Source organism: Blastomyces gilchristii (assembly GCF_000003855.2).
Source record: "Blastomyces gilchristii SLH14081 genomic scaffold supercont1.3, whole genome shotgun sequence".
Lineage (NCBI taxonomy): Eukaryota > Fungi > Ascomycota > Eurotiomycetes > Onygenales > Ajellomycetaceae > Blastomyces > Blastomyces gilchristii.
In genome coordinates this window covers 3,475,752-3,545,440 of record NW_003101680.1, presented here as the reverse complement: position 1 = coordinate 3,545,440, position 69,689 = coordinate 3,475,752, and the positions used below count along the sequence as shown (strand labels likewise).

Sequence of the window (69,689 nt, the reverse complement as noted above, 5' to 3'; positions counted from 1 at the left end):
AGTATTTGAGATTCTTATGATCTGTGACTATATTAAATTCAGAGATACTTCAGAGTTCAGAGTCTCATTCTTCTAAACAGTATATAATTATGAGAAGTTTCTTATCATAGATCTTATAATTACATTCAGCAGGACTCAGTTTCTTAGATATGAAGGCACATGATTGTAGAATATCTTTATCATCATATTACAATATTGCTTCTTCTGTTACATAGTCAGAGAAATCAGCTTTAATAACTGTCTCATGATCAGAATTGAATATTATCAGTAGAGAGATATTAATGAATATCTTCTTTATCTGTGTAAATACAGCTTCAGCATCTGCTGATCATTGAAATACTGAGTCTTTCTTAGTGAGTTCTGTAAGTGATCTCATAATATCTGAGAAGTTTTGTATAAATCACTGATAGAAGTTAGTAAATTTGATGAAGCTTCATACATCTTTCACAGTATGCAGGGTCTCTCATTCAAGAATAGCAGAGATCTTCTCAGAATTCATTCAGATTCTCTTGTCAGCTTCTATGATAAAATCTAAGTATTTAGTACTCTTGACTTTGAAATCATACTTGTTAATATCAATTGATAGTTCTGTTTCTTATAGTTATTGTAATACTCTTTGCACATGCTCTTGATGTTTCTTTCTGAATTCATTGATGAAGATGAGAATATCATCTAGATAAGTAGATACAAATTCATCAAGAAAGTCTCAGAGTGCTCAGTTGATATACTTCTGAAATATACTGAGAGCATTGATCAGTTCAAAGAGTGTGACTACTCATTCAAAGAGATTATATCATGTTTGAAATGCTGTAAGCTACTCATCTTCTTCAGTGATGCAGATCTTATGAAATGTGATAATGACATCTAACTTTATAAATCATTAAGCTTGTTCAATGCAAGCTAGAGTTTCATTGATAAGAGATAAAGAATAATGATCTTTCTGTGTTAATCTGTTCAATTCTTGATAATTCACACAGAATTGAAGTTCTTCACCTGGTTTCTTTGCAAAGAGAATAGAGGCTGTGATGAAAGAGTTGCTAATATGTATGAATCTCTTATTTAACAGATTATTAAGTGTCTTTTGAAGAAGAAGAAGTTCATCTCAGAACATGTTATAAAGAGAGCCTCATGATAGTTTGAGATTCTTATCATTCTTCTTCTCTAACTTGATATCATGATTCACTTCAGAATCTTGTAAGAGAGGTATGTTTGTAATATTGTCTTGTCAGAAGACATCTAGATATTTATAATATTATTGAGAAAGTTTTGTATGAGAATCTGTTATTATAACATGAAATAACTTTTCTAGAGTCTTTTTGATATCAGTCAGACTGATGAAATAGATTGATATATAATTCTGCTATCAGTGAACTTATTGATGACTCTGTTAATAATTTTAATGATGACTTCTTTTTCAGAGTATTTTATAAGTGTTGACAGAAATCTGTGTAAGGTTCATAGTCTTGTGAATATCATCTTCATGAATTCTATCATTGTTAGGGAATATCAAGCTTCTGTTTTAAGTGTTCAATAAGATGCCTTGTTCAGATAGCTAGACAAGTTCTAATATAAGATTATAATCAAGATTATTAACTTCATATGTGTAGATATCTTTATATTAATGTTCTCTCACATCTATGATCAGCTTCATTATGTAATGAATATAAATGTCTTTTGAATCATCAAATCCTGCAAGAAGTCAACATTTTGATAAAGAAATATGCTGAAGATTATGACATCTTACAACTGAAGATTTTATTATTGCATAGTGATATAGACTCCTGTCTATCATGACTTTTATATTATACATATTATCAATCACAGTAGATATAAGAATCATATTCATTGTTATCTTCTCTTCAAATTATTGTTATCTGATCTCTTCAAGCTTCTGTTTATGAATTTGAACAGAAGCTAATCTTTTTCCTGTTTCACTGAGACATTCTCATAGTTATCTTCTGAATCTTTCTCTAATGTAATGTGATTAGCGCGGACAGACACTGATTTATTCTTTGAATGAGAAGACACTGATCTTTCTCTTGAGTATGAAGACACATAGATTGATCAGCAGTTGAAAGCAATATATTCTGATTGATTACAGTTGATGCACACTTTATATTGATGTTGATTGATGACTTCTTCAGAAGTGATCTCAGAGACTCAGAAGTCTGTTCAGACAGTGAAAACTCTTGCTTGTGTATAGACATTTAAATCTATTCAGTTTATAACATCTGCATCATTGTTATTCTTCAGTGCAGGTGTATGAGTGACTGAAGTGTAATGTCTTCTATCACTGTTCTGTATACTCTTGAGCTTGATAAGACAGTCATTCAATGTCTGAAGCTGTGTGCAGAAGCCTTTATAAGTCTAGTCTTTATCTACACTTACAAGAGTCTGTAAGAGTTTGAAAGTTAATGTCTTCTTGAGTATGCTAATCTTTATTTGATTCTTTCAAGATTGATTATCTGCTTCTAGAATCTTGATATTGAAGTCAGAGATAAATGTTGTAAGAGAAGTATTTCTCTGTCAGATACTCTGTAATCAATCTAATACTTTCTATTGCATAGCAGTGTCTTGAAACAGAATATCAAGATATTTGATGATATTGTCAGGCATTTATAACACTGATTTGTATGCTTTCATTCATGAATGAAACTTCTGTTTCATACAATTCTTCAATCATTCATTGATATATCAATCTTAATTGATTAATGAACTGATGAAATCTTCATTTACACTCAGTTTTATGAGTATTTTCATTCTTCATGATGAGTAGAGAGTGAGATCAGAAGTATTGAAATATGTGAGAGTATTTAAGTGTTCTTTTAATGCTTTTATATTTAATTCTGTAGATGTTGAAATTGCATGAATTAATTGTTAAATCTCTTCATATTGAAGTTATTGAGTTGTATGCATATCAGCTATTTATTATTATTATAACTTCAACATTGCTTGAAGTCACTGTAATATCATGTCTATGCTTGCATTTGAGGGTTTCATATTATTGTTAGACATGATTATATTGATCATTAAATGTATAATATCTGTGAAATCTGAAGAAGTGTAATTATATTCTCATATATCTGAGTGTCAGAACTCTTGAGTCTTTTGCTAATATTCTCTTATAAGATCTTACTCTCTTTGTAAGATCTTGTTATAGAGTCAGAATAACTGACAAGTAAGCTTCTATCTAAGAACTCAGTGTCTGCTTAACTATGTTTCTCTTTCTTACATGTTATTAAGTGTTCAGATATCTCTTGATAAATAATCATTTCTAATGAGAAGATAATGTGTGAATAATTATTTTCTAATAAGAAGATGATGAATGTTTTTATAGTGTAAGAGGCTTACACTGAATAGATCAGTATAATATTGATAGGTCTTATATAACAAAGATAAAAACATTAGAGAAGAAAAGAAAGAGAAAGTGTGAGAATCAGTGATTGAGATGAATATTTATACATGTATGTGATGATGTACACAGTGAAGCTTCAGAGTGGAAGAATATACACATGTTCATAGCAGCTGAGAATCAGTGATCAGAAATGGCTGAGAATCGGAGTGTACATAGCGGCCGAGGATCGGCGATCGGGAATGGCCGAGAATCGGAGTGTACATGTTCAAGAGTGGAACAGAAGAATCTATGAAGTGTAATGAAATAGTCTATATAATTGATCGGGCGCAGCCCGCCACACTGAAGATAATATTGTCAGATTTTAAAGAATTTGATAATTATTAACATCTCTTAATTATGAATATCATATCTTCTCTGCATAAGTGATAACTTCTTGAAGAAGAAGATCACTGATCTTCATTCACAGTGTCTTGTAGACTCTGTGAAAAAGTCTTCTCTCACAGACATTTCATTGTCTGTATTCTCAGAGATGATTATTCTCTGATTCTTTCAATGTTGAAAGATCTTCAGTGTCAACTGTGAAAAGATTTCACAGATTTCATTCTCAGATATATCAGTCTCACACTGACTGAGTAAGTCAGAATTAAAGTGATTCAGTATTGTAGCATCTGTAAAAGCTTATTTCAATTCTGCAAACACCTGTGCAGTATCTTGAGTGAGAATAAATAGTCTCATTTTTCTGTCTTTCACACTTTTCTTTAACAGATCTGTAAGAGAAGCAGTAATCTATGAATATGTATAGATGAATCATCTGTAGAAATTTATAAATTCTAGAAACATCTGCATCTTGTGATACATCTGCAGCATCAGCCAGTTTTCAATGACAGAGACTCAGCTTCTGTTCATTGAAATGCTGTTCATCTTAACAATATAATCTAAGAAATCAATATTCTGCATATAGAACAAGCATTTTTCAGTGTTTGTATAGAGTTGATACTGTCTCAAGCAACTCAATACTTCTCAAATATGAATATCATGTTCTTTCTTCATTTTTGAGAAGATTAGAATGTCATTCAAGTATACTATGCAGAAGATGTTGATAAGGCCTCACAGTATCTCATTTATATAGATCTGAAAGATAACTGAAACATTATAAAGATTAAAAGATAAAACAAGATATTCAAAATTGTCATACTTAGTATGAAAAGCTGTTTTTCAAATATTGTCTTCATTAACTCTGATTCTATAATAGACATTCTGTATATCAATCTTTGAGAACATCTTTACTTCAGATAATCAATTGATCATCTTATTAATTAACAGTAATAAATAGTAATTCTTAACTGTCATCTTATTGAGACCTCTGTAGTCTACACATAGATGTAGCCTACTGTTCTTCTTAAGCACAAAGAGTATAGACGCTTCTGCTGAACTCTTTAATGAATATATTCAGTTCTTCAATTGCACTTTCTCAAGATATTTGCACAGAACATTCAATTTCTTTACAGACAAGTTGTAAAGAGGCCTGTACAGCATTATTATACTGTCTTTAAGACAAATCTTATATCACATCTTAATGTCAGAAAACTTCACTGCTTCTCTTTTCAAAAAGACATTCTTATAATCTGTAAAGAGATATTGTATATATCTATCTTCAATAATAGATACTGCTGCTAATCTTATAGTAAGAATGATGACTTCTTTATCTATTCTCAAGTCTTAATCATCTGCTATGCAGTATATTAACTCTATCTTTTTCTCAAGATTCTTCTGATGAAACTCTTTAGATTTTTCTATCACTGTCTCTTTATCAGTAAGACAGTACTGTTATGTCTGAGTAACTTAGTCAATGAAAGAATTGTTTTCTCTCAATCACAGAAGATTTAGAATAATATTCTCATCTATAATATTAATGATATGAAGAAGCAGACTGCTCTTCTTAAAGATTTCTTCTGAGTCTGTGATTACACACTTCACTTGAATTATGTTAAAATAATGACACTTCATTTCATCAGTAAATTTCATATGATCTGACAGATCTATCTTCTTTCAACTCTTTATCAAAGAAAAGAAATAGAATATGAAGTTGATATTTATTTCTGAGTTGAGTAGACATCTCACTGATATCTTCTCATTCAGAGTATATATTGTGATTGTAATATAAACTCAGAGATATGAGAATTATTAATTCTTCATTTCTTTCTCTTCTTTATCTTTCACAGATATATTTGTTAGAAGAGAAGTTAACTTTGAGAAGATATCTTCTCAGTTTCTTCTCTTCTTCAGCTTCTTGTAATCACTGATATAATGATTATCAGTTTCACAGTTAAAACAGAGATCTTTATCAAATCTTTTTTAATATTTCTTTATAGTGAGTGAAGAATCAGAATACTTAAAATTCTTCTTTACTTTCTCTGCACTGAAGCTGTCACAGTGTCATTTAGATCTTATCATTGATTACTTAGAAGAGGTCTTGTTAATCTTTTTCTCAGAGAATTGATTATTTAAATAGATTTAAGAAGTCAGGTTGACAAGCTCAGTGTAATTAATTAATAAACTCTGATACTGTGATATTATTATTCATATCTTGTGAGTCAGCTTTGTGAGATAAAGCTGTGTCTTTAATTAATTCAAATCATCAATTAATTTCTTTCAATATTCTTCAAATCTTGTATTGAAATTGAAAGAATTCTCATCATTTTATTAATATAATAAGTTAAACTGCAGTATTATTATAAAGCTGTAGTTACAGTGATCTTCAATTTAATTCAGTAGAAAGTTCTTGAATTCTTCTTAAGTTATTATAGTATCAGTACACTCAAGCTTTCTCTTCTTAATAACTCAAGTAGTTGCAGAGATGTCTTTAAGAAGGTTGACAGTGTATATTACTCATATCTCATAAGTATTATACTGGCTCAGATTAAGGCAGAATTTCTGTTCAAGAATATGAGTAAAGCTGTGAAATTCAGACAATGTATTTCTCTTATATCTTGAAGAATCTCTGATCTTAATCTCTCTATCTTTATAATAGATGTAGATGTGTAGAGGCTGTAATAATGACAGAGTAGTTGAAGAACTCATGTTAAAGTATACAGCAGATTCAGAAATCTCAGATTCCTGCTGAGATAGAGATATATACACTCTAGAAAATGATGTAAAGTTTCTCTCAGAGAGTGAGGTTGAGTCAGTCTCAGCACAGATGTGTGAGATTATATCAGTCTGTTAAAGCTTAACTGATTCAAACTTGTAATCAGATCAAGTGATTTAAATTATAATATAATGAAACTGAAGCAGTGACTAGTCAGTGACATTATATAGAGATAGTTATTTAAGAAGCTGTATAAGTGAGCTTGACTATCTTACTTAAATAGCAAGCTTGTAGACTACAGAGTTATTATAAGAATATCACAGATATAATACTTAGTATACTAAGAAAATTGTATGAGAAACACAGTAACTCTTATATATATTTCAGTAGAAGAAAAATGAATCACTGACTTCTTTAATAAGAAGTCAGTATCTAGCTATTCTATATAAATAATAAGTGAATATCCTTCTCTCATTTCATGAGTAAGAATAGCTGAAGTGATACCTCAGTGATGCCTCATTATCAAGAAAGAGTAATCTGCTAACCTTGTATAGAAGCGGGGTTCTCATATTCATTAATCAGATCTTCCTATGATATATTCAAATAATGTCATAGAGTGGTTGAAAACCGGTTCAAATGACCTGCGGAATGAATGAAATCATCTGCATGAAAGTAATGAGCCGTGTGAAACCGCAGCGGGGCCTTGACGCGGCCAGAGGCGTGACAGAAAGTATGTGAATCAGTGTTGTGAACATCTGATAATATTATGAAATATCTTAAGATTCTGTTCTAAGACACTGTCATGTAATAGAAGATGTTAAATTAATTACAGAGTATCTGATAGAGAAACACTTCTCTTATAATATTCATTTCTGACTTCAATATTAAAATCTTAAAAGCAGATGATTAATCTTGAGAGAATTAAATGAAGATTAGCATGCTTAAGAAGATATTAACTTTCAAACTCTTACAGACTCTTATAAGTGTAAATAAAGACTCAACTTATGAAGACTTCTACACACAGCTTCAGACATTGAACAACTGTCTTATCAAGCTCAAGAGTATACAGAACAGTAATAGAAAATATTACACTTACACATCTGTGCTGAGAAATATCTCAGTCACTTATACATCTACACTGAAGAATAACAATAATGTAGATATTATAAATTGAGTAGACTTAAATATCTATATATAAGCAAGAGTCTTCACTATCTGAACAGGCTTTCAAGTTTAGACTGACTGTGTGACCGTGTCTGGGACCAGGACCAGATTTTTTGATAGTCTCATTACCAATTCGACTGATCCCATTACACGGTTTTAACATTAGATAGTAGTTCCATACTGTCTCAGTGGGACTTACTGTCTACTCTTGTCACATTTTCCAAATGGGACCATGATTTCCACTTCTTAATTTAAATTATTTTTATTGCTTTAAATGACTTTAAATCTCATTTGAGCGTTACCAAAAAGTGTTACTTTTTAAAAAATTAAAAATAGTCTAAAAAAAACCTTAAAATGTCTAAAAATAGTAACTTTATGCCAAGAATGGGACTAAATGGGACCAAATGGAATCACTTTCTCATTTTTTTCAAGTCATGGTTCCATTTTAAGATCTGATATATAGTCACTTTACATGTTTTTTTGATAGCCAGTCCCAGCAGGATTCACGCCAAGAAATGTATGGGACCAGACCAAATGAGACCAAACGTGAAATTCATGGTCTCAGCGGCCAGTCTATTCAAGTTCCTGAAATCACTTCTGAAGAAGTCATTAATTAATATCAATGTGAAGTATACATTAACTGTAACTGATTAGAGTACATTGCTTTCAACTACTGATCAGTCTATATATCTTCTTACTTAAAGAATGAATCAACACCTGTCTGCATCAATCACATTGCATTAAAAAAAGATTCAGAGAATAACTATAAGAATGCTCTGATAAAACAGAGAAAAGATTAGCTTCTGTTCAAATTTGTAAACAGAAGCTTGAAGAGAATGAATAATAATAATTTGAAGAGAAAATGACAATGAATGCAATTCTTGTATCTACTGTGATTGATAATATGTATAATATGAAAGTCATGATAGACAGCAGTCTATACTACTATGCAATGATAAAATCTTCAGTTATAAAATGTCATAATCTTCAATGTATTCTCTTATCAAAACCTCGACTTCTTGCAGAATTTAATGATTTTGTAAGAGGTCTACGCCGAATAGATCGGTATAATACTGATAGGTCTTATATAACAAAGAGAAAAATGTTAGAGAAGAAAAGAAAGAGAAAGTGTGAAAATCAGCAATTAAAGTGAATATTTATACATGTATGTGATAACATACACAGTGAGACTTCAGAGTGAAAGAATCTATATGTGTTCATAACAGCTGAGAATTGATAATCAAGAATGACTGAGAATTAAAGTATATATATTCATGACAGCTGAGAATCAGTGATCAAGAATGACTGAGAATCAGAGTATATATATTCAAGAATAAAGCAGTTGAAATCTGTGAAGTGTAATGAAATAGTCTATATGATTGATCAGATACAGTCTGTCACATTAGTCTCTCTCTTTCAGAAATAGTTCTCATCAGTTAAGAACTGCTATTTCAGATAATACAGAACTCAGAGTTCAGATCAGTTAATTATAGCTGACTTATTTTATAAGATATTATCAGCTACAGCTGTGTGATCTCTTATTAAGAATATTCTTAATCTCTTATTCAAGCTCATTATCTTCTTCTATGATCTCTGACAGCTGTCAGTTGAAAGTCAGTTGAGAAGAGAATAAGTCAGTGATAGTGTAGCAGAGTAAGCATGTATGAAAGATATTATGAATTTCTGATAATATGTCAAGATAATAGTTGTAACTATCTAGAACTTCTATCACTTTATACCTGATATTGTAAGGGGCCTACGCCGAATAGATCAGTATAATATTGATAGGTCTTATATAACAAAGAGAAAAATGTTAGAGAAGAAAAGAAAGAGAAAGTGCGAGAATCAGCAATTGAAGTGAATATTTATACATGTATGTGATGATGTACACAGTGATGCTTCAGGGCGGAAGAATATACATGCATTTGTAGCAGCCGAGAATCAGCAATCAGAACATACATGTTCATAGCAGCTGAGGATCAGTGATCAGAAATGAGGCGGTAGAAATCTATGAAGTGTATGAAATAGTCTATATGATTGATCAGGCGCAGCCTGCTACATTAGCCCTCTCTTTCCAGAAGCAGTTCTCATTGATCAAGAGTCACTGTTTCAGATAACACAGAACTCAGAGTTCAGGTCAGTTGATTATAGCTGACTCATTTCACAAGATATTATTGATCACAGCTGTATGATCTCTCATTGAGAATATCTTCAATCTTTCACTCAAGCTCATTATCTTCTTCTATGATCTCTGACAGTTGTTAGTTAAAAGTTAGTTGAGAAGAGAATGAGTCAGTGACAGTGCAGTGAAGCAAGCTTGTGTGAAAGACATCATGAATTTCTGATGATGTGTCAAGATAATAGTTATAACTATCTAGAACTTCTATTACTTTATACTTGACATGGCAGTCATCTAGTGTACAAGATGAACATGTGATTTATATATTCTTAAGATTCAATCATACTAGATCTTCTATCTTATATTGTTCAGTGAGGTCTTGATGAACATTAATTTGATTCTCTTAATCTTGTTTTGCAGTTGTCATGAAGGCCTCTGCTCAATTGCAGACATCTCAGAGTTTTATTACTATATTATCAGTGATCTGAATCAGACTGTGAGAGTTCAGTGTGAACTGTGTAATCTCTAGAAGATTCAACATCTTCATGTGATAATCATGTGTAAGGAAGAACAGGCTTATGTCTGTTGAAATAACATCTTGTTCATTGATAGTGACCTCTGCATGTAGAAGCAGGTCATGTCAATCATCTTATAAATGATTACAGAACTTATGAAGATAGTTCTTTACAGTCTGAATTGTCTATTCTGATGTATCATCAGTCTCAGAGTGATAGGCAGTTGACAGATAATATATAATCTTGAGAACTTGACAGATTCTTGTTCAGAGAGTACTCATGAATTGATGACTCTGATCTGATACTATAGATCTCAGCAATTCATGTATCTGATAGAATGAGCTTCTTAGAAAAGCTTCAGTAACTTGTTCAGTATTCATCTTGTTACAGGGTTTCAATATAACATTCTTACTTAATCAGTTCACAATGATCAGAACATTTCTACAGCTCTTACTCTCAGAGAGATCAACAGCAAAGTCAATTGTCACATCTTATCAGATTCTATCAGAGATATTAAGTGATTTCAGCAGGCCTTTTCTACAGTTCTTTCATGAGGTGATGAAGAAATAATGATTACAGTTTCAGACAAAATATCTGATGCTGTTTAATATCTCAGGTCAGTAGAACTTCTGAAAGATTATTTGATACAGTTATTTACAATCTGAATAACTGATTATACATTAATCATGCATCTCTTGCATTATCTGAGTGTGTAAGAGTTCAGAGTAGAGGACTCAATGTCACTTGTGAAACTGTAGAGTGTTATTGTCATCAATTGAGCATTCTGAGATGTCAGTTCTTATACATAGTTCTGAGGAGAATTGAGGTGCTTCTTGACATACTGCTTCAGTGAGTACTTGAAGAAGTTCATCAGTTTGAGCTGTTATATGTCATAATTCATTCAGTGTAAGTTTGAAAGAAGTTGAGATATCAGTGTTGATGTCAGTGTCAGTTTGAAGAGAGAGTATTCTAATTGAAGAAGCATGTATAGTGTCATAAGTTGTTTCATCTTGATCAACTAGTATCTTCAGATTCAAGAGCCAGTGCTCTCAATTTATTCAGTGAGTATCTGTTACATCAGATAACATATCTTGCTCTTGTTATAAGAGGGCATCTGCCATCGAGTTCTGACTGTCAGAACAGTAGTGTATTGTAAAATGAAAGTGACTTAAGAACTCAGACTATTGCATCTGTTATGCAGTGAGTTTATGAATAGTTATGAAGTATTTAAGATTCTTATAATCTGTAACTATCTCAAATTCAGAGACACTTCAGAGTTCAGAGTCTTATTCTTTTAAACAGTGTATAATTACAAGAAGTTTCTTATCATAGATCTTATAATTGCATTCAGCAGGACTCAGTTTCTTAGACATGAAGATACATGATTGTAGAACATCTTCATCATCATATTACAATATTACTCTCTCTATCATATAGTCAGAGAAATCAGCTTCAACAACTATCTTATAATCAGAATTGAATGTTATCAGTAGAGAGGTATTAATGAACATCTTCTTCATCTGTGTAAATACAGCTTCAGTTAGACTGACCGTGTGACCGTGTCTGGGACCAGGACCAGATTTTTTGATAGTTCCATTACCAATTCGACTGATCCCATTACACGGTTTTAACATTAGATAGTAGTTTCATACTGTTCCAGTGAGACTTACTGTCTACTCTTGTCACATTTTCCAAATGGGACCATGATTTCCACTTCTCAATTTAAATTATTTTTATTGCTTTAAATGACTTTAAATCTCATTTGAGTGTTATCAAAAAGCGTTACTTTTTAAAAAATTAAAAATAGTCTAAAAAAAACCTTAAAATGTCTAAAAATAGTAACTTTATGCCAAGAATGGGACTAAATAGGACCAAATGGGACCACTTTCTCATTTTTTTCAAGTCATGGTTCCATTTTAAGATCTGATATATAGTCACTTTACATGTTTTTTTGATAGCCAGTCCCAGCGGGATTCACGCCAAGAAATGTATGGGACCAGACCAAATGGGATCAAATGTGAAATTCATGGTCCCGGCGGCCAGTCTAGCTTCAGTGTCTACTGATCATTGAAATACTGTGTCTTTCTTAGTGAGTTCTATAAGTAATCTTACAATATCTGAGAAGTTTCATATAAATCACTGATAGAAGTTAGCAAATCTGATGAAGCTTCATACATCTTTCACAGTGCACAGGGCCTCTCATTCAAGAATAGCAGAGATCTTCTCAGAATTCATTTAAATTCTCTTACCAGCTTCTATGATGAAATCTAAGTATTTAGTACTCTTGACTTTGAAATCACACTTGTTAATATCAATTAATAGTTCTGCTTCTCATAGTTGTTGTAATACTCTTTGCACATGCTCTTGATATTCTTTTCTGAATTCATTGATGAAGATGAGAATGTCATCTAGATAAGCAGATGCAAATTCATTAAGAAAGTCTCAGAGTGCTCAGTTAATATACTTCTGAAATATACTGAGAGCATTGATCAGTTCAAAGAGTGTAACTACTTATTCAAAGAGATTATATCATGTTCAGAATACTGTAAGTCACTCATCTTCTTCAGTGATATGAATCTTATGAAACACAGTGATGACATCTAACTTTGTAAATCATTGAGCTTGTTCAATGTTAGCTAGAGTTTCATTGATAAGAGATAAAGAATAACAGTCTTTCTTTATTAATCTGTTCAATTCTTGATAATTCACACAGAACTGAAGTTCTTTATCTGATTTCTTTGCAAAGAGAATAGAGGCTGCAGTGAAAGAGTTGCTAATATATATGAATTCTTTATTTAACAGATTATTGAGTGTCTTTTGAAGAAGAAGAAGTTCATCTCAGAACATGTTATAAAGAGAATCTCATAACAGTTTGAAATTCTTATCATTCTTTTTCTCTAACTTGATACTGTGATTCACTTCAGAATCTTATAAGAGAAGTATGTTTGTAATATTATCTTATCAGAAGATATCTAGATATTCATGATATTATTGAGACAGTTTTATATAAGAATCTGTTATTGTAATATAGTTCGGAAGAACGTATGACCGTCGGATAATAACGCGGCCGCTTCCGAACTACTAGCGTACGAATGTAAAGAGGGGCCATAGCAGTCACTAATTAATTTAGCATATAATATTACAATATATAAGAAGCCAGCGTATGCCTGTAATTATACACTGGCTTAAGCAATCTTTGAATCATATCTGATAGCATGTCTAAAAACCAGTGAGAAGCGCAGGCTTCTCCAGAGTATGATAATTCCATCTACAAAGCAATTCATAGTTATCATGTCAGTGTGGTTCTAGAACATCTCAAAAGATAGCATATAAAGAGCAGTGAGTGAAAGAGTATTCAATTGATACTGCTTCACTTATTGAGAGAAAACTCCACATCCAGGTGAATACCATGTATATAAACAGATAAGATGTGAGAAAAGAGATAAGAGCAGTGAATCAGATTCAAAGAAGATCACTTTTCACTCAAAGAGATAAAAGAAAGAGATGACTATCACTGAAGTTGTATAATAATAACAGAAATCATATAACAATATAGTGATATAATAATACAGTAATATAACAATAGATATTATACAATCAATAAGAAATCACTGAAATGAATATCTCTTTTAGCTGATATAAACAACACCCTTCTCTGCTATCTGAACCAGAAGATATACAGAATCTCTCAGAGAATTTACTCAAAGTAGTAAGAAAAGCAGTCAAGATCACTGAACTGGAATCAAAGCTCTGTATACATATGAGAATTCTAAACAAGATTGAGGCCTTGTATACACAGTAGCAGGCTGAGATGGAAGTTAAACAATAATTGACATTCACTGTGAATCAAGCATTCACTATGAAGAGCTTCATCAATGCAATTATCATCATTAATAAGAATAGAGAAAACCAGATCTTAGACCTGCAGCAAGAGATTGAACATTTATACAGATAGGTGACTACACTGAATCTGAAGATCTTATCATAATCATTCATGATCTCTTCAGAAGCATACATATCATTGAAGACTGCTGTGCAGAATGAGAATCTGAGCATGAAATACATCAAGTCAGAAGATCTGTCAGAGTTATTAAGCTTTAATAGTGACTGAAAAAATGATGCTGCAATCAGCTGGCTAAGTCAGATGCAATCATATTATCAGATCAAATATGAACTCACACACAGATAGTCAACAGAATTTCAACAAGTCTTAAAATCTGCTGCATTTCTACACAGAAAAGCAAAGTCATTATAAATAGCTAATGAAAAGATAAATCTCACAGACTCAGAGCAATATTCATTCTTATAAATATAAAATGAGTTTTTCAAATAAATCTTGCATAACTTTGAGAAAGTGAATGTATAAGATAAGTATTACAAATACTTCACTGAATGTAGATAAGTGAGTGATCTTATATTATACTTCACACACTTCAGCTTATACTATCTCACATTGAATGAAGAGTATTCAACATCTTTCTGTTTACAGATCTTCATTCATGATCTTATATCTGAGTTGAGAGCAGAATAGAAATGCTTAACCTTACAACTAGATACAGTGAAGGAAGTATATAATATTCTCATTGTATGGGAATAAGTGAGTCAATTGCAACAGAAAATACTGCAATCAAGTATATCTCAGCAGAGAACAGATAATCAGACTTCTATAATACAAGTTACACACTCAGACACAATGAATCTAGATCTGAATATTATCACTAAAGTGCTGAATTCTCTGAAAAAGAGATCTTCTAGGTGAAAATCTTGATATTATGAGCATCAAGCTTACTTCAACTGCAGATATCAAAATCATGATACAAAAGATTACACTCAGTATACACAGTCAAGAGAAGCAAGAGAGTCAAAAAACTAGCAGAATTAGTAAGCTTGAAGACACTCACTGATATTCTATGAAAAGTCTTCAAAGTGAAAGAGATGCCTGTGTTAGATGATTCTCTGAATTCTGTAAACACTAAGAGAAAGCAGGCTTCTGACTGAGAAGCAGGTGAGAATGAAGTGAATACTCATCTCAATGCCTTAAGACCTGAAATGTTAATGTATAAGAGATACTTGAATAAGAATCAAGAGATGACTGCAAAAGTGTTAGTGAACACAGAAGCTTTTATATAATATATTAATAATTATATGATCTGAAGATTGAAAGAAGTCTGCTGAGTGAAGAATCTCTGATACATAAGATTATCTGATAATTAATATTTGATATTATCTGTAAGAGTAAGAGTTCTCTTGTACTTCAGAGAATGATCTTACTATATTTAAGTGTGAGAGCTGCAGAATGTGAAATACAACCTTATTCTCAGACTCAATTGATTTCAAAGATTCAATTCACAGATTCAATGACATACATGCTATATACAGTTGACTGATAGAAAGAAAACAGTTCATATGATTCTATCAACTGATATGAGAAGGACATTCCACACCCCTGGTATAGAAGAGTTAAATCTGCTTACATATTAATAAGTAAAGAGAATAATTCACAAGACCTCATTCAAAAGCATTCTGTATGTCATACAGAACCTGAAAGCAGAGAAAATCAAGATAAAGAATATGCAGAAGAACAAGCATATGAAGAAGCTTCTGAAGAAGTATGAAAAGGTCTTTCAAACAGATCTTTCACTGAAATTGTCACCAGAACAAGGATTCATACATGAGATTGACACAGGGAATGCAAAACCAGTCAATCAGAATGCATATTCTCTGTCATAAACACATCTCAAAGAACAGAAGTATCAGATCACTGATCTTCTAGAACATGATCTTATACAACTCTCATCAAGCACATGAGGCTTTCCAGTTCTATTCATGAAAAAGATGAGTGAGAAGTGACAGATGTGTATTGATTATCAAACACTTAATAAGCTTACAATCAAGAATGAATATTCACTGTCACAGATTCAATAACAGTTGAATATAGTCAGAAATATCTGATATCTATCAAAGATCAATCTTCTCTCAGAATACTGACAGATCTGTGTAGATAAACTGTCAGTCTCATGAACTGTGTTTAATACACAATGAGAAAAGTTTGAATTTCTGATAATATCATTCAGTCTGACAAATGCATCTGTCATCTTCTAAATAATGATAAATACAATTCTTTATAAACAGAATGAAACCTCATGTCTTATATATCTCAATGATATTCTAGTCTTTTCAAACTCATACAATAAATATCTGAAGCATCTCAATGAAGTGTTTACAACTCTGGCAGAGTATAAGCTCTATATCAAATCAATCAAGTATGTGTTTGAAACAGAAGAGTTGAAGTTTGTAGAACATATAGTAGATAATAGCTGTATACACTTCATTTCAGAGAAATTGAATATCATAGTGAATTAGTCACAGCTGAGAAACATACATTATATACAACAGTTTCTTGAGTTGGTCTCATACTACTGCAGGTTTATCAAGAATTTCACATAAATATCTATATCACTCTCAGATCTCTTAAGAGAAACAGATGTAAATCTGTGAAAGAAGAAGTTTCATTCAATTATCTGAAATATCATGTGTGAAGAGACTTTTCTCACACTGAGAAAATATATAATAACATTCTCAGTGCTTATTCAATCAGATCATGATAAACCTTTCTATATTAAGACAGATGCATTCAAATGAGCTATCAGAGACACTCTTCTACAGATAAGCAAGAACAGCAAGCTGCACTCAGTGATGTATAATAGTAGAAAACTATCAGACACTGAGCTCAATTACTCAGTGCATGAAAAGGAATTACTAGCAATTAAGCATATACTGATGTTATGAAATAGATATATCAATAACAGATATACAACAATAATGATTATAGATTATAAAAGTCTTGTCTATCTATAATTAATAATAAAACCTTTCAAACACTTAGCACATTGAATCTCAGAGTTTTAAGCATATAATCTTCATATTAAATACTGAAAAGAATCAGACACTATAATACCTGACACAATCAGTCACAGATCTGATTTCATGAGTGAGAGTTCTATGAACCAGGCATAAGAGACATTCATATTAAACACACTGAGAGAATGCAAGAAATTAGAATAAGTGAACATCATGATCTCTCACTTGAAAAATGACAAGATATCAGATAACAAGCATCTTGCAAAAGTAGTAGAAGAGATACTTTCAAACTTCAAGCTAAGAAAATTGAAAAATAACATTGTGCTTTATCACAATCTAGAATACATAGAAGCTCTCTATCTAGAATCTTCATTTCAATGTAACTTAGTAGCTCACATGCACAAGAAATTCAGTCACTTAGAAAGCTCTGAACTCATAAGTATACTTAAATCAAGAGTATACTGATCAAGCATGGCTGAGGACATTCAGATGTACACTCACAAGTGCATGAATTGTCAGGTAGTGAAAGAATCTAAGAAAGGGTTAGAATATGAGAAAGTGTAACATCAGATAAAGTATATAATACAATTATTCAAACAATAAGAGATGAACCTCATAGACATATTATTGCAGACACTAAATGGAAATTGATGAATAATCACTGCTATTAATTACACTACTGACTGGTCAGTTGCAAAAGCAGTTTCAGAGATGATAGAGAAGATAATGATGAAGTTTCTATATAATGAGATCTATATCAACTATGAAATGCCCTGTGAGATTCTAACTGATAACAGTGTGAATCTTGTAGAAGAAGCAGTGAGGCATTTCATAAGCCAGTTACAGACAAGACATCATAGAATAACATCATATCATTCACAGATAAATGAGAAGATGAAACACTTGAATAAAATCTTGAGCAACATGCTGATAAAATATCTAGTGAGCAAGCCTACAAGACTATGAGATGAATATCTCAGACAGGCACTACTGATCACACAGATTCAACAGCATGCAGTCTCTAAGCATTCATCATTCTACCTGTTGTATGAATTGAATCCACGCATCCCGGAGAATGCTTCAGAAAAGGTGAGAGAGAAAACAGCAGTTGTAGACACAATAGTTGTGAATATAGCAGAAATAGTAGTTACAGATGCAGCAGTAGCAGTTACAGACATAGCAGTCACAGACACAGAATTAAGATTGAAAGAGATCAGTCATGTATGTGTAAAAGCTAATGAGTTACTTCTGAATCAAGCAATTCAATCAAAAAGAATACAAGACTCACTAGTTAAGAAATTGAATCTCAAGATAAGAACATGAGTTCTTATACACAATGAGAGTTCTGAGAAGTTTCAATCTAGATGATTTGAGTCATATAAAATACTTAAATCACATTCTCTGAGAACATACACATTGAAAGAATCAGAGAGACAGATCTTATATAACTTAATCAATGATTCATAACTTATAAAAACAAAGATGTAAGATCTGAGTGAATTATGATCATTTACAGCACTATTATCAGCATTGAAAAAGAAGAGACTTATAATTGAAAAGTCTTGTGAAGTAAGAGAAATCATAGATGCTTATAAATCAGATAATCTCACTTATTCTGATCTTTTCACAATTATAAGAAAAGAATGAGAAGAAATGAAGAAATCAGATGAACATCACACTTCAATAAGTGATAAGACTGTAGCTGGTTATATAATAACATGCTACAGATAGCAGATGCAACACAGTAAAGAGCAGTCTCAAAGTGACAGACTTGTATATGAGTCAGATTGCAGAAGAAAAAGGAATTCAGAGTTGAATTTAACTGTTTACATCAGTTTAATCACAGAGATCACAGAGAATGAACTATCTGAAACATTCATGAATGTATAAAATCAAGTCATCTCAATCTCTGAGAATGCTCAGAGATCAGATAAGGTTAGTTTTAATGAGTCATTCACTATAGTAGTCTGAGTGAGTGAAGAGAGACAGTATAATGTATAAGACAGAATCATAAAAGATGAAAGCTGCTGAATCTAGTCACTGAACACTGTATTATATAGAGATTGTGTAAGAGTAGTGACTAGCAGATAAAGAAAAAAGCATAAGAAATGAAAAGAGATAATGAATTAATCATCAACTGTAAGAATCAGCTGTAAAAGACAAATGTTATCATATATATCTCATTCATTTTCATATATTATATATTTAATCTATTTTCAATGCAACATCATTCAAAAAACATCAAAAACAAAGAAAATCTCAAAACTCAAGATTTACAAGGAATTTGAGAGCTGTAAGTCACTCTTACAATAACACTGTACATATCTCTGATTTCTCTATCACTCTGTGTACAACATTAATGTCATTTATCACAAGATTGACTGAAATGCCAATATAGAAATGCACATGTATATATATAGAGAAATTGAAGAAGAGTGCAGAACTCACAGAATCAGAAGTCAGAACAGAGAGAATAAAGATGAAAGAAACAGAAGAAGAAGAAGATACAGAACTAAATGAATGATAGTGAGAGTCACTCAGAGCTGAATACTTATGACTCAGTATGTGTATAATCTTTCTCATAGAGAAGGAAGAGAAAGTGATGAGAGAAGATTGAAGACAGAAGAAGATAGTCTCAGCAGCATTATCATCTTTAATTAAAATGATCTCTGACACTGAAGTAACTAAGAACTATTATTAGTATACAAAATCACAAAAGCAGGGATAACAACTACTGAATGAACACTCACTGGCCTTAGAATTGTACATATAATTACAACATGCATGAGGCTCCTCAGGGAGAGAGAGAGAGACACAAGAGAATGCAGGAAGCAGAACACAGTGTGTGAACAGCTCATTCTCATAATAACATCTCAGACAAGGTGTACAAGCCTCACACTCACAGGTGTAAAAGAGTACAACATCTGCATTTCTGTTTCTGAAAACATGAATATCTTTCATCTGCATTATAAAGTCAGACAACAGATATTAGAGAATAGGCTGATACAGATCTATTATTCTGAAGAAATTTATCAGAGTGAATATTCCTGCAATATTGAACTTTACAGTTATGAAAAGCTTCTTAATGTCTATGAATGCTATGACTTCATACACAGTAAAACCCATAACAATTTTCTCTAAGAACAGAAAAATCAGTGTCAGAAAGAAAAGATAAAAAAGAAAAAGACTTATAATCTTAACACTGTTGAAGAGAGAAGTGATTCTCTGATATAAATAAATAATTATCTCATCATAAATATTTAAAATAAATATAATAATCAGTGTCTGTGACCAAGCTTCAGATAGTTATATCATACACAGTCTTCATACAATAAATTATTCTGAGAGTCAGTAAGAAGAACAGAAGTGTATATACTGAAAGAGATAATTTATTAAGTCTATACAACATCTTCTTGAAACAGGGAGAGCTGGTAACAAAAGCAGAGACAGTAAAACCAGAAGCAGTGAGAGTAGAGATCACAGAAACAGAGATAGCAGAAGTAGGAGAATCAGACATAGAGATAAGTGTAGAAGATTGAGAGAGAGTAGTAGAGAAAGAAGCAGCAGAAGAAGTAAGAGAGAATACAGAAGACTCAGTCACATATAACACAGATAATTTCTTCATTATCACATTCTTCAAGTTCTCAATTAATGATTTAACACTGAGTTCACTATTATTGATAAATACAGATCTGTCAATATATGAAGATTCTATATAAATAAAAACAACATATCAGCATCTGTGTTCATGTAAAATCATGTCAGAAAACACAATCAGAAACTCACTGAGAAGGAAACAGTTGAGAGTGTATAAGAAGATGAAGAAGAGATATCATTCATAATAGTATATTCTGATGATTGTTAGAAGATAAACAAGTTCTGATCATATTTCACAACATATTACACTTACTACTAATAAACTGCCTGATATGAGCACTACAAGAATGCTTGTTATAAGAACAGAAGACTATCACCAGAAACACATATAATGTAATAGATGAACAGATGGAAAGAATTGAACAGAAGAAGAGATAGAAATCTTGAATGAGATAATGATGTTCAATGATAATGATGATGAAGATAATGATTGAAGAATGAGAAAGATTAGTGAATGAGTGATATAATATAGTGAAAGTTTCTTTATAAGAGTGTATGCAGAACACTAGCTGAATCAGAAATAGATCACACAATTGTAAAACACTAGTGATGAGCTAATCTGCATGAAGCTAGAGTGTATGACATGGTCATGTGAGCATGACTGAATCTGGTGAGAAAGGATATGATTCAGAAGAATGTACAACTGTCAGATAATAATGCAGCCGCTTCCGAACTACTAGTGTACAAATGTAAAGAGGGATTATAGCGGCCACTAATTAATTTAGCATATAATATTACAATATATAAGAAGCCGGCGTACGCCTGTAATCGTACGCTGGCTTAAGCAACTTTTGAATCACAGTAACACAGAATAACTTTTCTAGAGTCTTTTTAATATTGATCAGACTGATGAAATAGATTAATATATAATTCTGCTGTTGATGAACTTATCAGTGACTCTGTCAGTGATTTTGATGATGACTTCTTTTTCAGAGTATTTTATAAGTGTTGGCAGAGATCTGTGTAAGATTCATAGTCTTATGAATATCATCTTCATGAATTCTGTCATCATTAGAGAATATCAAGCTTCTGTTTCAAGCATTCAGCAAGATGCCTTGTTCAGATAGTCAGACAAGTTCTAACATAAAATTATAGTTGAGATTATTAACTTCATATATGTAGATATCTTTATGTTAATATTCTCTCATATCTATGTTTAGTTTCACTATGTAACAGATACAAACATTCTTCAGATCATCAAATTCTGTGAGAAGTCAGAGTTTTAATAAAGAAATACACTGAAGATTATAACATCTTACAACTGAAGATTTTATCATTGTATAGTGACATAGACTGCTGTCTATCATGACTTTCATATTATACATATTATCAATCACAGTAGATACAAGAATTGCATTCATTGTCATTTTCTCTTTAAATTGTTATTGTCTGACCTCTTCAAGCTTCTGTTTATGAATTTGAACAGAAGCTAATCTTTTCTCTGTTTCACTGAGATATTCTTATAGTTATCTTCTGAATCTTTCTTCACTGCAATGTGATTGATGCAGACAGACACTGATTCATCTTTTAAATGAGAAGACACTGATCTTTCTCTCAATTGAGAAGATATATAGATTGATCAGCAGTTGAAAGCAATGTGCTCTGATCAGTTACAGTTAATACATACTTCTCATTGACATCAATCAGTGACTTCTTCAGAAGTGATATCAGAAACTCAGAAGCCTGTTCAGACAGCAGAGACTCTTGCTTATATGTAGATATTCAAGTCTACTCAATTCATGACATCTGCATCATTGTTATTCTTTGACACAGATATATAAGTTACTGAGATATAATGTCTTCTATCACTGTTCTGTATACTCTTGAGCTTGATAAGATGATTATTCAATGTCTGAAGCTATATGCAGAAGTCTTTATAAGTCTGATCTTCATCTACACTTATAAGAGTCTGTAAGAGTTTGAAAGTTAATGTCTTCTTGAGTATACTAATCTTCATTCAATTCTCTCAAGATTAATCTTCTGCTTCTAGAATTTTAATATTGAAGTCAGAGATAAATGTTGTAAGAGAAGTATTTCTCTGTCAGATACTCTGTAATCAATCTAATACTTTCTGTTGTATAACAGTGTCTCAGAACAGAATATCAAGATATTTGATAATATTATCAGATGTTTACAATGCTGATTCACATGCTTTCATTCATAAATGAAACTTCTGTTTCATGTGATTCTTTAATTATTCATTGATATATCAATCTTGATTAATTAGTGAACTAATGATATCTTCATCTATACTCAGTTTCACAAGCATTTTCATTCTTCATAATGAGTAGAGAGTGAGATTGAAAGTATTAAAATATATAGAAGCATCTAAGTGTTCTTTCAGTGCTTTTATATTTAATTCTATAGATGTTGAAATTATCTGAGTTTCTTATTGTGATAATTATTGAATCTCTTCATATTGATATTATTAAGTTGTATGCATATCAGTTATTTATTACTGTTGTAATTTCAACATTGCTTGAAGTCACTGTGATATTACTTCTATGCTTGTGTTTAAGAGTTCTCTTATATTATTATTAGATATGATTATTGATCATCAGATGTGTAATTGTATAAATATCTCATATGTCTGAGTATCAGAACTCTTGAGTCTTTTGCTGATATTTTCTTGTAAGATCTTACTCTCTTTATAAGATCTTATTACAGGGCCAGAGTGACTGATAAGCAAGCTTCTATCTGAGAACTTGATATCTGCTTTAACTGATTATTTCTCTTTCTTATGTGTTATTATATGTTCAGATATCTCTTGATGAATAATTATTTCTAATGAGAAGATGATGTGTGAATAATCATTTCTAATAAGAAGATGATGAATGTTTTTCTAGTGTAAGAAGCCTACACTGAATAGATCAGTATAATATTGATAGGTCTTATATAACAAAGAGAAAAATGTTAGAGAAGGAAAGAAAGAGAAAGTGTGAGAATCAGTAATTGAAGTGAATATTTATACATGTATGTGATGATGTACACAGTGATGCTTCGGGGTGGAAGAATATACACGCGTTTGTAGCGGCCGAGGATCGGCGATCGGAACATACACGTTCGTGGCGGCCGAGGATCGGCGATCGGGAATAAGGCGGTAGGAATCTATGGAGTGTACGGAATAGTCTATATGATTGATCGGGCGCAGCCCGCCACAGATATAACAGTAATCTAGTATATGAGATAAACATATAATTCATATATTCTTAAGATTCAATCATATCAGATCTTCTATCTTATATTATTCAGTGAGATCTCAGTGAATATTGATTCAATCTTCTTAATTCTGTTTAATACTTGCTATGAAGGCCTCTGCTCAATTATGAGTATCTCATAGTTTTATTACTATATTATCAGTGATCTGAATTGAACTGCAGAGATTCAGTGTGAAATGTATAATCTTTAGAAGATTCAGTACTTTCATATAATATTCATGTATAAGAAAGAACAGACTTACATCTGTTGAAACAGTATCTTGATTATTAATAACAATCTCTGCATGTAGAAGAAGATTATGTTAATTATCTTATAAGTAATTACAGAATTTACAAAGATAATTCTTCATAGTCTGAATTATTCATTCTGATACACTATCAGTCTCAGAGTGATAGATAGTTAACAGATGATATATAATCTTGAGAACTTGACAGATTCTTATTCAGAGAGCACTCATGAATTGACAGCTCTGATTCAATACTATGAATCTCAGTAATTTATATATCTGATAGAATAGGCTCTATAGAAAAGCTTTAATAACTTGTTCAGTATTCATCTTATCATAAGATTTTAATATTATATTCTTACTCAATCAGTCTATAATAATCAGAACATTTCTACAACTCTTACTCTCAGAGAGATCAATAGTGAAGTCAATTATCACATCTTATCAGATTCTATCAGAGATATCAAGTGATTTTAGTAGATCTTTTCTACAGTTTTTTTATAAGATAATAGAAGAATAGCAGTTACAGTTTCAGATAAAGTGTCTGATACTGTTTAATATCTCAGATTAATAGAACTCTTAGAAGATTATTCTATACAGTTGTTCACAGCCTGAATAATTAGTTATATATGAATTATGCATCTCTTGTATTATTCAAATATGTAAGAGTTCAGAGTAAGAGACTCAGTATTATTTATAAAATTATAGAGTGTTATTATCATTAATTGAATATTCTGAGATGTCAGTTCTTACATGTAGTTCTGAGAGAAATCAGAGTACTTCTTATCATACTGCTTCAGTGAGTGTTTAAAGAAGTTTATCAGTTTGAGCTGCTGTATATCATAGCTTATCTAATGTAGATTTGAAAGAAGTTAAGATATCAGTGACAGTTCTAATCAGAGAAGTATGTATAGTGTCATGAGCTGTTTCATCTTGATTAACTAGTATCTTCAGATTCAAGAGTCAGTGCTCTCAGTTCATTCAGTGAGTATCTGTTACATTGAATGACATATCTTGCTCTTGTTATGAGAGAGCATCTGTCATCAAGTTCTGACTGTCAGAACAGTAGTGTATTGTAAAATGAAAGTAACTTAGAAACTCTGACTATCACATCTATTATTTGATAAGTTTACAGATTGTTATAAAGTATTTAAAGTTCTCATAATCTGTGATTATCTCAAATTCAGAGATACTTCAGAGTTCAGAGTTTCATTCATCTAGACAGTGTATAATTGTAAGAAGTTTCTTATCATAGATCTCATAATTGCATTCAGTGAGACTCAGTTTCTTAGATATGAAGACACATAATTATAGAACATCTTTATTATTATATTATAATATGACTTCTTCTGTCACATAGTCAGAGAAATCAGCTTCAATAACTGTTTCATGATCAGAATTGAATATTATCAGCAGAGAGATATTAATAAATATCTTCTTTATCTGTATAAATGCAGCTTCAGTATCTGCTGATCATTAAAATACTGAGTCTTTCTTAGTGAGTTCTGTAAGTGATCTCATAATATCTGAGAAGTTTTGTATAAATTGCTGATAGAAGTTAGTGAATTCAATGAAGCTTTATACATCTTTCACAGTATATAAAGCTTCTCATTTGAGAATGACAGAGATCTTCTCAGAATTCATTCAAATTCTCTTATCAGCTTCTATGATGAAACCTAAGTATTTAGTACTCTTAACTTTGAAATCATACTTATTAATATCAATTGATAGTTCTGCTTCTTATAGTTATTATAATACTCTTTATATATACTCTTAATGCTCTTTTCTGAATTCATTAGTGAAGATGAGAATATTATCTAGATAAGCAGATATAAACTTATTAAGAAAATCTTGAAGTGCTCAGTTGATATACTTCTGAAATGTACTAAGAGTATTAATCAGTTCAAAGAGTGTGACTATTCATTCAAAGAGATTATAATATGTTTGAAATACTGTAAGCTATTCATCTTCTTCAGTGATACAAATCTTATGAAACACAGTGATAATATCTAGCTTTGTAAACTATTGAGCTTACTTAATTCATGCTAGAATTTTATTGATAAGAGATAAGAGATAACAATCTTTCTTTATCAATCTGTTCAGATCTCAGTAGTTCACACAGAATTGAAGTTCTTCATTTAACTTCTTTATAAAGAGAATAGAAGCTGCAGTGAAAGAGTTACTAACATGTATAAATTTCTTATTCAACAGATTATTAAGTGTCTTCTGAGAAAGAAGAAGTTCATCTCAAGATATATTATAAAGAGAGTCTCATAGTGACTCAGAGTTCTTATTATTCTTCTTTTCTAACTTAATACTGTGATTCATTTCTGAGTCTTGTAAAGAAGATATATTTATAATGTTATCTTATCAGAAGACATCTAGATATTCATGATATTATTAAGAGAGTTTTGTATGAGAATCTATTATTATAGTACAGAATAACTTTTCTAGAGCTTTCTTGATATTGATCAGACTGGTGAAATAGATTGATATATAATTCTACTATCAGTGACTTTGTCAGTAACTCTGTTAGCAGTTTTAATGACTTCTTTTTCAGAGCATTTTATAAGTGTTGACAGAGATCTGTGTAAGATTCATAGTTTTGTAAATATCATCTTCATAAATTCTATCATTATTAGAGAATATTAAACTTCTGTTTTAAGCATTTAATAAGATATCTTATTCAGATAGTCAGACAAGTTCTAACATTAGATTATAATCAAGATTATCAACTTTATATATATAGATATCTTCACATTAATGTTCTCTCACATCTATGATCAACTTTATTATATAACAGATATAAATGTCTTTTGAATCATTAAATTCTGTGAGAAGTCAGAGTTTTGATAAAGAGATACACTGAAGATTATGATGTCTTATGACTGAAGATTTTATCATTGCACAGTAATATAGACTGCTGTCTATCATGACTTTTATATTATACATATTATCAATTACAGTAGATACAAAAATTGCATTTATTATCATTTTCTCTTCAAATTGTTATTATCTGATCTCTTCAAGCTTCTGTTTATTAATTTGAACAGAAGCTAATCTTTTCCCTGTTTCATTGAAACATTCTCATAGTTATTCTCTGAATCTTCTTTCAATGCAATGTAATTGACACAGACAGGCATTGATTCATTCTTTAAGTGAGAAGACATGTAGATTAATCAGCAGTTGAAAGTAATATGCTCTGATTGATTATAGTTAATACATACTTCATATTGATATCAATCAGTGACTTCTTCAGAAGTGATCCCAGGAACTCAGAAGCCTGTTCAGATGATGAAGACTCTTGCTTATATGTAGATATTTAAGTCTACTCAATTCATGACATCTGCATCATTGTTATTCTTCAGCGCGGGTGTATAAGTGACTGAGATGTAATGTCTTCTGCTGCTGTTCTGTATACTCTTAAGCTTGATAAGATAGTTGTTCAATGTCTGAAGCTGTGTGCAGAAGTCTTCATAAGTTTGATCTTTATCTACACTTATAAGAGTCTGTAAGAGTTTGAAGATTAATGTCTTCTTAAGCATGCTAATCTTCATTTAATCTTTTCAAGATTAATCACCTGCTTCTAAGATCTTGATGTTGAAGTCAGAAATAAATGTTATAAGAGAAGTATTTCTCTGTCAGATACTCTGTAATCAGTCTAACACTTTCTGTTGTATGACAGTGTCTCAGAACAGAATATCAAGATATTTCATAATATTATTAGATATTCATAACACTGATTCACATGCTTTTATTCATGAATAAAACTTCTGTTTCACATGATTCTTCAATTATTCATTGATATATTAATCTTAATTAATTAGTGAACTGATGACATCTTCATCTATACTCAGTTTTACAAGCATTTTCATTCTTTATAATAAGTAGAGAGTGAGATTGAAAGTATTGAAATATATAGAAGTATCTAAGCATTTCTTCAGTGCTTTTATATTCAATTCTGTAGATGTTGAAATTGCATGAGTTAATTGTTAAATCTCTTTGTATTAAAGTTGTTAAGTTACATGCATATCAGCTATTTATTATTGTTGTAATTTCAACATTGCTCAGAGTCACTGTGATATCATATTTATACTTACATTCAAGAGTTTTATATTATTGTTAGACATGATTATATCATTTTATCAGATATGTAATATCTGAAGAAGTGTAATTATATGAATATCTTATACATCTGAGATCAGAACTCTCAGGTCTTTCACTGACATTCTCTTTATAAGATCTTATTACAGAGTCAGAGTAACTGATGAGCAAGCTTCTATCTGAGAACTTAATATTTACTTTAACTAATTGTTTCTCTTTCTTACACATCATTACATGTTCAGATATCTCTTGATAAATAATCATTTCTAATGAGAAGATAATACATGAATAATCATTTCTAATAAGAAGATGATGAATATTTTTCTAGTGTAAGAGATCTATGTTAAATAGATCAGTATAATACTGATAGGTCTTATATAACAAAGAGAAAAACATTAGAGAAGAAAAGAAAGAGAAAGTGTGAGAATCAGCAATTGAAGCAAATATTTATATGTGTATGTGATGATGTATGCAGTGAGGCTTCAGGGCGGAAGTAGAGTGACCGTGTGACTGTGTCTAAGATCAGAACCAGAATTTTTGATAGTCTCATTGCGAATTCAACAGATTTTATTACACAGTTCTAACATTAGATAGTTATTATTATTATTATTATTCTTCAATTATAGATGTATGCAGTCAGAGACTATGACATCTACCTGAGAACTAAAAGTTCTCAGGGTTTTTCCTATATCTATAAAGTTAACTATTATACATTCACCAATTTCAGATATGTAAAATCAGAAAATTCCAGCCCAGAATACAAAAACTGTTTACAAATTGCAGTATTTTAACATCTTCTGATACTTTGAAACCATTTGACATGACAAAAGAAAAGAGAACACAGTCTTAAAGATAGACACATTAAATAGATAGATAGAAAAGAATAGAAAGAAAAAAGTACAGTAAAATAATGAGAGACTGTAGTGAAACAAATTATTAAAAGATAGTATATAGCTGTTTTAACAGACTATATCTGATCAATTTTCTCCTCTTCATATTCAGATATTTCTGAATTCAGTCATTTTCTTGTAGCTGCTTGAGTTTCTGATAGAAAGTCTATTAAGTATTTAATTCCTGTCTCAGTTGAGAATAAAAATCTCATATTTAATTGATTTAGATCATACTTCTCTTTCAATCTGACTCTGAGACTGTTGTATAATGCACAGTGCATTACAATATACTCAGAATTCTCATTTACATTGCAGAATGAGCATTCTATTGAATCAAATCTATTATCAAATCTTTGTATATAAGATTTGAAATAGCCATGTCCTAGTTTCAGCTGTATTATAGATGAGAATATTTTCTTTTTACATTTAATTGAACAAGATTTCCACTTGGATTTTGTTTCAAATCTTGAATAATGTATACTCTTCTTTTGTTTCTGTCAGCTTTCATTTCACTTGTCTAAATAAGATTCTTTTATTTTTCTCTTTATAAAAGACCAGAACACAATTTTTTGAATAGATCTGCTTAATTCTGAACCTTTTTTTGCAGCTGAATCAGCCAATTCATTATCATGAATATTCATATGAGCAGGAACTCAGTGCAGATAAATTATCAGCTTTAATATTCTTCTCTTTTGAATTTTTAAAATGGAGTTTAAGATTAGTTCAAGATTCATTTAATCATTATAAATCTGACTATTTCTAAGTCTTTTTAAAGCAGCTTGACTATTAGAGAATATTCATGTCTCTTTCAAACTATTTTCTCTTTTATAAGATTTTATTTCAATAAGTTTGAAAGCTTTCACTATTGCAAATAGTTTAGCATCAAAGACTTCAGATTCACAGTCTAAATTTCAGAAATCTGAGATAAAATTAATATTATCTTCAGTATAAGCAATGCCTGCACTTAATCTATTCAGATTCTCATTTTTTGAGTCATCTGAATAAATCAGAATAGAGTCTTTTATATTGATTGTAGAAATTCTCTTCAAATGCTGTTCACATTCTTTCTCTTTAGATAGTTCACTTATTTGTAAGTCTATAAGAGAATCAAGCTTTTCTCCTTAGAGAGATAACTTCTCATGATCAACTTTTTCAATATTTAAAGAAGAAAATTGATTTTTAATCAGTGAGTATAGTCTGTACAGTTGAGAAGGCATTTTCTTTGAAGAATTATTTTCATTTCAATCAAGAAATCTATTTCAATTCAGTTCATTTCCAGAGTTAACTGATGAAAATGAGAAAGAGACTCTTTCTCTGATTATATGATTTGAGCTCATCTTTATAACTCTCAGAGCATAGTTCATACAGGCCTTTTCAAATCTAATAGCAGAAGAGAGAATTGAAGCTTCAATTTTCATTGCTTTAATAGGAGATGATTTGAATGCTCTCAGAATTCTTCTCAAAGCTCTGTTTTGCAGACTTTGAAAGAGTTCAGTGAAATTTCCTTGATTATTCCATTAAACTTGAACTTTATAATCAGCTACTGAGGTAATACAGGCTATATATAACTGTCTCATAGCCTGGAACAATAGACCTCTCTCTGTATTTGATAGTCTGATAATGTTGTTCAGTAGTCTTTCTGCCTTGACAGTTCTTTGTTAAATATAATATTTAAAATTCAACTTGAAGTTTAACCATACTCCTAATCATTTGACATTTAAACTGGGGTTAATCTCTCTATTTAAAAGAGTTAGAGATAGTTCTTTCTCATTGAATCTAGGAAAGAAATGAATTAACTCAGTTTTATTCATATTAAATTGAATTTGATTGATATCTGCTCTGACAAAGATTTTCTTTGCAGCTTTTTCAATCACTTTCAAATTCTCTTTGATAGTTTTTGAGCTGTAGACTAGACCAATATCATCTACATAACTCAGAGATCATACTATTTTTATATTTCTATCTTTGAATAGATATGCAGTGTATATTGTAAATAAAATGAGTGAGATTGAAGATTCTTACAGCACTTCTATTTTTATCTCAGTCTTTTCTTATTTCATTCCATCAAAGAAAAGTTGTATGATTCTTTTAGACATAAAACAGTTAACTCATTTTATTAGAGAAAGTGGCAGTTTTAACATCTTCAAAGTCTGAATTAACTTTGACTTTGAAACATAATCAAATGCTTCTTTTATATCAATAAAAACTGCAGTTGAGACCAGACCTTCATGCTTTGCTATTTGAATATCAGGAACAACTGAGAGAACAGTGTCAATTGCAGAACATTGTTTTCTACCTCTCATTTAACATTAGATAGTAGTCTCATACTGTTTCAGTGAGACTTACTGTCTACTCTTATCACATTTTTCAAATGATATCATGATTTTCACTTCTCAATTTAAATTATTTTTATTGCTTTAAATGACTTTAAATCTTATTTAAGTGTTATCAAAAAGTGTTACTTTTTAAAAAATTAAAAATAGTCTAAAAAAAACCTTAAAATGTCTAAAAATAGTAACTTTATGTCAAGAATGAGACTAAATGAGATCAAATGAGATCACTTTCTCATTTTTTTCAAGTCATGATTTCATTTTAAGATCTGATATATAGTCACTTTGCATGTTTATTTAATAATTAGTCCCAGCAGGATTCATGCCAAGAAATGTATGAGACCAGATCAAATGGAACTAAATGTGAAATTCATGATCTCAGCGGCCAGTCTAGGCGGAAGAATCTATACATGTTCATGGTGGCCGAGGATCGGCGATTGAGACTGGCCGAGAATCGGAGCATACGCGTTCATGGCGGCCGAGGATCGGTGATTGAGAATGGCTGAGAATTGAAGTGTACATGTTCAAGAATAGAGCAGTTGAAATCTGTGAAGTGTAATGAAATAGTCTATATAATTGATCCGGCGCAGCCCGCCACAGATTTAAAAGACATTTGTACCTGTTACATGATAAAATTGACTATAGATATGAGAGAACATTAACATGAAGATGTCTATGTATATAAAGTTAATAATCTTGATTATAATCTTATGTTAGAACTTGTCTGACTATCTGAACAAGGCATCTTATTAAACACTTAAAACAGAAGCTTGATATTCACAATGATAGAATTCATGAAAATGACATTCACAAGATCATGAATCTGACACAGATCTCTGTCAATATGTATGAAATGCTCTGAAAAAGAAGTTGCTGATAGCAGAACTATATAACAATCTATTTCATCAGTCTGACTAATATTGTGATTCAAAGGTTGCTTGAGCCAGCGTATGATTACAGGCGTACGCCGGCTTCTTATATATATTAACTAAATAATTAGTGGCCGCTAGAGCCTCTTTACATTTGTAAGTGTGTTCAGAAGCATGTTCAGAAGCAGCTGTGTTATTATTCAGTGATTGTATGTTCTTCTGAATCACATTCTCTCTCATCAGATTCAGTCACACTCACATGATCATGACATACACTCTAGCTTCATGCAGATTAGCATGTCACTAGTGTTCATAATAGTGTAGTCTATCTCTGATTCAGCTAGCATTCTGCATACACTCTCACAAAGAAACTTTCACTATATGTAAGAAATCCCACTTCTTGCGGATTCTTTACCTCTATTCCTATCTCTCATGTAATCAATAGAGTTAGCGGCCCTTGGCTATACACAACTATATAGACTGAAGTTCATGAATACTATTTATAACTCAGCTTAAATACTATTATATATTTAATCTCTACATTTTATCTTTCTACTGTGAATACTTCTAGTAGTTAACAGTATATATCATATTAAGCTGTAAATACTTGAATAATTATCTATGAGTACTTATTCTTACATTTCAAGCTCAGTCAGTCAGCAATCACTTATTATAACTAAAAGAACTAGAAACTTATATACTTTAATTTCTATAAACTTTACTGTAGACACTCAGAAGCAGTCACTCAAATTATAAATTATCTTTATAAAAGAAGTTTCAGAGAACTTATTAATTACTTATAAAATATTATTCTCTACATCTGTGATAGAGAAATTCTTCAAACTGATAAATAAATCAATCTTAGTGAAGAATATTCTTGAGTATCTTTTACAAAATTAAGCTATTTTTCTATAAGAAATACTTACTGTCTATAAACATTCTTAAACTGAGTTTTTAAACATGATCTTCAGAGATATCTATAAACTGAAAAGAAACTTTCTTAAGTTATAATTACTTAAGATTACTTATCAAATTATAATCTATAAAAGCTTTTATAAGTTTGTATTTAAAATTGACTTACAAGCTCAGCTGTGTGATATGAAAGATAAAGAAGCTATTATTTATATAATAATAGATCTCTACTACACTGAAGTTAAGAACTGATTGAATTATTTAGAGAATAATTATAAGAGATCTCACTGATCTGTTCTCAAGATCTATCTAAAGAATAAGTTAAAAGACTTTATAAGTTGAACAGAGAACATCTGAGCTATAATTATTAATATTAGAAAAAGAGATAAGAAATCTGATAAAGATTACTCATAATACTTTATAAAATTATAATATGCATTAAGATCTGTGAAAACAGAGCTCTGAAATAAGATCTGAATAATAATATTTATAAAGAGACTGAATAAAGATATATAGAATAAACTTATTAAATAAGACTCTAAGTTCTTAACTCTGAAGAAACTGATAACTCTTATTTATTACTTACAGATCACTGTGAGAGTCACAGATCTATAGAGAGCAGATTATTAACTAGTCTTATAAGAGTCAGAATAACAGAGAACAGATTTATTAGAAAAAGATAATAAGATATAGAGAGATTTATATCTAACTGCTGAGTAGAGAGAGAGAGCTTCATAAGCTTCTGTAAACAGAGTATATAATAGAGAGATTAAGAAAAAGAGTCTCTGTTTTATCTATTTTAAATCAGAATATCTTTATACAAACTATTCAGATAAATTAAAATAGAAATTTAAGAAGTTATAAACAGAGTCAGCAACAGTCTTCTTAAGAGTCTTAAAGCTGATATCTGAATCTGTTACTTCTCTGATAAAATACTTACTTATAGAGAGAGATTATACTACAGTACTACTGTCTCACAAGTATGAAAAGTATTAATAAACTCAGAATTTCAGATTACTATAGTGTTTCTAAAGCTCACAGAGTGAATAAGCTAAGTGATGAAAACTAAGAATCTGCTCTTATAATAAGTAGAGTATGAGAACTCAGACCTGAGAGCTGAGAGACTTATAAAAGTCATCTTTAAATTATAAGATCTCTTCAGAATCTGAAGAAGATTTATAAAAACTATAATTATTATAAATATCATAGATAATATGTACTTAAGACTTATATAACTTCAAAGATATAATCTGTATATAGCTGTCTATAAGTCAGGTTTATACTTCTGATCAGTGTTAACAGACTTACTTATAGAGATAGAATCAGTTAATACTACAGAGTTAATTAGAGAAGACAAGCTTATCTATATAATAACTTTATAAATATCTGAGAACTTCATAGTCATGAAAACTTAGCTTCAGATATCAGAGAAATACTGAGATCTTACAGAAATATTTAACTTAGTAAAGATAGCTAAGCTTTCTTCTCACTATAAGAAGAATCTGATAATAGATTTAATAGAAGAATAGAAACTCTTCTAAGAATTAATCTACAAGCTCTCTTATTATAAGACAGAGATCTTACAGATCTATATAAAGAAGAATCTGAAGAATGACTTTATTCAATCTTTATAGATCTCTACAGAAGTCTCTGTGATATTTATAAAGAAGAATAAAGATTTTAAATTATATATAGACTACTGTGATCTGAACTCTAAGATAATAAAGAGTTACTATTCTCTATCTCTGATTAAGAATATAATTAATTATCTCACAGAAGCTGTTATATTCACACAACTGAATATAATTAATATATATATATAGCTGTGAATACAGTCTGAGAATAAATAAAAGACTATCTTTAAAACTGCACTGAGATTATTTAAATATTTAGTAATGTCTTTTAGTTTGATTAATATCTCTGCAGCATTTTAGTCTTTTATTAATAAAATACTTTATATATATCTGAATATCTTTGTAATAATATATCTGAATGATGTGATAATGTACTTTATAAAGAAGAAAGAACATACTGAGTATATATAAAGTATATTAAAGACTCTAGATAAGATAGAACTGTATATTAAGCTTATAAAGTATAACTTCAGTATCTGTCAGATTAATTTTCTAGAATATATAATTACTACAGATGATATTCAGATGAAATCTTCACAGATTAAAACTATTCTATTATAACTATAGTTAACTAGTATTTATAAGATTCAAATCTTTCTGAGCTTTATGAATTTCTATAGATAATTTATCTTTATATTTATAAGAATCTTCTTAACTCTTACAGACATGCTGAAGAGTGAAAATAAAAAGAAGTTATCTTATAAATAAAGAATGAAAAGATTATTAAGAAGAGAGAGCTGTAAGAACTTTCTTATCTCAGAAGCTTACAGAGTCTTTATAAGATTAAAATAGATATTTATAAATACAGTAATACTGTTTCACTTTGATTTCTTACTCTTAATTAGATTAAAGACAGATATCTTCTTCTTTATAATTTCAGAAATAGTCTTATAACTATAGTTAAATGAGAACTGAGTTTCAGTGATCTTTTTCTCATAGAAGATGCAATCTGCAGAGATCAATTATAATATTTATAATCAAGAGCTTTTTATAATAGTGAAATTCTTTTATCACTGATATTACTACTTTAAGAGCCTTGTGATAGTAATTACTGTTAGAACTGATTATAACAGCTTATAATAGTTTACTTCAATCAAGAAACTCTTGCAGCAGTAGATTCACTGAGCTCAGAGACTGAGTGAATTCTGATTCAAGATAGAGTATATCAAGAGAACTAAGAACTCAGCAGACAGACTCTCTCATAGATCAGACTATATTAAGAAGATCAGAGTGACAGATACAGAGAGACTAGAGAAGATAGAAAAGCTTTACAGAATACTTAAACTGAGTATTATAAAGAGATTAACTAAAGAGTCTCTCAATTCTCTATAAGAGAAGAAGAGAAAGAGAGAGAAGAAGTCTGTATAACTACTCTCTATAACACTGAGAGTTAATACTCTGAAGATCTCTGTGAGAATTCTTGAAGAGAATATCTATAATCTGAAGAATTTATGAACTTTGAGAAATACTATAAAAGATCTGATGTAAGAGAAAACAGAGTATAAGTTTTTATAAGATCTTCTATTCAGATTATCTGAACTATAACTGAAGAATGAATATACTCAGTATATTTAGAAACTGCTTATAACAGAGATTAATTCTGCAGAAATAAAGAGTTAAGAAGACTTAAATAATCTCTTATAAAGAGAGAGCTGAATTTATATATCTATGAATAAGTTTCTATATATAGAACTTATTAAAAGATATCATGACTCTTCTCTAGTGAGTTATTTTATAGATACTAGAACTTATAAGTTACTTATAAGAAAATACTTCTGACTAAAGATATAAGAACTTATGAAAAAGATAGTGAATTCTTATACTGTTTATCAGAGTTCACAGATAGTATAGTTTAAATTATATAAAGAACTTACTTCTCTACTTATCTCACAGAAATCTTGAAAACAGCTAGAAATGAATACTCTTATAAGTCTCTCTGAAAGTAAGAATATATATAATATCTGCTTTGACAGTGTGCTGATGATAGTGAATTACTTTATTAAGATAACACACTTTATACTCATCTGTAAGAACTTGAAGTTAAAGAATTTAACTTATATCTTTATCTACAATATGATTCAGTTGCAAGAGTTATCTATGAACATTATCTTAGATAGAGAATTAATCTTCATAGAAGAGTTCTGATCTGATCTGATAACTATACTGAAGATTTTATAAGATCTAAGCATGTCTTTTCATTAATAGATAGATGATTAAATAGAATATCTGATAAGTATATTGAAACAGTATCTGCAGTGCTTTGTTAATTATAATCAGAATGACTGAGTGTATTAATTATCACTTACAGAGTTTGTATATAATAACTTAAAACATATCAGTACAGATAAAACTCTCTTTGAGATACTCACTGAGACTCATCTATGAATAATCTTGATAAATCTGTAAGAGTACACTATAGAGTGTGATAATGTCTGTGATCAGACTGAGAGAATTCAGAAGATCTGAGAGAAAGCTTATAAATTCTTGAGAAAGACTCAGAAGTATCAGAAGAGATATTATAACTTTAAGTATATTATAAAGAGTTTTAAGAAAGACAATAGAGTCTGACTAAGTCTAGAAAACATCATTATACAGAGATCTAGTAAGAAGCTGAATCTCTTACAGACAGAGTCTTATAAAATTATAAAGAAAGTTAGCTCACAGTTCTATAGATTGAAACTGTTATCTGAGTTACAGATATATAATATTTTTCATATCTCTTTACTCTGTGAATATAAGAAATTCTTAGAAGAGAACTCTGTAACTTATCACTCTATTTATAAAGTACTAGAAAATGAAAGAGAATATCAGATTAAAGAAATTATTAACTCAGAGAAGTGAGATTACAAGCTCTGATTCAAGATTCAGTGATAAGAGTATTCTGATAAGATGAATAAGTTCACTTGAGAATTATCTGAGTAGATAAGATATCTGTGAAAGCTGAGATATGACTTTCATACTATAAATTCTAATAAGTTAGAATGATATGATCTTCACTAAGAATCTGATTATAATAAAGATATTAATACTGTCATTTATAAATTCTAGTCTATAAGATAATGAGTTTCTACTGAGATGAACAGTTCATAGTGTATATAAAGAGAAGAAGAAATCATACTCTTATTAAAGTTAAAAAATAAAGAAAATAAAAACAGAACTGTGAACACAATTTAGAGATTAATAAAGAAAAAATAAACAAAACTCATACTCATACTCTTAATACTTATAATACTTAATTCTCTCACAACTATTAATTTTCTTCTTCAAAGAAGCAGAGAGTATCATATCTGTAATAAAGATAATTATTACATTTAACATGAAGATTATCAGAAATGCACAGACTTCAGAGAAGTCAGATATCAGAATACATGCAGTTGCAGTAGAGTCTTGAGAGCTGATCATCTGCATATATGATCAGATATTTTTCATAAAGCTGTGTCTGCTTTCTCAGTTATACTGAAGTATTCAGTCTGAAAACAATTGAGATATAAAGAGAGAGCTCATCTATTCAGATTAATTCTTATCACAAATTCATAGTATTCACATTATCTTAATTATCTGAATTTTACAGATACTCAGAGACTCATCTCTCATTAACTATGAGATTGTAAAAATATGCTGCAGTACAAGAACTGTTGATAGAGAATCTAGACATATTTGCATATATCTGATCAGAGATTGTATAAGTAGAGAGAAGGTGATTATAGATCTGCAGAGCTGCAGAAGATACTGATAATATCAGAAGCTTTATAAGAACTGTTAACTAGAGTCTGTAAGAAATTACTTACAGAAAGACTTACAGCAAAGAGTGAGACTGTACTACTTGAAGTCAGAAACTAGTCTGAAGAAGACATGAAGTTAGCTACTGATCTGAAGATCAGATGCAGTGATAAGACTAAGAGAGATAAAGACACTGTTATAAGCAGTAGCATTTCTACCTCATCAGCTGATAAAAAGTGATCAGAGAAGTCATGAAGATGCTCATAAGAAGCTTAATAGCAGTCAGACATTGTTTATGAAGATATTGAAATTGAAAAAAATTTTTATTCTTGAGAAGTTCTTGAATCAATATACAGATATTGTCAGAAACACACTCTCTCTATTATCTGAGTGAAAACACTTCACAGATGAATGAGAATACTCACAGTTTATAAAAATAAAAGCTGTTATAAAAAAAGAAAAAAGAAGATAAAGTTCTACAGACAGATCTGAGATATTTATACTACTCTAGAGAGATTTACTTACACTGTGAGTGATCTCATAGAATAGTCAGATCACTCTAGTAAATAAAGAGTGATTATGAATTACAGATCTGAATCTTTCTATATAACTATAAAGAGTGATCACAGACTGCAGATATCTTAATTCTACAATTCTACAGAGTTAATGAAAGAATGAAAAATTTCTCACAATTCTACAGTGTCAAAGAACAATGATTCATGAGAATGAGTGAAAGATAAACTTATAAATACTTCTCTTTGATGAGAATAATCTCACAGAGAGTGATTTATCTGTGAAATGAATCTGTGTGATAATTATATAAGAATCTTATAAAAATAATTAAGAGTCAATCAGAACACTTCTGTGTAAAAGATATGAGATGAATCTGTGTGATAGTCAGAGAAGAATCTGTAGATTATAAAGAATCTCATAGAATAAGAAACTGAGTAATAGACTCTTTTCTCTTCACAGTAATAAGAAATTTTTCCTCACTAAGGTTTTTTTTATATAAATATGAAGAGTTTTTAGTGAGTATCACTGCAGTGCTGAGCTGATTCTATAAAGTCACTCAGTGAAAGACTTCACAGACAAAGTCTTAGAGAGAGAAGAGTATATAAGAAATCTCACTTCTCATAGATTCTTTATCTCTGTTTCTATCTCTCATGTAATCAATAGAGTTAGTGACTCTTGACTACACATAACTATATAGACTGAAGTTCATGAATACTATTCATAACTCAGCTTAAATACTATTACACATTTAATCTCTACATTTTATCTTTTTACTGTGAATACTTCTAGTAGTTAACAGTACATATCACGCCAAGCTGCAAACACCTGAATAATCGCCTGCAAGCACTTATTCTTACACTATATTATATTACTTATTCACTAACTTTTTTCATTCTTCAATCATCTTCTTCATTATTATTATCATTGAATGTCATTATCTCATTCAAGATTTCTATCTCTTCTTCTATTCAACTCTTTCTATCTGTTCATCTATTACATTGTATGTGTTTCTGATAATGATCTCTCATTCTCATAATAAGCATCATTATAGTGCTTATACTGAGCAGTTCATTAATAGTAAGTGTAACACATTGTGAAACATGATCAGAACTTGTTTATCTTCTAATAATTGTCAGAATGTACTACTATGAATGATTTATCTTCTTCAACTTCTTATACACTCTTGACTGTTTTTCTTCTCAGCAGCTTCTGATCATGTTTTCTAGCATGATTTTATATAAATACAGATGCTGATGTTTGTTTTTATTTATATAGAATCTTCACACATTGACAGATCTGTATTCACTGATAATAGTAAACACTTCAATATTGAATTGTTGATCAAAAACTTGGAGAATGTGATAATGAAGAAATTACTTATGTTATATATAACTGAGTCTCTTACATTTCTTTCTGTCTTCTCTGTTTCTTTCTCTGCTGCTTTCTCTCAATCTTCTACATCTATCTCTGTGTCTGATTCTCCCGCTTCTGCTACTCCTGTTCTTGTAATCTCTACTTCTGCTACTTCTACTCTCTCTGATTCTGCTATCTCTGCTTTTATTATCAGCTCTTCTCATTTCAAGCAGATGTTGCATAGACTTAATAAATTACATTTCTCAGTGTGTACACTCTCATTCTTCTTACTAATCTCTAGAATGATTTATTACATGAAAATAATATATAATATAACTATCTAAAGCTCAGTTACAGACACTGATTATTATATTCATTTTAAATATTTATAATGAGACAATTGTTTATTTATATCAGAGAATCACTTCTTCTCTTAATAGTGTTAAGATTATAAGTCTTTTTCTTTTTCATCTTTTCTTTTTAATACTGATTTTCCTGTTCTTAGAGGAAATTGTTATGAGTTTTATTATACACAAAGTCATGATATTCACAGATATCAAGAAACTTTTTATAACTGTAAAGTTTAATATTACAGAGATATCTGCTCTAATAAATTCTTTTAAGATGATAGATCTGTATCAGTCTATTCTCTGATATCTGTCATCTGACTTCATGATGCAGGTAAAAGATATCTGTATTTTCAGAAATCAGAATGCAGATATTGTACTCTTTTACATCTGCAGATATGAGACTTATACATCTTGTCTGAGATATTATTATGAGAATGAGCTGTTCACACACTGTGTTCTACTTTCTGTATTTCTCTGTGTCTCTCTCTCTCTTTCTCAGAAGCCTTGTACATGTTGTAATTACATATACAATTCCAAGATCAGCAGATGTTTATTCAGTAATTGTTACTTCTGCTTTTTATAGTTTTGTATACTAATAATAGTTCTTAGTTACTTCAGTGTCAGAGATCATTTTAATTGAAGATAATAACACTGCTAAGACTACTCTCTTCTGCTCTTAAACTTCTCTCAGCACTTTCTCTCTCTTCTCTGCAGAAAAGATTGTGTGCATATCAGATTATAAGTATTTAACTCTGAGTGACTCTCATCATTATTTGTCTGATTCTGTGTCTTCTTCTTCTTCTACTTCTTTCATCTCTGCTCTCTCTGCTCTGACTTCTGATTCTATGAGTTTTATACTCTTCTTCAATTTTTCTACACACACACATACACATTTCTATATTGATATTTCAGTCAATCTTGTGATAAATGATATTAATGTTGTATGCAGAGTGATAGAGAAATCAGAGATATGTATAATATTATTGTAAGAGTGACTTACAGCTCTCAAATTTCTTATAGATCTTGAGTTTTGAGATTTCCTTTGTTTTTGATGTTTTTCAGATGATATGACATTGGAAATAGATTAAATATATAATGTATAAAAATGAATGAGATATTTATAATAATATTTGTCTTTTACAGCTAACTCTTATAATTGATAATCAATTTATTTTTCTTTTCTTACACTTTTTCTTTATCTGCTAGTCATCACTCTTATATAATCTCTATATAATACAGTGTTCAGTGACTAGGTTCAGCAGCTTTCATCTTTTATGATTCTATCTCACACATTATACTATCTCTCTTCACCTGCTCAGATCACTACAGTGAATAACTCATTGAAACTAACCTTGCTCAATCTCTGAGCATTCTTAGAGATCAAGATAACTTGATCTTATATATTCATGAATGTTTCAGATGATTCATTCTCTGTGATCTCTGTAATTGAACTGATATAAACAGTTAAATTCAACTCTGAATTTCTTTTTCTTCTGTGATCTGACTCATGTGCAAGTCTGCTGCTTTGAGACTGCTTTTTACTGTGTTATATCTGCTATCTACAGCATATTATCATATAATCAGCTACAGTTTTATTACTTATTGAAGTGTGATGTTTATCTAATTTCTTCATTTCTTCTTATTCTTTTCTTATAATTATGAAAAGATCAGAATAAGTGAGATTATCTGATTTATAAGTGTCTATGATTTCTCTTACTTCATGAGACTTTTCAATTATAAGCTTCTTCTTCTTCAATACTGATGAGAGTGCTGTGAATAATTATAATCTGCTCAGATCTTGCATCTTTATCTTTATAAGATATAAATTATTTATTAAGTTATATAAGATCTGTTGCTCTGATTCTTTCAATATATATATTCTCAGAGAATGTGATTTGAGTATTTTATAAAGCTCAAATTATCTAGATTGAAACTTCTCAGAACTCTCATTGTATACAAGAACTCATGTTCTTATCTTAAGACTCAATTTCTTAACTAGTGAGTCTTGTATTCTTTTTAATTGAATTGCTTGATTCAGAAGTAACTTGTTAGCTTTTACATGTGTGTGACTGATCTCTTTCAATCTTAGTTCTGTATCTGTAACTGTTGTGTCTGCAACTGTTGTTTCTGCTATGTCTGTAATTACTGTTTTCTTCTTCACCTTTTCTGAAGCATTCTTCAGAATGCGTGAATGCAATTCATATAACAGATAGAATGATGAATGCTTGAAGACTGCATACTGCTAAATTCATATGACTAATAGTGTCTGATCAAGATATTCATCTTATAATTTCATAGACTTACTCACTAGATATTTCATCAGCATGTTGCTCAAGATTTCATTTAAGTATTTCATCTTCTCATTTATCTGTGAATGATATAATGTTGTTCTATAATATCTTATCTGTAACTGGTCTATGAAATGCCTCACTACTTCTTCTATAAGATTCACACTGTTATTAGTTAGAATCTCACACAGTATTTCATAGTTGATATAGATCTTATTATATAGAAACTTCATCATCATCTTCTCTATTATCTCTGAAACTGCTTTCATAACTGATTAGTCAGTAGTATAATCAATAGCAGTGATTATTCATCAATTTTCATTTGATATTCACAGTAGTATATCTATGAGATTCATCTCTCATCATTTAAACAGTTATATTATACACTTTATCTGATGTTACACTTTCTCACATTTCAATTCTTTCTTAGATTCTTTCATTACCTGGCAATTCAGACACTTGTAAGTATACATCTGAATGTTCTCAGCCATGCTTGATCAGTATACTCTTGATTTGAGTACACTTATGAGTTCAGAGCTTTCTAAGTGACTGAATTTCTTATGCATGCGAGTCATCAAGTTGTGTCTAAATGAATGTTCTAGATAGAGAGCTTCTGCATATTCTAGATTACAGTAAAGCATAATATTATTTTTCAACTTTCTCAGCTTGAAGTTCAGAAGCATCTCTTCTATCACTTTCACAAGATACTTATTATCTGATATCTTACTATTCTTTAAGTGAGAGGTCATTACATTCACTCATTCTGATTTCTTGCATTCTCTCAGTGTGTTTAATATGAACTTCTCTTATACATGATTCATAGAACTCTCATTCATGAAATCAGGTCTGTAACTGATTATATCAAATATCACAGCATCTGATCTCTTTCAGTATTTGATATTAAGATTGTACACTTGAAACTCTGAGATTTAATGTGCTAAGTATTTGAAAGATTTCATTGTTAATTATAGATAAACAAGACTCTTGTGATTCATAATCACTGTTATTATATGTCTGTTGTTAATATATCTATTTCATAACATCAGTATATGCTTGATCACTAGTAATTTCTTTTCATACACTGAGTAATTGAGTTCAGTGCTTAATAGTTTTCTATCATTATATATCACTGAGTGCAGCTTGCTGTTCTTGCTTATCTGTAGAAGAGCATCTCTGATAGCTCATTCAGATGTGTCTGTCTTAATATAGAAAGATTTATTATAATCTGATTAAATAAGCACTGAGAAAGTTGTTACATATTCTCTCAGTGTGAGAAAAGCCTTCTCACACATAACATTTCAGATAATTGAATGAAACTTCTTCTTTTGCAGATTTGTATCTATTTCTCTTAAGAGATCTGAGAGTGATGCAGATATTCATGTGAAATTCTTGATAAATCTGCAGTAATATGAGATCAATTCAAGAAACTGTTATACATGATGTATATTTCTCAGTCACAGTCAATTTACTATAACATTCAATTTCTCTGAGATGAGGTGTATACAGTCATCACTCACTACATATTCTACAAACTCTAACTCTTTCATTTCAAACATATACTTTGTTAATTTGATATAGAGCTTATACTCTGTCAGAGTTATAAGCACTTCATTGAGATGCTTCAGATATTCATTATATGAGTTTGAAAAGACTAGAATGTTATTGAGATATACAAGACATGAGGTTTTATTCTGTTTATAAAGAATCATATTCATCATTATTTGAAAGATGATAGATGTATTTATCAGACTGAATGACATTATCAGAAATTCAAACTTCTCTCATTGTATATTAAATGTAGTTCACAAGACTGACAGTTTATCTACATGAATATGTCAGTATTCTGAGAGAAGATTGATCTTTGATAGATATCAGATGTTTTCAATCATATTCAACTGTTATTGAATCTGTGACAGTGAATATTCATTCTTGATTATAAGCTTGTTAAGTGCTTAATAATTGATACATATTCATCACTTCTCATTCACCTTTTTCATAAATAGAACTGAAAAGTCTCACACACTTGATGAGAATTGTATAAGACTATATTCTAGAAGGTCTGTGATCTGATGCTTCTGTTCTTCAGAATGCATTTGTGACAGAGAATATGTATTCTGATTGACTGGTTTCACATCCCCTGTGTCAATCTCATGTACAAATTCTCATTTCAGCAGTAATTCCAGTGAAAGATCTGTTTGAAAGACCTTCTCATACTTGTTCAAAAGCTTCTTCATACACTTGTTCTTCTATATATTCTTTATCTTAGTTTTCTCTGCTTCTGAATTTCATATGACATACAGAATGCTTTCAGATGAGATCTTATAAATCATTCTTTTTACTTATTAATATGTAAGCAGATTTAACTCTTCTATATCAGAGATGTGAAATATCCTTCTCATATCAGTTAATAGAATTATATGAACTGTTTTCTTTCTATCAGTCAACTATATATAACATGTACATTATTAAATCTACAGATTGAACCTTTGAAATTAATTGAGTTTAAGAATAAGATTGTATTTCATGTTCTGCAGCTCTCACACTCAAATATAGCAAGATCATTCTCTGAAGTACAAGAGAACTCTTACTCTTACAGATGATATCAAATATCAGTTATCAGATAATCTTATGTATCAGAAATTCTTCACTTGATAAACCTGTTTCAGTCTTCAGATTATATGATTATTAATATATTATATAGAAGCTTCTGTATTCACTAACACTTTTACAGTCATCTCTCAATTCTTACTCAAGTGTCTCTTATACATTAACATTTCAGGTTTCAAGATATTGAGATAAGTATTCACTTTATTATTCTTATCTATATCTTATTCAGAAGCCTGCTTTCTCTTAGCATTCACAGAATTCAGAGAATCATCTAATACAGACCTCTCTTTCACTTTGAAGACTTTTTATACAATATCAGTGAGTGTCTCTGAGCTCACTGATTCTGCTAGTTTTTTGACTATCTTACTTCTCTTGACTATGTATACTGTGTGTAATTCTTTATATCATGATTCTGGCATCTGCAGTTGAAGCAAGCTTGATACTTATAATATCAAGATTTTCACTCAGAAGTTCTCTTTTTTAAAAAATTCAGTACTTTAGTAATAACATTCAGATCTAGATTCATTGCATCTGAGTGTATAACTAATATTATAAAAGTCTGATTATCTGTTCTCTGCTAAGATATACTTGATTGTATTATTTTCTATTACAATTGACTCACTTGTTTCTGTATAATAAGAATATTGTATACTTCTTTCACTGTGTCTGACTATAAGATTAAGCATTTTCATTCTGCTCTTAACTTGAATATAAGATTATAAATGAAGATCTGTAAATAGAAAGATATTGAAAGCTTTTCATTCAATATAAGATAGTGTAAACTGAAGTATATAAAGTATAATGTAAGATCACTCACTTATCTACACTCAGTAAAGTGTTTATAATACTTATCTTATATATTTACTTTCTCAAAGTTGTGTAAGATTCATTTGAAAAACTCATTTTATATTTATGAAAATGAATATCATTCTGAGTCTGTGAGATTTATCTTTTCATCAGTCATTTATAATGACTTCACTTTTTCATGTAGAAACATAGCAGATTTTAAGACTTATTAAAATTCTATTAACTATCTGTCTGTGAGTTTATATTTAATCTGATAATATGATTGCATCTGACTTAGCCAGCTGATTACAGCATTATTTTTTCAGTTATTATTAAAGCTTAATGACTCTGACATATCTCTCAGCTTGATGTATTTTATATTCAGATTCTTATTCTATGCAGTGATCTCTGCTAGTATGTACACTTCTGAAGAGATTGTGAATAATTGTAGTGAGATCTTCAGATTTGATGTAGTTATCTATAAATATTCAATCTTTCACTGCAGACTTAAGATCTGATTTTCTCTATTCTTATTGATGATAATGATTGCATTAATGAAGCTCTTCATAGTGAATACTTGATTTACAGTGAATGTCAATTGTTGTTTAACTTCTGCCTTGACCTGTCACTGTGTACACAAGGTCTCAATTTTGTTTAGAATTCTTGTACATGTACAGAGCTTCAATTTCAGTTCAGCAGTCTCAGCTGTTTTTCTTACTGCTTTGAGTAAACTCTCTGAGAGATTCTGCATATCTTCTGATTCAGATAGCAGAGAAGAGTGTTGTTTGTATTAACTAGAAGAGATATTCATTTTAATAATTTCTCATTGATTATACAATGTCTCTTATTATATTACTATATTATTATATCACTATATAATTTCTGTTATTATTGTATAACTTCAGTGATTATCACTCTCTCTTTTTATTCTTCTTTTAGATAGAGAGTGAACTTCTTTGAATCTTGTTCATTACTCTCATTCTCTTTCTCACATCTCATCTATTTACACATTATACATGGCATTCATCTGAGTGTGAAGTTTTTTCTCAACAAGTAAAGCAGTATCAATTAAATGCTCTTTCACTCACTGCTCTTTATATGCTATCTTTTGAGATGTTCTAGAATCACACTGACATGATAACTATGAATTGCTTCATAGATAAAATTATCACACTCTGAAGAAGTCTGCACTTCTCACTGGTTTTTAGACATGCTATCAGATGTGATTCAAAGGTTGCTTGAGTCAGTGTATGATTACAGGCGTACACCGGCTTCTTATATACATTATCTAAATAATTAGTGGCCGCTAGAGCCTCTTTACATTCATAAGTGTGTTCGGAAGCGTGTTCAGAAGCGGCTGCGTTATTATCCGGCGGTTGTATGTTCTTCCGAATCACAATATTAAAAAGACTCTAGAAAAGTTATTCTGTGTTTCAATAACAGATTCTTGTATAAAACTCTCTTAATAATATCATGAATATCTAGATATCTTCTGATAAGATAATATTATAAATATATCTCTCTTACAAGATTCTGAAGTGAATCACAGTATTAAGTTAGAGAAAAAGAATGATAAGAATCTTGAACTGTTATAAGACTCTCTTTATAATATGTTTTAAGATGAACTTCTTCTTCTTTAAAAGACACTCAATGATCTGTTAAATAAAGAATTTATACATATTAATAACTCTTACATCACAGTCTCTATTCTCTTTGCAAAGAAATCAGATGAAGAACTTCAGTTCTGTGTGAATTATTGAGAATTGAACAGATTAATAAAGAAGAACTGTTATTTTTTATCTCTTATCAATAAACCTCTAACTCATATTGAATAAGCTCAATGATTTACAAAGTTAGATATCATCACTGTGTTTCATAAGATTCATATTACTGAAGAAGATGAGTGACTTACAGTATTTTAAAATGATATAATCTCTTTAAATAAGTAGTCACACTCTTTGAACTAATCAATGCTCTCAGTACATTTCAAAAGTATATTAACTGAGCACTCTGAGATTTTCTTAATAAGTTTGTATCTACTTATCTAGATAACATTCTCATCTTCATCAATGAATTCAGAAAAGAGTATCAAGAGTATATACAAAGAGTATTATAATAACTATGAGAAACAGAACTATTAATTAATATTGATAAGTATGATTTCAAAGTTAAGAGTACTAAATACTTAGGTTTCATCATAGAAGCTGATAAGAGAATTTAAATGAATTCTGAGAAGATCTCTGTCATTCTTGAATGAGAAGCTTTACATACTGTGAAAGATGTATAAAGCTTCATTGAATTCACTAATTTATATCAGCAATTTATATAAAACTTCTCAGATATTATAAGATCACTTACAGAACTCACTAAGAAAGACTCAGTGTTTCAATAATCAGTGAACACTGAAGCTGCATTTATACAGATAAAGAAGATGTTTATTAATATCTCTCTACTGATAATATTCAATTCTGATCATAAGACAGTTATTGAAGCTGATTTCTCTGACTATGTAATAGAAGAAGTGATATTATAATATGATAATAAAGATATTTTACAATTATATATCTTCATATCTAAGAAACTGAGTCCTGCTGAATACAATTATAAGATCTATGACAAGGAACTTCTTACAATTATATACTGTTTAGAAGAATGAGACTCTGAACTCTGAAGTATCTCTGAATTTGAGATAATCACAGATTATAAGAATCTTAAATACTTCATAACTATCTATAAACTCACTGAATAATAGATATAATAATCTGAGTTCTTAAGCTGCTTTCATTTTATAATACACTACTGTCTCAGCAGCTAGAACTCAATGACAGATACTCTCTTATAATGAGAGTAAGATATGTCTTTCAATATAGCAGACATCTGTTAAATGAACTGAGAATATCAGCTTCTAGATCTGAAGATATTAGTTGATTAAGATAAAATAACTCATGATACTATATATACTTCTCTGATTAGAACACTCTCTCTTCAAACTGATACTAACACTGACACTGATATCTTGACTTCTCTCAAACCTACACTAGATAAATTATGACATGTAACAGCTTAAACTGATGAACTTCTTTAAGCACTTACTAAAGCAGTATATCAAGAAGCACTTTGATTTCTCTCAGAACTATATATAAGAATCAACATCTCAGAATATTCAATCAATAATAATAACACTCTATAATTTTATAAATAACACTAAGTCTCTCACTCTGAACTCTTATACACTTGAATAATACAAGAGATGTATGATTTATATATAACTGATTATTCAGACTGTGAATAACTGTGTAGAATGATCTTCTGAGAGTTCTACTGATCTGAGATATTAAACAGTATCAGATGTTTTATCTGAAACTGTAATCACTATTCTTCTATTATCTTATGAAAGAACTGTTGAAAAGATCTATTAAAATCACTTAATATCTCTGATAGAATCTGATGAGATGTAGTAATTAACTTCACTATTAATTTATCTAAGAGTAAGAGTTGTAGAAATATTCTGATCATTGTGAATTAATTAAGTAAAGATATAATATTGAAATCTTGTAATAAGATGAATACTGAATAAGTCACTGAAGCTTTTCTACAGAGCCTGTTCTATTGTATATATAAATTACTGAGATTTATAGTATCAGATCAGAGTTATTAATTTATAAGCACTCTCTGAACAAGAATCTATTAAGTTCTCAAGATTATATATTATTTATTAACTGTCTATCACTCTAAGACTGATAATGTATCAGAACAGATAATTCAGACTGTGAAAAATTATCTTTATAAGTTCTACAATTACTTATAAGATAATTGATATAATCTTCTTCTATATGCAGAGATTACTATCAACAGTTAAGATGTTATTTCAACAGATATAAGTCTGTTCTTTCTTATACACAGATATTATATGAAAGTGTTGAATCTTCTAGAGACTACACAGTTCACACTGAACTCTCACAGTTCAATTCAGATCACTGATAATATAGTAATAAAGCTCTGAGATGTCTGTGACTGAGCAGAGGTCTTTATAACAATCATGAAACAAGATTAAGAAGATTAAATTAATATCTGACAAGATTCTGCAGAGCAGTATAAGATAGAAGATCTTATGTGATTGAATCTCAAGAATATATGAACTACATATTTATCTCATACACTAGATTATCATCATATCAGGTATAAAGTGATAGAAGTTCTAGATAGTCATAACTACTATCTTAACATATTATCAGAAATTCATGATGTCATTTATACAAGCTTGCTCTGTCATATCATCACTGACTTATTTTCTTCTCAACTGACTTTCAACTGACAGCTGCCAGGCATCATAGAAGAAGATAATGAGCTTGAGTGAGAGATTGAGAATATTCTCAATAAGAGACCTCACAGCTGCAGCTGATAATATCTTGTGAAATAAGTTAGCTATGATTAATCAATCTGAACTCTGAGTTTTATATTATCTGAAACAGCAGCTCTTGATCAATGAGAACTGCTTCTGAAAGAGAAGGACTAATATGACAGACTGCATCTGATCAATTATATAGACTATTTCATTATACTTCATAGATTCTTTCACTTCATTCTTGAACATGTACATTTCAATTCTCAGTCATTCTCAATTATCAATTCTCAGCTGTTATAAATGTGTATAGATTCTTCCACCTTGAAGCTTCACTGTATATATCATTATATATATGTATAAATATTCATCTCAATTACTGATTCTCACACTTTCTCTTTCTTTTCTTCTCTAATGTTTTTCTCTTTGTTATATAAGACCTATCAATATAATACTGATTCATTCAGTGTAGGTCTCTTACAGATTCAATCTATATATTTAAGTAATTAATAATTGATTGAAAATCAGTTAATAATCAATTCAGTATAAATTATATACTTACTTTATTATTAAATTCAAGAATAATTTCAGTATTAAATTGATTTTGAATTGATTATCAACTGATTTTCAATTAATTGTTAATTAATTATAGTAATAAAATAAATTCAATCTATATATTTAAGTAATTAACAATTGATTGAAAATCAGCTGATAATCAATTCAGTGTAAATTATATAAATACTTTCTTTATTATTAAATTCAAGAATAATTTCAGTAGTAAATTGATTTTAAATTGATTTTGAATTAATTGTAGAATTAATGATAAATAATTAAGTAGTTTCAAATTATAAGAAAAGATGTATTGAGTGAGGTCAGATAGTGACACGGGTCACATTTACAAGGTCAGCTTACATAACAAGGTCAAGTGACGCACTTAGTAAGGTCAAGTTTTCTGCTTTCTATATCACTCAATTATTTATCATCAATTCTATAATCAATTCTTAATTAATTTAAAATCAATTTAAAATCAATTTAATACTGAAATTATTCTTGAATTTAATAATAAAGTAAGTATTTATATAATTTACATTGAATCAACTATTAACTGATTTTCAATTAATTATTAATTACTTAAATATATAGATTAAATCTATTTTTATTATTATAATTAATTAACAATCAATTCAAAATCAATTCAAAATCAATTCAAAATTAATTGTTAAATATTTTTATCTTAATATATTTTAAAATTCTATAAAACATCTCTTTATATTCTATATGAATTTGTCTGTTCATTTAATTGATTATAAATCAGCTATACATGCTTTGATTAATTGATGAGCTGAGTGAATGAATGAATAAATGAGTGAATTAAAAGATTGAAAGTTAATTACCAACTGATTATTACTGTATTGTGCGAGGTCAGAGTCATGATTATATAACAAGATTAAGTGACTCACTTAGCAAGGTCAAGTTTTCTGTATACATCAATCACAGTGTAGCAAGAAGAGGTGTTAATGATTACTTACATCTACTCTAGTCACGTGCCACTTCAACCTGTTGATGATTACTATATCTACCTCAATCACGTGTCACTCAACTTATATAGCTTTATCTTAGATAGATAATATACATATTAGAACATTATTCTTCAACAGATTATAAGACTCTTTTTATAACTGCTGATAACACATCAATCTCATCTTCATATATCATTGAATGTGTCTAGATATCTCTTTGAACCTATGATTAATTTGAGATCTGATAGAACAACAGATTTAACAAATAAATACATACTGTGAAGACAATGAAATTCAGAAGCACTGAAAGTGCAACAGAGAACAACAGTTCATTTGATAATATTTACAATAAATGACTCAGATAGAGATTTTGAAGACCTGATTATTAAATATATTATCAAGATGTTAAATAACAAGAATAGTCAGTGTGACTGTAATATGAATTCTGTAAATGAGTTGACTTGTATGAGATTGAAGATAGTAAAACTTTAATATGAAATTGAATAGATGAAAGCTAGCAGAGCTAATAAGACTTTAACTAGTAGTGATGACACTGTCAGTGTGAATCTGACAGAATTTTTATAATAGTAAGAATGAACATCAGCTCTGATAAAGATTCTGAGAGAGTTTTAAGATCATGTTAAGCACATCAGAAAGCCTGTTATTCTCACAGACTCTGAGAACTATTTAATGTGAAAGAAAGAGATCTTATTAACTACAAAGCAATTTCACACAGTCAATATCATTAATAAGAAGCAAGTCAGTCTCATGAAGAATGTGAGTAATAATATACAATGATTTTGAAAAGAATGTAACATGTAACTGTATAATTATATATAATCTGTGATTACTTCACAGATAAAATCTTATTTTACAGTACTAAAGAAATCTAAGCTATCTGTCTACACTCTGTGAAAAGTTATAGAGGAGAATTTCACTGAAAGACCTGCTGTTAAAAGAACAAGATTGTATAGAAAAATTATAACTCTATCTATTAAGTCAAAGAAATCAGATTATATCTTTATTAAATATTTAATTATTATATGAACTGAATATATACATCTAGAATTTAAGGCTGAGAACTACATGTTTTTTAACTGTCTGCTCACTGAAGTGAGTGAGATATGAGTATTATTCATTAGAAACTGAATGAATCAGATTGATAAGAATAATAGTCAATCTTTTGAAACTGACTTTATAAGTCTTTGTCAAGATATCTTGCTACATCTTCTGATAATAAGAGAAGCTTCAAAGAATGTGATGATAAATGCAACTGATAACAAGTAAGAATTGAATAAGAAAAGAAACAATAATGATAATTTCAGACTTAGAAATGAAATAAAAACATACTATCACTGTCAAAAAGTCAGTCATACTCAGAATGATTATTGAATGAAATACCTGGAAAAACATTCTTTCACTATTAATAAGAAGAATAAGAATGAGAATAATAATAACACAGATACTACTTCTATTCACAGTATTATAAAACAAATGTTCTATTTAAAAGATGAAACTTATTCAAATAATAACTTAATAAAGAATACTTGAATATTGAACTTCAGATCAGATGCTTATATCACATCTTATAGAGATCTTATTGTGAGAAAAAAGAAGAATGTTACATTATCATTGATAATGATGAATGAAGTCAAAGTCTCTGTTATAATAGTCAAGAATACAAGCATTTCAGTTAAAGAAACAAATATGATATTAAATGATGTCTGTTATACCTCAAATTTGAAAGTTAATCTTATCAGTCTAAGCAAGCTTGTACAGCAATGATACACTTTTAAGCAATTAATATATAGAAATAATCATACTATATTACTAATATCTTCTGACAGAATGTTCTCATTTACTATGAGATTAAATGATAGAGATATCTATGAGTTGAAGAAGCTGATAATATACAGAGATCTGATTTATTTTCCTGCATCTGATGATAGTTTCACATCTGCAAAAGTAAAACTGACACATCTGTGTCTGATCTTTGCATCTATGAAAAGAATTATAAAGAATATACTCACTAGAAGAGATACATCTATGAAAAGAATCACAAAGAACATACTCACTAGAGAGAGTGCAAAATACTGACAAGAAACAAGAGACAATGCTGCCTGCTATGAAGAAAGCAATCAATCTAGAAAAAGAGAAATCTCTGGCACAAGAACTGCATCACATCAAGATAGAGTATCATATTCTCTGAGATTTGATTGAAACAGAATATATCATGATGAAACATGATGGTTTCACAGCTGATATAGCTGATGACCTCACTAAGCCATTGACAAGACCAGCATTTGAGAAGTTTGTTGAGAAGATTGATTTGAAAGAGATTAAGAGAGACTAAGGTAATGATGATACAGTGTATTAATGAATTTTCTGTGTATCTGTTAATTTTTACAGTTATTGCTGTACAGATGCTTTTCCTAATAAGGATTACTACATCTACCCCAATCACGTGCCACCCAACTTATATATATTTAAGTGTAACTCGCGTAGTTAGATTACAACACAACAACGTTATCCTCCAAGATCATGATTATGTAACAAGGTCAAGTGGCGCACTTAGCGAGGTCAAGTTTTCTGCTCCCTGTAATTTAATCTACATATAAGGAGCCGGCGTAGTTACGCCTGTAATCTTACGCTGGCTCAAGCAACCTTTGAATCACACTTTGTAAAGGGATTTAAGGCCTTTCTTCTTCGACCGCCATCTACTTCGGCCGCCATCTACATCGACCGCCATCCATTCCGGCCGCCATCTACTTCGACTGCCATCTATTTCGACCGCCATCTATTTCGACCGCCATCCATTCCGACCGCCATCCACCTCGCCCGCCATCCTCTTCACCAGCTATCCTCTTCGTTCGCTATCCATCTCGGGTGCGAAGGATGGCATGTGGACTGCGAGAAGTAACAAAAGGTAGCAGCTTAGCAATCGCTCCAGAGCAATACCAGAGTTTAATTCCACGTCGACAGATCGCTTGCATGGCTCAGGCACCACCTCGATAGCCAATAGCGTGCGGGCGATGTGACTTGGTGTTAAGACACCCACACATGGGCCAGTTATCAAGTGTGTTTGATCAATAATACTTATTCAAGCTTCGCTACCTTCGCTACCATCAGTTAATTTTTTCTACATTGCAGCAGTGGCGTTCATTGCATGTTAAACCTACCAATAACACCAGGCCACGTCCTGCAGAGAAGTCATTTGCAAACATTGGAGAAAAGCATGTTCTTGCGATCTCTATTAGACAATGAATTGACATGTTGTATTGGACACAGTACTCCGCATCTTTTCAAGCACTAACTTGGACTTACGTTTATTCGAGACCATTATTATCATTCCTGCTGATCTAGTTCACCAACTATGAAAAGGTGTATCCTTGGCTATTTGAGAGCAAGGAGCAAACCTCCCAAGCCCATGCCCCCTCTTACGATGGCGACAGCTGCAGCCGATCGTTCAAAAGTGAACAGGCTCTCGAGCAGCACATCGAAAGCTCCCCAGCCCATGCTGCCTCGTACAATTGCGACAGCTGCAACCGATCGTTCAAAAGTGAACGGGCTCTCGGGCAGCACATCGAAAGCTCCCTAGCCCATGCTTGCTCGTCCATGTATCCAACACACCACGGCGGTGTATCACGCTTGCTGGAAGAAGAGGGACTTTATTTCACCTTCCATGACGTTGACGACTCTGCAGGCTGTAACAGAGAGTACGACACAAACATCAAGGGTTGGTTCATGTGTCGCAACAGAACCTGTGCCTCTCGTGGATGGTCAAGCAAGAGAGTTGCCATCACTATACGAATGTACCCCGGAGCGAAGTACAATGCAAGGGTATATCACCAACGCTGCGAGGGCTGCAACGATCTTAGCCGACCACGCCTAGATGGGTCATATGCGGAAAGAGTCGCATACCGTATCAAAAAATGGTGCGGGATACAGATGGATATGTCTCACTATTCATCTAAAAGCAAAGGTTCTCACATTAGTGACCTATGTGAAGGATGCAGAGATGGCCATTGCAGTGCACTTCAGCTAGAAGGCGATTAGATAGCGTGGCAATGGGGTTTGATCTTGAGCATGGAACATGGGTTTCACAACTGAAAAGGTTCGAAGGGGGACAGGACAGTAATTTGTGATTCCTTCGATTAATACTTGTATACACTAGGTTGGTTTGAATGTGTATAAACCTGTGCCTACAACTAGCCGCAATTAATCGAATCCCGAATACTTTGCTTCTTTACAATTCAGCGGGGCCGCCTTGGCGTCGAAGCTATGCCAAGTTCGGACCCGCTTTGACATGGGGGAACTTTCATCGACATATTCAGATTGTATTATGATTGGCTCTTTTGGGCGGGGAACAGATAAGCCCACCTCTCTCTCTTTCTGCTTGAACGACCGAAAGGCGAACTCATTGAAAGCACCAAATCCAGCTTCATCGTCCCAAGGTATCAGTCTTGAGATTGAGCAGTACCAAAGCAAAAGCGAGAAGCAGATAATTATTGAGCAAGGCATCCTAGCAGGCCAACCCTTTTGCATTCTTAATGCCCAGAAGGCGACCACAACCGTCAACACCGGAGGACTTGCCAGATCCGCCTTCTGATTCTGAAAAGAAAGAATACTATGTTGCGGGAGACAAAGTTTACTTTGTCCTTCGCGGCGGTAGGTATGTGCCTTCGTTGCTCCCTCAGCTTCAGTCCAGGCTAAGTTGTAGTAGATAGTGAATGGCGAATGGGGAGCATCAGCAACAAGACATTCAGCACCCTAATGGCAGTTGTATGTCAAGCAGAAGCCCCTGATTTTATACATAAAACTGAACATATCTAGGTTATCGATGACGAGACAGAGGACGAGGAGAACGTTCGTACGGAATACATCCGCTTGAGGAGGTCATAAAAATGGAAGGTGCAGGATTTTGGGGTTGGTGTTGGAAGATTCAGTGATACATAGCTTGGAGGTCCGCCAGGCTTCGGTCAATCCACTTCCACAAAGTCCTGTTGGCTTTGAATGCGGGGCTTTCCGCTCTGAGTGCTAAGGAGCCTGGCTGACTGTACCGTGAAGACCATTGTGAAATAAGAGTCAATTTTCTAGCAACAGTCAAATCAACTTGAGACCTCCGATCAAAATGTTTCTTTTCTGCCACCCTGGAGTAATCATCATCTCTCTTCAGAAGCGCATGTATCTTCCCATAATCATCCCAGGCCTGTCTTGTTTTAAACTCCATCAGAAGTTGACCCCCGGTGCTGTTGACGGTCACCCAGAGTTCATTTAGCAGGGAAAAATCCACGACCGTATCGAAGTTGAGAATATGAGAAAGCAACCACATGGGGCGGCTATGTTGCAGGACTTGGCAGAGGAGAGCTCTTCTCTTCGGATTGACATCTGAAGCATTGTACACTGCTTCCCGAAAGCCCCGCTGAAATTGCTCTCGAAGTTGTTCTGACAGCTCGTTTCGTGATTGAGGGAGTCCAGGCTCTGTGATGGCCACTGAAAGAGGCACAGACGAACAGAACGCCCAGTCGATAACACATGTAATATTGTATTCCTCATCAACAAAGATATTGTTCACGCTGATGTCCGGGTGGTGCAATGAGTAATGGCACGAGTCCTCCTTGAAGGATGTGTCTCTGACCCATTTTTTCCGCATGTCAGCAAGTAGGTCACTTACGATCATATAATCTGTCCGATTATCAGAACCATCAATTTTGGAATGTAGCGTGACAAAATCATGCCACCGGTCGCGGGAACGCTCGAATTGAGCGTCATCCTCATAATCCTCTGGTAAAGGAAATGGTGCAAAGAAGCAGCGCGGGTTGAGAGGAAGAATGCTGGCATGATCTTGCAGCGCTGAAATCAACGCTCCGTAGAAGTCAATGGTGGAGGTGAAGGGGCCGCGGTTTAGATCAAGTGTGTGCCTCTCGTGCACCAGTAATCCCCTTGTCAAGCATGTCTTGATCACCGGACCATGTACGCTTTCAAAAAGCGATCCAATCTGGTCGAATTTAAGTTGGCATAACTGCAACGTAATAGATCCAAGCTGGCGGAGAATTTTTGCCTTGCCATTCCAGGACATATGCGTCCAGTGAAGCCGAAGAGGGCATCCAGGTGCTTTGCTCATCAAGATGTAGGGCACCCCTATTTCATTCTCCTTGGAACAACTTTGTCCATCAGTTTTGATAAGCATGAAACCCTGGGTTAGGACATTCGAATCACCTGTATGCAAAGACCTCAGGAACAGCAATCGAGCTATGAGATCGGATATATTTGAGCGTGATAGCTTCACTCTCCAGCAGCATAGAGTTTGTTCGAGGGCACGGAATAGCTCCATTCTCGTTTAGTGGTGATCTCAATAGCCACTCCACTCCATCAGTAAAGAGGATGGAGATCGCCCAGTTCAGACTACCATACACTGGAGCTTGAGATGCATCACAGTCACAACTAATTCCGTCGCGAAGGCGGCTGGCGAGGAAACAGAGAGCATCAACATTGAATCTGGCGAAGCGGAATATTTTCGGACGTTGATTAGCTGATGGCATCTTGAGAATCCTGAAGAGTCGGAAAGTAATGGCATTTGCCAGCCGACAAAACCATTTTGACCTCAACCCCGGTTGAAAGATTCTCCGAAATCCCAGGTGTGACAAAAATTCTCGGCAGTCGTCACCATTCATAGACAGCCATTTTATGTTTCTCTACAACGGAAAAGTGCATTTAAATACTGCCGGACCTTCATCCTATTCTCCTGTTACATAACAAAAGCTATAGCGATCATCCAAGCCCTACTTGACCTAGTCCTGAACATGCATCGAGACGAAACAGCGGGTATCCTACCGGATTATTCCTATTGATAACTATGACGAGTGTGTAGAAACCCTGTACTGACTGACCAGCTGCCGACAACAAGAACATGCTGCTGATCTAGCTACATAAAATACATAAGGCTCGATACCTTGCATGATTGGTATCTTATCCGTACACAGAGAAATGGTGAGGGAGATTGGTCTACCAGAGATTGTGCACGATCTGTGAGGGGCCACTCCAGGTCTGTATGGAACCTTCGCGTTTACAATTACCACGTTGACTGCTAGGCTAACTCCACATCGATTGGGAGTTTGGCAATGGATGGCTCCTGCTTACAGTAGCCACGCGAGTACTTGCATGGGTCGCAGGCCGTTCAGGCATCCGGTATTTGGGGGCACGCGTAACGGTGCCATGCGCGACTTCTGCATGGATGAGAAGGGCGGTTAGGGTCTCCAGTCTCACTCGGCAGATCCCACAACCCATTGGCTGGAACTTCTCGAGATGTCGCCTTTGATAATGCTTGGTGAGGTCCCCTGGTGTCTTGAAGGAGTAGACCCGATCTGCAGGCAGAAGGTTAGAATTCTGCAGGCAGAGGAAGCAGATTTTTGATCGCTTCTTGGACCGGCGGGCGGGATCAATGGCGGTCGAAGTGGTGCAGACTTCTCGAACCACTGCACTGATGCGCTCGTTCCATGATGGGGTGCGGATTCCTTCTGGCTCAGCTGGTGTTGATGGCGCGGGGGTTGGTCGAGTCTCGCGGAAACGCCGACGGCAGAGTGGGCCCTCCTAGACCCCACTGTATGCAATGATGGTGTTTACGGCCTTGATCCGGCGCTGCAGCTCCGCTGATGGAGTGGTCGGTGGCAGTGTCAGCACCGCATCACACATGGCCATCAGCTCCACGCTCATTCAGTCCGAACATTCCATTGCGTCCTTCACATCTTCGTCGATCAATTTTCCGGACAGTTGTTGGGCGATGTCCTTCAGCGGCTGTTCTTCTCGGTACCGTTCCAGCATCTCGCGCTTCAGCTGGAGCCTTGCGCGTTGCTTCTCGCTGCGAAGCCGGCGAACTGCCCGGTGATGTTTGTCATCCGTACTCTCATGCTTGTTCAGTTTCTTGCGGTACCTTTCTGCTCCAGGCCGGCCCATCTTGAAGCGTTGCTTGTACCTCTCGCCAGTTCCGCCTCCGAGCCACTTTGCGGAGCGGTCAACATGCTTCTTGAGGCGCGTAACCCGCTTCGACAGAGCGAGGATGCGCGGCTGCTCATTGACTGACTTTGACTGCTCGGGCGTCAGCTTCCAGGGTCGCCGGGGGTCAATGGATTGAATCATCGAGCAGATCCGCTTCAAGAGCGCTTTCCGTGATTCGTCTATACAGTGATCTAAAGACGAATCACGGAAGGTTTTCATAACATCAACATTGATATTCCGATCTAGATAGTATTTGAGGTACATATCGATCTTCTGGTGCTGGAGCATCAAGTTCTGTAGAGAATCGCTGACGTCCGCTGCTTGGATATTAGAATATTGAGCGAAAGGAAAGGCAGGGTGAATGGTGATACTCATCACTCTCATTCCACTCCTTCCCAGCAGCGCGACGGAGCGCGTACGGGCCCACAGGATACTCAAAGCCAGTGATCTCGCCGCACTTTTTCATTCGATTCCGCAGCGATGCCGTAGTCGCCTTGATCTCATGCGCGATTCGGACGCCCTCTCCCTCGCGGACCACCTGGCAGAAGAGAAAGTTCTCCGCCAGGTCATCTCGCAGTGGGATCTTCTGCTCATTGAGCTCGTCCAGAATGCCCAGATCGTAAAGGTCCTCAGGGCACCGGATGTAAGGGGACTTGAACGCCTTGGCATGGAACAGCAGTCCCAGAAGGAAGACATGGGGGCTGAGCACCAGAGTCGGGTCATAGATGATCTCAGGGAGCCAGAATGTGTTCCTGTGCACGTCAGTCTCCGCACCGCAGGAAGGGGTGGAAGCCGGCCTTACGCATCCTTGTCACCCAGATACGCCTTGGTGAACTCGCCGGTCAGTCCGATGAACAGGGTCGCTAGATTCGAAGCCGGGTCCCTGACTAGCGAGAGCTCCAGGTGTCGATAGCGGAGCTGCGTCAGTGCTTCCGGTCGATGTCCCGTGTATCCCGCAAGTTGACAGAACAAGATCAACTGGATGCGCTCCCAGCCGACCAGGAAATGCATATCAGTTGTAGTCAGAAGCACGCGGAGGTACTCAGCCAGGTCCTCGACATACATGGTCGCTTTCAGTCTCTTTTCGCGGCTGAGCTTCTTCTCGTCGGCGACAAGGTTGATCACATCCTGCGCCTGTTTCATGATTAGGGGGTCAATATCATTGCCGTTGTCCTCCTTGTAGACCTGCGAATACTGCTTCCAGAACGTCTCCAAGGAACTTATGTTTTTGATACCCGACCGCCTCCTCCCGTCCTTACCGCGACGCTGGTCGCACGCCCAGCTGAAGAAGGCTTTGAGAGATTGGATCGAGAGGGTGCGGTACGCGTGGGACACATCTCGGTGCATATATTCGCAGAACCTGTTTTGCCCCGTAGTTAGCAGGTCTGGTCGGAGCATGTTGTGCCTGTACTGCAGCATACTCACCGCTCCCAGTGGTCGCGAGCTCTATCCTTGCCGTAAATGGTGCTGTCCTTATAGAGGCGCTCCCGAAGCTTTGAGGGATCAAGATTGGCTTCCTCCGCCGCATAGTGTTCGGGAGGGGGGAGCTTGTAGTCATCCCACTCCTCATGACTGTCCTCGCTATTGCTGCTGTCATCGCTGGAGGTCTCCCCAGTCACATCCGTGTCGTAATCATCGACGCAGTCTGAAAATAGACCGCCATCATCACTGTAATCTGGATCGGAGTCTGAGACCTCACAGCACACATCCATGGTGGAGCCAGCCATCATCATGGCGAATCAGTGTAGAAGCAGTGCTGGTCCTTTGCTGGAAGAGGGCCGACAGTGCCAGGTGTAGAGCGACGGCAGAGTGAACAGTAATAAGAAGATTGTACAGATGACAAGCTGTAGAACAGCGCAACAGAAAATTATGAAGAGACAGCAGAGTTCAGAGCTTGCAAAAAGAATAAAGATGAAAGAGAGTCACCATTCCCCTCCTGCGGAAGAAGGACGGGTGACTGGCGGGTGATTGAGCACCCATTTTGAATCTGCACGAACCAGCGGCCGCCTGCAAGCAGGGCGAGGAACCGAAAATAGACCGCACGAAGTGGAGCGAGAGCAGCGGCAGCATTGGCATCTGGGGCGCTGGGTCGCTGTGCGAGAGATCGAATCCATCTTGAGTCCCGTCAGCGTGGATGGTGGTGGCCTTCGACGCGTCACCACACTCTATAGTGTACTCTCGCGGGTCCATCAAGGTCATCCGCGGGTGAGTCTCAGTGAGCATCTCAAAGGGGGTTTTACCTGTACTGGCATGCTTTGAGTTGTTGTACACAAACTCCACAAGTGACAATCAATACACTCAGTCATCCTGATTGTAATTGACAAAGCACTACAGATACTGTTCTAATATACTCATTAGACATTCTGTCTGATCATCTGTCTGCTGATGAAAAGCTGTGCTTAGATCTCATGAGATCTTCAGTATAGTCATCAGATCAGATCAGAACTCTCTCACAAAGATTGATTCTCTGTCTGAGACAATGTTCACAGACAATTCATGTAACTAAATCACATTGTGAATGAAGATATAAGTCAAATTCTTTGACTTTAAGTTCTTACAGATGAGTATAAAGTGTGTTATCTTGATAAAACAATCTATCATTATCAGCACACTGTTAAAGAGAACATTATATATATTCTTACTTTCAGAAAGACTTATAAGAGTGTTTATTTCTAGCTGTTTTCAAGATTTTTATAAGATGAGTAGAGAAGTAAGTTCTTTATATAATTTAAACTACACTATTTATAAACTCTGATAAATAGTATAAGAATTCACTATCTTCTTTATATACTCTTGTATCTTCAATCAGAAGTATTTTCTTATAAACAACTTATAAGCTCTAGTATTTATAAAATAACTTATTAGAGAAGAGTTATAATATCTTTTAATAAGTTCTATATATAGAAACTTATTTATAGATATATAAATCTAACTCTCTCTTTATAAGAGATTATTTGAGTCTCTTTAATTCTTTATTTCTGTAGAATTAATCTCTGCTGTGAGTAGATTAACTGATAAGACTAGACTGACTATGTAACTGTATCTGAGATCAGAATTAAACTTTATAGTTATTATATTATCTAAAAGCATTACTTCTGATTATGATTTATATTCATTATATTAATTTCAAATTATATTATTTTAAATATTGAAGATCTCAGATTCACTTTTCAAATAAAAATCTAGTCTTAAATAAAGAATATATTTGAATTCTTAGTCATATTTTCATTCTGATCTTATTATTGAGAATGATATTAAATAAGATTATGAAATTATTTCTCACTTATATAATATCATAATATAATACTCATTTGTTGAAAATTTAATAGAGAGTGTTATTAAATATTATTACTTTTCTGAATACAGATTATAATTTATATAATTTTAATTATAAAAAAAATAAAAAATAAAAAATAAAATAAAAACAAGAAAAAATCACAATAAAAAAAAAGAGAAAGAAAAAAAAATAAAAGAAAAATAAAAAAAAAATAAAAAAAAATCAAGATTGTAAAGCTACAGTATTCTTAAAATACTTACTTCTCAGAGTCTTTATAATGTTTCTTATCAATTATATATTTCTCATAGTGAGAATAACACAGCTGTGATAAGTTATTATCTTAATATTATCTACTAAATAATCAGTATATATCTGTATAAATATGAATAATTAGAAAATATACACTTAAAAAGTGTGACTAGAATGAACTCTGCTGTCACTTGAATAATATTAAGAATAGAATACTGAAATTGATAATTTCTCTCATTGATTTCATAGATAAGATATATAAAGATAATCTTGAGAAATATAAGATTTCTCAACTTCTGATAAAAATAAATCTCATGAAGAGACTCTATTTTTATAATATTAGAGACTGAGTATTATTAAAAAAGTGTTACTTTTATATAATATATATACACTTACTGCAGTGATTCACTCTCTGTATATATAACTGAGAATTACAGCTTTTTCACACTGTACAGCTCTTTCTGAAATGCTGCTACTGATTTGTAATTCACACAGTCTCTCAGTTCAGTATACACTGCATGTATACAGCTCTGTATACTGAGACTGTGTTGATTATTATAATCTGATATGATACTCACTTTTCACAGATCATGTTCTATTTAAGAGAGAAAAGAGAGAAAGACATGACTATTATTTTATTAAGAAAAGAATGAATAATTAGTATTATTAAATGTAATTTAATTTATCTGTATTTAAAATTTGATTAGTCTATACTCTTCAATTTAAGAGTTTCTAAGAGTATTTTAATAGTTTTTATATTAGCTTGAACTTAGTGATGAGTTGAAGAAGAAGAGAAAAGAGAGAAGAAAGAAATAAGAATAACTTATCTTTATAATATAAAAACAGAGAATCACTGCAATTATTCTCTTTAGTATTAAAGATCTGATTTCTGCATGTATTTCTGATATAGATTATATAATAACTGTATATAAAGAATATTAATAGTGCATGTATTAAATGAAGATAATATTACTATATAATACTGTAGCTGTTTCTGTACATCTCTGAAAGCTGTTAATAGTTTCTTTAAGTCTCTTTATATTTAGTAAGTTAATAATATATTCTGATACACTTTTTCTTTTATTATCATTATTATTATCATTATTATTATTATTATCAGTATCATTACTATTATCATTATCATTATTATTATTATTATTATTATTATTATTATATTATTACTAGCTGTCTTCTCTATCTTCACTCTCTCTTAACACTTATTAAAATTAATTATATTATTTCTCTTTAAATATTCTGCAGTTCTGTGAATCATCAAGTCATATAAGCACTGTCACAGATTGAAGAGAGAGAAGAAGAAGATATTTAAGTAAGAGAAGACAGATTATAAGACATGTTATAATATCTTAAAGAGACTCTGTAAGAGAGTAGAATAATAATAATTTTAAGTAACACTTCTGATAGATTTAGACTGAACTAAGAATAGAAATAATATGAATAACACTGCTTATAAGAGATTGAAAAAGAAGATAGTGAAGAGTCTTATATAGTAGTAGTGAGATCAGAAGAAGTTCTGAGAATGATTTAAGATTAAAATAAAGAGAGAGAGAGAGAAAAAGAGCATTACTATAAATAAACAGTAGTAGAAGAAGATTAAGAGAGTATTAAAGTAAGAGATAAAGAAGTCAAAACTGATAAGTTTTTTATTAAGAGATAATAATTTTTAATAACACTTCTGTTCTCTAATTGATTAGTAGAAGCTGACAGAGAAGAAGAAAATTAAGATCTTATTCAGATCTTAAATGCACTTCATAATTTAAAATATTGAGAAGACAGCTCTGCTCTCTGAGCATGTTAATCTGCTTACTGCTGAGATGAAACCTGAGATAGTAGATCAGAAAATACAGGATTTTAAGATACAGATTAATCTGATTAAGAGAGAGTAGTAAGAACTCTTCTCTAAAAAGACAGTAGAGAGAGATTTTAAAATAATTATTATCTCAGATAAGAAGAAGAAGAAGAATAAGAATAAGAAGTAAATTATAAAGAATAATAAGAAGAATGAGAAAGAGAAGAAAGATAATAAGTAGAAAAAGTTTTTTCCTTTTTATATTAGTTAGTTATAAGTTTGTAACTATTAGTTCATAATGCCCCGGTGACTGAATGGTTAATGCAGCCACTCAGTAGCGCCTTGGCGTGGGAAACCAAGACACATGGGTTTGAAACCCGCAGGGGATATATTAAATCCAGAACTCAAGCATCTCAGATTTCTAATAAATACAGAGATGTACAAATCACTTCAATAAATTGCTCTATATTCCTGAGCTGAGAAGTTATTATTGCATGTATTTAATTGTCACTTCTTTGTATTTTTCTATGTTCTTGTTCTCTTGACATGATCTCAACACCTGTATTTCCTCCTGTATAACTAACACTTGACCTGTATTTAACATCACGCAAGGCTCATTATTAGCTCCGCTTGCATATAAGTATAATGAAAATAATAATAATAATAATATTAGTTAATAATTGAAATTAATTTTAAGTTTTCAAAAATTATTGTATAAGTTGTAATCAATTATCAATATCAGAAATAATATATATATATATATTTAACTATTATGATTTACAAATCACTATAATGTATAAGTATCAACATTTTTTCAATATTAATATTTATAATATTAATATATTTTTAATAATATTATCTGATAATGCAATTTGATAACACTCTCTTTTATAATATTAATATATTTTAAGAAATATAACAGAGATTAATTAAGATTGTTTATTTACTTTTATACATTAATAATATTTAATCTGAGTTAGTACTAAAATTATAACTAAGTTAAGAAAGAAGATTATTTTCTCTTATATTAATTCTTCTTATACATATCAGTGATCAGTTATTGAAAATAAATTATTATCTTTCTTAAATTATTATTATATCTTCTGAATACACTTCTTTCACTTCTTTTACTTCTATTGAAGATTCACAAACTTTTTAAGAAATCACTGTGAATTACAAAGTCTATATTATTTATAATTCAACACAGAATACTCTCTTTCAATTATAATAAATAATTACTTCATTCTTCATAACTGATTTCAGGTCATGAAATTTATGAAAAACTCAACACAAACACTGAGATGAACTATAAAATAATTATTAACAGATTGTATTACAGATTACTGAAGAGTTATCTCTCTGTTATAATTACTATAACTTTATTTAGAAATATTTATTATAAACTGATTATAGCTCTGAAGAAATTTTCTGATATCTGAAGTTATCAGAATATAGATAATAAAAGAAAAATAATCAGAAAATTACTACTGAGCTGATAAGTTACTCTATCAGATAATGATTTTTAATAATACTAACTTTCTAATTTGAAGAAAATTATGTGAAAATAATTATATATTAGTACTCTGATTTTATAACTCTTATCTGATAACTTTCATGAATAATTACTTTATATATATATATCTCTGAATCTTTCTCTTCAATTAATTGAAAATTCTGAATTCTGAACACTTCTTTAAATACTTAATTCAAATCTTCATATTTCATATTGATTCTGTCTTCAGTTCAATCTTGAGACACACTACAAAGTTAATATACAATATCTAGAATCAGAGTTAAAGAATTTTTGAAGAGTGTCTCTCACAGTGAATATATAAACTAGTATAAATAATCTTACATTTATAAGAGTTATATGTTATTACATTGATAAGAACTGAACTTATTAAGAGATATTAATTGAATTTAAATCATTGATCAGTAGTCATACTGAGAATTATATAACAGAGATATTAATAACTGTGATTAAAAATGACTATTAAGATATTAGTTTCAGTCTTCTTACAATTATAACTGATAATACTGTGAATAACTATACTATAATGAAGAGCTTGAAGTAAAAATTGACTTTGCATTTCTGAAATAATAAACAAGATTATATTCTCTGCATTACTCATGTGATTCAACTTATGATACAAACACTGATAAAGAATCTTAATATTAAGATAAAGAATAATGAGATGACTGATTCTTGAGATGAGAATAAGATGAAAGTGATTACTCAAGTAACTTTTATATTCACTTTATAAAAGATAATGTTTTTTAATAACACTTTTTAATATTATTTTCTAATAATACTTTTTGATAATACTACTATTAATTTTGAATAGATTGACTAATAATTTAAATATCACAGATGTGAAACATTGCTAATACAATTTATATCTTCTCTAAACAATAATAACAATTTCATGATATTCAATAAATAAATAAATCAGTCACATCACTGAATATGATACAGAATGTTAGAACACAGTGAAGATTAATATATAAGATAACTGTTCAGACTCTTTGATTGTGTTAGATGATTGATTATTAAGTGCAACACTCTGATCAGAAAAAGATTCAGACATTGAAACTTTCTGATATAAAGTGAACTCAGTTGAAATATATAATTGATTTACTGTTTCAGTTTTATAAGATAATGAAGACAGTCTCAATCACTTATATATCAATACTGCAGTTAGTCTCATGAGTGTATAATAGTTTATTTACTTATCTTGAGAAGTAGTTGAATCACTTAAAAAGAAATTCAGTCTGAGATGATACTATAGCACAGACTATTATTACTATAAGAAATAAACTAGCATATTACTACAGCAAAACTGAACAATCTTTTACAGAGTACTATACTATAGCAGCTCTACTAGATCTCTCTCATTGAGTTAATATCTACACTTCTCAAGATTGAACAGAGAAGAAATGAGACTTATATATCAAATTAGTCTGAGACTACTATAATGCTAACTATTAGAGATTTGAATGAGCAGATGTTAGAGATGTGAAGACAGTGAAATACAATTCTCTAGTAAGTAATAATCTTTGATAATACTTCATATTATATAGAATTATAATAGTAACTTTGAAACAGAACTTGCATATATTGATTGCAACTGAAAATCAGGTAAAACTACATGCTTGTAAAACTGAATTTAACTGCTATCTTCAAGATAATTCAATGAATTTACACATCAAATCGATTCTAGAGTTATAAAAAATTGTTGAGAGTATATATTTAACTGTTGCACTTGTAGTTCGGAAGAACGTATAACTGTCGGATAATAACGCGGCTGCTTTTGAACTTGCTTACGAATGTAAAGAGGCCATAGCGGCCATCAATTAATTTAGTGTACAGTATATAAGAAGCCGGTGTATGTCTGTAATTATACACTGACTTAAGCAACCTTTGAATCATATCTGATAGTATGTCTAAAAACTAGTGAGAAGTTCAGACTTCTTCAGAGTGTAATAATTTCATCTATAAAGTAATTCATAGTTATCATATCAGTGTGATTCTAGAATGTCTCAAAAGATAGCATATAAAGAACAGTGAGTAAAAGAGTATCTGATTAATACTGCTTCACTTATTAAAGAAAAACTTCACACTCAGACAAATGTCATGTATGCAAATAAATGAGATGTGAGAAAGAAGATAAAAGTGATGAACTAGATTCAAAGAAGTTCACTCTCTACTTAAAAGAAGAATAAAAAGAGAGAATGATCATCACTGAAGTTATACAATGATAACAGAAATCATATAATAATATAGTAATATAATAATATAGCAATATAATAATATAGTGATATAATAATATAGTGATATAATAATAGACATTATACAATTAATAAGAAATCACTGAAATGAATACCTTTTCTAGTTAATATGAATAACATTTCTTCTCTGCTATCTGAACTGAAGATATT

At 31.7% G+C, this 69,689-nt stretch overlaps 4 protein-coding genes across 4 annotated transcripts; 2 read left to right on the top strand and 2 right to left on the bottom strand.

Moving 5' to 3' along the window:
* Positions 1–27,536: 27,536 nt before the first annotated feature.
* Positions 27,537–27,761, bottom strand: BDBG_16551 (uncharacterized protein; the record flags this gene model as incomplete). The annotated part of the gene is made up of 1 exon (XM_031724483.1): positions 27,537–27,761. One exon carries the CDS (start codon positions 27,759–27,761, stop codon positions 27,537–27,539), a length of 225 nt encoding a protein of 74 aa, XP_031577023.1.
* Positions 27,762–56,037: 28,276 nt separating this feature from the next.
* BDBG_02341 (uncharacterized protein) lies at positions 56,038–56,478 on the top strand (the record flags this gene model as incomplete). The annotated part of the gene is made up of 1 exon (XM_031720748.1): positions 56,038–56,478. One exon carries the CDS (start codon positions 56,038–56,040, stop codon positions 56,476–56,478), a length of 441 nt encoding a protein of 146 aa, XP_031577022.1.
* A 494-nt stretch (positions 56,479–56,972) lies between these two features.
* BDBG_02340 (uncharacterized protein) lies at positions 56,973–57,324 on the top strand (the record flags this gene model as incomplete). The annotated part of the gene is made up of 3 exons (XM_002627623.2): positions 56,973–57,094; positions 57,150–57,204; positions 57,256–57,324. 3 exons carry the CDS (start codon positions 56,973–56,975, stop codon positions 57,322–57,324), a joined length of 246 nt encoding a protein of 81 aa, XP_002627669.1.
* Positions 57,325–57,364: 40 nt separating this feature from the next.
* Positions 57,365–62,150, bottom strand: BDBG_16550 (uncharacterized protein; the record flags this gene model as incomplete). Its single annotated transcript, XM_031724482.1, has 9 exons — positions 57,365–58,586; positions 58,642–58,974; positions 59,313–59,347; positions 59,563–59,948; positions 60,024–60,071; positions 60,147–60,734; positions 60,796–61,169; positions 61,220–61,777; positions 61,843–62,150. The coding sequence occupies 9 exons, from the start codon at positions 62,148–62,150 to the stop codon at positions 57,365–57,367; spliced, it is 3,852 nt and encodes a 1,283-aa protein (XP_031577021.1).
* Between the last annotated feature and the right edge of the window lie 7,539 nt (positions 62,151–69,689).